Below are 60,948 nucleotides of genomic sequence, written 5' to 3'. Positions count from 1 at the left end.
CAACCTGGAGGCTGGGAGAGTCCAAGCAGCCACTTAGAGTAATTTGTTATACTCTGGGGCATGAGGTCTCGGCACCAGACAACTTTATTTGGAACAACAAATTCCTGTGGCGTTTCGTTCATCCAAAGAGAGAGCCAGCTTGACTTTACAGCTGCTCGCGCAGATAGATGGAAATGCCAAAAAAGGAATCACTGCCTCTGCTGTAGGAGAAGGAATCCAGAAAAATCGCCACAGAGGAGGTGCAGGTGAAGCAGAGTACTGAAGGACGAATAGGAGTTTCACCAGGGGAACAAGAGAGGGAAAAACATCTATGGAAAAGCAAAGAGGTATGAAAGGCATTGCTCCTCTCCGGGACTGTGAATATTCTGAGCGTTGGGCAAATGGTGCAGAGCTCAGGTGATGACTCTGGTAAAGAAGACACCAGGGTTTTGTCTTGAGCTCCAAGACCGTGGGTAGGTAAGCCCAGCTCTTAAAATTGCAGAAATGACTTTGAATGAGGGCTTCCAAACTTGCACTTTTAAGTAGAACATTTTTTTATGCATGAACACCTCTACAAATTGAAATTAACTGTAACTCCAATATAAAAACCACATATAATAGAGATACATTTTTCCTTGACCACAACTGTCTTGAAGTTAGGAAACACGATTTTAGTAATAAATTAAATTAAGCCTGACCCTGTATGCCCAGTGACAAGGCTGGTGAGAAAGCTAATCTCTGTCAGAATGGGAGAACTTTTTCCCATCCAGCATCGAGTGAAAATCCAGGGTCCAATCCAGTCCAGATGGTGGATGAGAGCCTTGTGGTTTTCACCCACCCAGATGACTTCGAGAACGCTGACTGCCTTCTGCTGTCACCTCAAGCGGGCTCTCTGATGCAGGAGACAGGATTCTGTCCGTGGTCCAGCTTCCCTGGGGACAGCAGACAGCTATTTCCCTCTGAGCTGGGCACAGGCTCCAGCTACTGCCCAGGACCTCCAACTGGCCCTGGTCCCAGAGTGGGGAACCCGCCTAGCTCTGCTCACTTCTGGAGGCCCCAGTCTCCCCAGGCTCTCTCAGATTAAACCCTAAGTGCCTTAACCTGGTCTAAAGCAGTGTTTTTCAAACTGCAGGTCACGACCCATCAGTAGCTTATAAAATCAATTTAGTGGGTCATGACCTCTAATGCTTTAATTATTAATTTATTATTTAAGATCTGAAGGGTGAAATGACTCACTATATTTTTGTGTAATTAATTGTTTGTTTTGGTCATGCGTACATTTATTTATTTTTATCAATCGCTTAATATCTTTTTGATGTTTTTGCCAAACATCTGATACTGAACTTATTCAAACATACCAAGAAGATATGAATACACATATTCCCACCATCTAGATTCTACCATTAATACATATTTTAAAAAATTTTAGATTAAGGTATAATTTACTTACAGTAAGATTCACCTACTTTAGTGCACAGTTCTGTGAGTTTTGACAAATACAGTCAAGCAGCCACTACCACAATCACGATTCAGAGCAGTGCCTTCAATCCAAAAACTTCTCCCCTGCCCCTTTACAGTGACCCAGCTTCCCACCCCGTCCCTGGCAATCACTGGTCTAGTTTCTCTCCCTAGAGTCTGTCATATAAACAGAGTCATACAGTAGGTAGCATTTTCAGTCTGGCTCCTTTCATAACACATAGTACTTTGGAGATTTTTCCACAGTGTTGTGTGTATCAGAAGATTCTTCCTTTTTATTGTTGAATAGCATTCCATCATATGGATGTACTGAGGTTCATTTATTCATTCACCAGCTGGGGGACATCTAGTTTTTGGCAGTTACAAATAAAGTCACTGTAAACATTTGCAGACAGATTGCTGTGTGAACCTGAGTTTTCATTTCTCCAGGATAAATACCTCAGAGTGGAAAAGTGGGTCGTATAGTAGAACATGTTTTACTTTATAAGAAACTGTCCAACTATTTTCCAAATGACTATATCAATTTGCATTCCCACCAGAAGGTGTGAGAATTCCTGTTGTTTCAATCCTCACTATCACTTGGAATTGTGACATATTTAAAAAAAATTAATATAAAAATATGAGCCATTCTAATATGTGTGTTGAGGTATCTCGTTGTGATTTTCATTTCTAAACCCCTAATGACATGATGCTGAGCATCTTTTCACGTGTTTATTTGCTATATGTCTATATTTATTGGTAAAATGTCTGTTCAAGTCTTTTGCCCATTTTTAGGAATTGAGTTGTTTTTTATTGCATTTTAGAGTTCTTTATATTATAGATACAAGTCCTTTATTAGATACATAGTTTGCAAATATTTTCTTACCATCTGTGGCTTGCCTCTTTATTTCCTTAGTAGTATCTTTTGAAAAGCAGAAGTGTTTAATTTTGGTGAAGTGCAATTTATCAATTGTTTCATTTATGTCTACATTAACATTTTTAAACAGCTTTATTGAGATAAAATCCATAAACCATGCAATTCAGCCATTTAAAGTGTATAATTTAATCACTTTACTATATTCACAGATCCGTGCAAACCATCACCACAATCAATTTTAGAACCTTTTCATTACCCCAAGAAGAAACCCTGTACTCCTTAACCATCAGTCTCCTGCTGTCTCATCCCCACCTCCAACCCTGGGCAACATAATCTACTTTCTGGCTCTTCAGATTTGTCTATTTTGGAACCTCCATATATACTAAATAGAATCACACAACATGTGATCCTTCACAGATGGCTTCTTTCACTTGGCACAATGTCTTCAAGGTTTATCCATGTTGTAGCTTGTATCAGTGCTTCATTTCTTTTTATTCCCAAATAATATTCCCTCGTATGAATAGGGCACATTTTATTTATCCACTCTTAGTGGATGAACATTTGTGTTGTTTCCACCTTTTGGGGATTATGCATAATGCCGTTGTGTGCAAGTTTTTGTTGTTTACATATTCTAGATACAAGTCTCTTATGGGATATATGATTTTGAAAAATTTTCTTCAATTTTGGGGATTATCTTTTCACTTTCTTAATGGTGTCCTTTAAAGCCCCAAAGCTTTTAAATTTGATGATGTCAAACTTACTTATTCTTTTTTCTTTTGTTGATTGTGTTTTTTGTGTCATAGCTCAGAAATCATTGTCTAGTCCAAGGTCAGGAAAATTTATATCCATGTATTCTTCTAAGAGTTTTATAGTTTAACTCTTCCATTTAGGTCTTAGATCCATTTTGAGTTAATTTTTGTATATGATGTGAGGTAAGGATCCAACTTCATTCTTTTGTTTTTTTTGGTTTTTAAAAAAATATTTATTTATTTATTTATTTAGGCTGCACTGGGTCTCAGCTGCAGCACTCGGGATCCCCGTCACGGCATGAGGGATCCCTCAGTTGAGTCATGCAGACTTCTTAGTTGTGGCATGCAGAGTCTTTAGTTGCAGCATTCAGACTCTTTTAGTTGTGGCATTGCGAACTCCCAGTCACAGCATGCATGTGGGATCCAGCTCCCCGACCAGGGACCTAACCCAGGTCTCCCACGGTGGGAGCGTGGAACCTCACGTGCTGGACCATCAGGGAAGTCCCCAACTTTATTCTTTTGTATGTAAATATCCAGTTATTCCAGCACCATTTATTGAAAAGGCTGGCCTTTCCTCATTGAATTGTCTTGACATGTGTTAATAGTTTTTTATATTTGCTTTATCACGTATCTGTAAATATTTCCATTCCTCTATCCATCCACCAATCTATTTTATTTTTTGATGCATTTCAAAAAGTGAGTTGCCAACACCAGAATATTTTCTTCTAACACTTCAGCCTGCATATCATCAACTACAGTTCTCTAATTGCCCACAATTTTTTTCCTTTTGATATAAAATGTACATACAATGAAATACACAAATCTTAAGTGTACCACTTGATGAGTTTTGACAAATGCATTCACCTGTGCAATGCAAATTCCTTAGCAAGATATAGAACATCAACACCACCCCAGAAAGTTCCCTCCCATGCATTTATTTTTATGTATTTATTTTTGACAAATGCATGTGTCCATGTAAGCACCACCCTAATCAAGATGCAGAATATTTTCATCTCCTAAGAAAGCTCTCTTTCACTTCTTTGCTTTTAATCTTGCCTCACCCCATCTGCAGCCCAGACAGCCACTGACCTAATTTATACCACTGTAGATTAGATTAGTCTTGTCTGTTACAGAATTGCATATAAATGAAATCATACGATGTGTACTATTTTGTGATAAGCTTATTTCACCCCTGACCAACATTTGAAAAACAAAATAGAACAGAATACAACATTTCAGAATGAATGGCAAGTCGCAGTGCAAAATATTGCTTTGTTGATCTTTGTTTCACACATGCATGCACACACGTGTGCATGTGCATGTGTGTGTGTGATTGTACCGGGCCAGAATAGAAAATGCATTTCTTACTGTGGGTTGTAATCAAAAAGATTTAAAAGCTACTATTCTCCTGGACCAGAACCCTGTGTTTCTTTTCCAACTGTCTTGTCATTCTCCCTGTCCCCTCAGCTTTTTTTTGTCTCATATCAATTACCCCAGTAGTTGGTCTCCTCTTAATAACCTTGCAAATTCTGTTTCTTCCCCTGGGTCACTCTCCCCACCTCGTCCCACTCACGTTTAAACTGGAGAACGCCTACTCACCCATCAGATGTTCCACATTTGGCCCTTCCTCCAGAAAACTTCTGTTTTCATGCTTCCCTCTCAGAACTGGTATAACATTGTACCCTAACTACTTGGTCATGCTTTCCTCCAGCTGACCATAAGCTCCTTGGGGACCGGAACCATGTCTTATTCGCCTTTGCAGTCCCTAGCTCGCAGGATGTGATGACATATAATAGGCATCAATAAATATACACTGAATGAATGAATAAACCCCAGGGTTCTGGGTGACAGGGTTTTAAATAAACCAGCCTGTTTTTTCCCAAGGCCCCATTCCTGCATATTTTATTGTCCTGTATATCTCTGATTTCTTAACCATCATTTTTTATAACCTCCTTCAATCACCCTGAGACTTTAGCCTTTCAACTTTCTTCTCTCCATGCCCCATACTAGTCCTTTCATCCTTGTAACTTCCTTCCAGACATGCTGAGGCAAACGACTGTCTTTATGAGGATGACATAATAGCCTTATCTTTTTTTTTTTTTTTGGTAATAGCCGTATCTTTGTGACCTCTGTCCCAGAATGGCCCCTCATCTTCCAAAGTAACGCTAATTCTGTGACTGTGGATATGCGAGTGGGTGTGTAGGGTGTGAATGCACATGTGCATGGAGAGATGGTCATAGGCAGGAGAGTCATTGGCTCATTTTGGTCTGGGTCTTGCCCTCAAGGCAAAGAAGCCCACTGATATACCTCCCAGATAGAATCCCAGAGAGGAAGTATAGCAGAGTGGTCAAGGGCACAGGCTGTGGAGTAGGAGGGGTATTGGGTATTGTGCATTTTTACCACTTGCTAGCTGTGAGATCTTGGGCAAGTTACTTAATCTCTCTGAGCTTCAACATCTTCGTCTATAAAATGGGGATACACAGTGTTGTTTGAAGATTAAATGGGACAATTAATTATATGGCACTGGGCACATGGCAAGTTTCCAAGGAATGGAAATGAGTCCAGTCTGGAGGAATGACATTTCCCAAGAGGTATGTCTGAGTGTCCGAAGGAGAAGAGAAAAGACCCAGCCAGAGGTAAGCTGAGTTAAAGACCAAAGACACAGATGGCACTCAAGGACCAGCAAAAGGCCACTCAGGGAACACAGAAACAACACAGGAAAGCATTGGACGTGGAGCCCCAGTGTGCCGAGAGCTGGTTTCCACGTTCTTTAACTGTCTGGGCTTCAGCTCCTCCTTGGTCACTTCCTGCTGGGCAGTTGAGGGTGACTCACCGAAGCTCTGTAGGTCTCAGTCACGTCAACGTTCCCACAGTCCACGCCTTCATTCACTCACTCACTCACTCACTCAGCAGGTGCTCTGTGGGTGCTGGAAATACAAGACTGTTGTTTGTAGCTGTATCCCAGTACATAGCACAGTGCCTGGCACATAGTAGGTGCTCAATAAATATTGGTTCACAGAGTAAATGAACAAGACAGACAGAGTCACAGCCCGCAAAGAGCTCACATCTAATAGAGAAAACAAGCACAAAATCACAAGGTGCCCAAAACTCCTGAACAAGGACATCGGGTAAGTGGCCACAGGCATACAGAGGAGCTACCCTGTCTGGGAAGCTCAAGACCTCTCCACTGAGGAGATGTCAGGCCTTCAAAAAAGACGGTGGTTTCTGCAGGCTGAGGAATGCAAGAAGAGCACAGCCAGCCCAGGGAACAGAGATGGAGAAGGGGAAGCTCATATTATTAATCACTTACTATGGGCCGGAAATTTTATATTTGCTTTTTCACTCTTGGAAAGGATTAGAATTTATCCACAATGAAACAGGAAGACACTGCCGCTTGCCATGCCTAGAATCCTTCTGCCACTTGCTCTCCCCTCTGCTGGGCCTCAGCTCTCATGTGGATTATTGCAGCACCCTAGCTGGTCACCAGCCGTGTCCCCCTCAGATTCACCATCCATGCAACTGCCAGAGGGATTGTTCTATAACCCACGGTTGAACCTCTCTTGCCTTGGTTTGGAATCCTTTGACGCTCCACATCACCTCAGGCTGGTGTTCAAGACCTTTTGTAATATGGCCCCAAGCTGCATTGCTGGCCCCAGCCCGGCACTCCCTGAGATATACTTGTACACCTCCACCCCTTGCTCGTGCTGCTTTTTCTGCCTGGGTGCGCACCTTCCCTCTTGTCTCCTTCAGAATGCAGCCCTACCTTCCACTGCAGCTCATTCCTCTTCAGAGATGCACTCAGGACCCATTTCGGATGCCTCCCTCCCTGGTAGTCCCCACGCTTCCTGCTTGTAGCCTTTTACCCCTGATCACAATCTGGTTGTACTCAATTTGACTACTATCTCTTGAGTCCTCATTGCTCTGAGCTACAGATCAACCTCAGGGGAAGAGAAATAAGCCAAGTAAGGCTGGGTTTTCACCCTTGGGAAGCCCGCTGTCTGATGGGAGGGTCCCCTGAGAGTCCTGTGGTCAAATTAGCTTTTAAAGGTTGGAAGCCTGTTTCCTTTAACCCAGTGGTTCCATGCCTGGGGCCACCACCACTTCCCACCCCACTTTGCATTTGGCAAAGTCTGGAGACATTTTGGTTGCTACAACAGGCAGGAGCCTTCTGGAATCTAGTGGGTAGAGGCCAAGAATGCTGCTAAACATCTTACAACGCATGGGACACCTCCCCACAACAAAGACTTATCCAGCTCAAAATGTCAATAGCACCGAGGTTGAGAAACTCTGGTTTAACCATTAAGCAATGAGGAGTCACAGGGAGATTCTCAACCAAAAGAGAGAGAGATTTAACTTTGTGAATTCTGACAGCTGAGTCCGTGGTGGCCTGGAGGAAGGCAACCCTGGAGACAGTATAATTCAGGACTTTTTTTCCTTTGTCCCGGGACATCAGTGAAGTAAGCAGGCAGGAGTGTACTGGTCTTCAGCCAGGAACACTAAGCTTTGTGTACATTCCTCCCTGGCAAATCAAGCATATTGCAAAAAGGGCAGTGTTGCAACGTCAGTTAGGCTCCTGAGAGGAGCTTCTCTCTCCTGAGGAAGTGTGCTCACTCAGTACTCACCAGCTGTGCAATCTTGAGCAAGTATCTTACCCTCTCTGTGTCTTTTCCCCAACTGTAAATGGACCTAATCATAGTACCTAATTCCAAGAGTTTTTGTAAGGATTAATTAATATATGACAAGAGCCTACAACAGAGTCTGGTACATAGTGCCACACTACTACGTAAATGTCAGCTCTTAACATCATCCTGTCATCACTACCACCATCACCACCACCATCCTTATCATTAGCATCAACTTCAACACCCCCACCACTATCATCATCAACATCCCCGGCACCACCACCATGATTATCCCCACCAGCACCAGCACTGTCATCATCATCACCACCATCATCATCACTGCCATCATCATCATTCCTTTCTTTTAGAAGAAAGCCTGTTTATCGAACCTGCGCTACCTGAGGTTTGATTGGATGTCATTCTGCCCCAAGGGTGGTAGCAAAAGGGATCAGCCCTCAGCCCCGTTGACACAGTCTGCTGGCTATGTCCACAGAGCTTGGTTCAGGGTTGTTATCAATCCCTTGGTCCTCACCCCCCCAAAACCAGGTGAGCCAGGCCAGCTTGGAGGCCCCAGATGGCTCCAACTCTTGAAATAAACCCCCTGGATCTGCTCTGTTCAAAACTGCAAAATGACAAAAAGTCAAAATTTCTCCTGTGGAGAAATGGTGTCTGGAGGTAGACCACAGCTGCTGCGGTTCAGCTGTTCAAAGATGTCAGGGCTCCCATGTCTGGAAAATTCTTTTCACCTTACAAGAATTCCAGATATTGGCCCTTGCTGGAGTTGCTTCCGTAGCCCGCAGACATCAGGACTCCCGCACTGCGGTTGTCTTGGCCTTCCCTCCTGGCGGCAGGATGGTCTGTGTTCACAGCCGCGAGACCCCTTCTATCAGGAATACTAACATTGCCCCGGAAGCACTCCCCCACATACAGACTTCCATGTGTGTTTAGTTGGCAGAACTGGGTCACTCAGCCACCCATAGGACAAGGGAGGCTAGGAAAGCTGGAACGGGACTGTCATGATTGGCTGAAACAAATCATGATCCATTGCCTCAGGGAGGGTACATCACTGCCCTGAAGAAGCCTGGGTTCTGTTGGCAAGGAAGAACGTGAGAGGTGAGTATTGTAGGTCTGCAGCAGTTCAAGGTACAATGGCTGCAAAACAAACTATCCCCAAACTTTGTGGCATTTATTTAGCTCATGAATCTGCAACCTGGCCGGGCTCAGTGGGGACAGTTTGTCTCTGTGCTACTTGGCATCAGATTGAAACAGTAGCAACATTCATTTTGCTGGTGACTTTGCAATTTGGTCAGGGTTCAGTGGGCTCGGCTCATGTCTGTTCCTCTTGGTGTCAGCTGGGATGGCTCAGGAATGGGAGCTGGAAACATCTGAGGGCTCGCTTGTTCACATCTGGGCCTGGGCTGGGAAGTCCCGTACAGCTGGGATTCCTCCGGCCTTTCTCTCTGTCTCTCTGTGTTCTCTCCATGTTCTCTCTCCAGGACTGTGGCTTCAGGGTAGCTGGACTTCTCACATGTCAGCTCAAGGATCCCAAGTGTGAGCTGAGAGAGAGAGAGAGAGAGAAAGAGACAGAGACAGACAGACAGGCAGACAACAGAAAGAAAGAAAGAAAGAAAGAAAGAAAGAAAGAAAGAAAGAAAGAAAGAAAGAAAGAAAGAGAGGGAGGAGGGAGGGAGGAGGGAGGGAGGGAGGGAGGGAGGGAGGGAGGAAGGAAGGAAGGAAGGGATTCTATACATAGACCTTTTACCTTTCACAAAAAATAATGCAAAATGGATCATAAACCTGAATGTACAATGCAAAACTATGAAACTTCTAGAAGATGACATAGAAGAAAATCTAGGATCTAGGTTTGGCAATAAGTTTTTAGATAACAACACCAAGAGCGTGATCCATGAATGAAAAAACTTAATAAGTTGACTTTCATTTTTTAATAAGTTGACTTTCATTTAAAGTCAAAAATTCCACTTTACGAAAAACTCTGTTAAGAGAATGAAAAGATAAGCCAAAGCTTGGAGAAAATCTTTGCAAAACACATGTCCAATAAAGGACTTGTATCCAAAATATACAAAGAATTTTTAAAAACTCAACTCTAAGAAAACAAACAACCCTATTTAAAAATGGGCAAAAGATCTTGACAGATGAAAAAGAAGATACACAGATGGCAGATAAGCATATGAAAATATGCTCAATGTAATATATCTTTAAGGAACTTGTAGATGAAAACAACCATGAGCTACCATTACACGTCTACTAGACTGGCTAAGATCCCCAAAACTGACAACACCGAATGCTGGCAGGAACGCAGAGCAACAGGAACTCTCATTCGCTGCTGGTGGCAATGCGAAACGGCACAGCCATTTTGGAAGAGTTGGGCAGCTCCTTACAAAACTAAATGTATTCTTACCATATGATCTTAGCAATCACACTCGGTATTTACCCAAAGGAGTTGAAAACGTGTCCACGTAAAAACCTGCACACAAGTGTTTATAGCAGCTTTATTCATACTTGTCAAAAGCTGAAAGCAGTCAAGGAGTCCTTCGGTAGGTGAATGGCTAAATAAGGAGTGGTCCATCCAGACCATGGAATATTATTCAGTGCTAAAAAGAAATGAGGTAGCAAGCCATGAAAAGACATGGGGGGACCTTAAATGCATATTACTAAGTGAAAGAAGCCAGTCTTAAGAGGCTATATACGGTCAGATTCCAACTATATGGCATCCTGGAGAAAGCAAAACTATAGGGACAGTAAAAAGATCAGTGGCTTCCAAGGTTCATGGAGAGGAGGAGGTGAAGCCTAGGGGATTTTCAGGAAGGTGAAACTCTTCTTTATGTTGCTGTCCTGGTGGATAGATGTCATTATGTATTTGTCAAAACCCACAGAACAGCTCAGAAGAAAGCGAGCTTTCACCTTAATGTAAAGAGCAGACTTCAGTTAATAATGATGTATAAACACCGGTTCACTAACTGTTACAAATGTACTGCATGAATGCACGATGTTACTAATAGGGGAAAGTATGCACAGGGGAGGGGGTACTATAAGAGCGCTCTGTACTAACAATTTTTCTGTAAAATCTACAACTGTTCTAAAATTAAAAAAAACAATTTAAACCTGAAAGACAGGATTAAAAACAAGGAATGTAATGTGAGCTGAGCTCGTAGTGAGGCCGAACTTGGCAACCGCCTGTGTTGAGGGCCTGAGTTGTTACCGCTTTGGGGCCTCCAACTCCCCCTCCAAGGCCTGACACAGAGCAGCCACTGACAAAGTTTGGACAGCTCAGGCAGGCATCCAAATAGTGCGGCTATATGCGAGAGGGCAAACTTTACATGTATTATCCTTCTAAGGCTTCAGGACGATGCCTTATTTTCGTTAACTCTTTTTTTTTTTTTTTTTTTTTGGCTGCGTCGGGTCGTTAATGCTTTACACTGACGTAATTTCAGACTTACAAAAAAGTGGCACGTACAAAGAACTCCCATATTCCCTTTCTCCAGATTTCCCAAATGTCTTCACATCCAACCACATCTGCCCCATCCTTTCCTCTCTTTTCAGTGCTGTTTTTACCCCCATTTCACAACCAAGCAAACAGGTGGAGGAAGCAGGCTCTGAACTGGCTTCTCATCTTCCTTCTGATCAGAACAACAGCGAACATCTATCGAGCACCTACTATGTGCCGGGCGTTGCTCCAAGAACTTTTCATGCCTCTCATCACATGTATTTCAGACCCTATGAGGTGGGGCCTGTGATCACCCCCACTTTGCAGATGTGGGAGCTGAGGCACAGTGCACGAGCCACTTCACCCAGAGTCCGACAGTAAGCAGTGGGGTTCGTACGCAGACGCAGACGCAGTCGGTCTGGTGGAAGCGAGGGAAGAGTGAAGAATGACTTAAAGATGCAGAAAACAGGGTGGGAGCCCAGTTCGGGAGGCCAGGAGGGCAGACAGCCCAGACCACACATTCCCAAAGTGAGACTTCCACTGTCTCCAGATAAAAGTTGGCACAAACTCAGAGACACAAAGACGGGGCAAAAGAAGATTTCATGTTTAGGAGGGGACCCCAGCACTATCCAGCCTGGGTCTGCACACCTCCTACCTGACCTTCTTCCCCTCTCCCCTCCTCAAGGCTCTCCAGCCAACCTGGCCTTCAGGCAATTCCTCCAACATGATAAATTGGTTCCCACCCCAGGGCCTTTGCACTTGCTGTTCTCACTTTCTAAACTAGTCTTGCCCCCATCCCCTTCAGGCTAGAAGCTCAAACGTCTCCTCCTCCAGAAGGAGATAAGTCTCTCTCTGTTTTACTCTCTTCTTGGTATCTCTTGTTACCTGAAATACTTTGTTCATTTACTGTTTTTCCCTACCTTCTGGGCTCCAACAGGGCTTTTACGGTGTGCAGTGATTAGTGGTCCATGGAGCGTGGGTTGGAATCCCACACCGGCTGCATGATTCTGAGCAAGTTTCCCCATCTGTAAACTGGGGGACAGTAGTATAGCTCCCTCACAGGGTAGCTGTCAGTTAATATATGCATGGCCTTAGAAAGGGGTCTGCCAGATGGTACTAACTGTTGATTGAAGAGTTGTTTCACAATCTACATTTTTTTTTTTTTTTTTTTTTTACAATCTACATTTTGATAGAGCCCGGCATATCGAAGGCGCTCAGAAAACGTTTGCTGAAGAGAAGAACACACGTCCGCATCCAGCAGAAGTTGGGCTGTCGGGGAAGAGTAGCAGGATTAAAGATGCCCAGCCCCCCAACCCTTAACGGACCTGCCCCCTGTGCCTAGAGAGGCAGAGAGGGGCCTCAGCAGGACAGGCAGGGGCAGGGGCGGTGGGACCGGCTGGTGCCAAATCCGGAGGCTCCACCCGGAGCTGGGATTTTATTCTGAGAGCTAGGGGAAGCCCTGCGGAGTTCTCCCCGCTGGGGTGTGACCTCCAGTGACCTTGGGGCCCGGGCGCTGGGATCGCCTCCGGGAGAGATCGGCAGCCCCTTGGACTGCGGGGACGGAGGGGACCGGGACAGTGACTCAGCTGTGACCGTCGGCGCCCCTGCCGGGAGGGCGACCCGAGGAGCGCGGGGTGAGCGGGGCGGTGAGGGGCGGCACAGGCCAATGGGCGGGGAGCGGGGCGGGGCGCAGGAAGCTGGGCGGGCTTGGCAGGCGGCCTAGGAAAGCCCCGCCCGACGCAGCCAAGGCCGGGACGGCCGCCCGGGGTGTCTCCCACTTCCCGCTCCGGCGCTGGAGCGGCGACTGGACTAGGAGCACGCAGGTAGGACCCGGGGCCCGCGCACGGGTGGGAGGCTGGGGGATCGGCCCGGGCACGCGGCGGCGGTCCACAGAGCGCTGGGCCGCCGGCGGGACGCCAGGCGGCGGGGACCCCGGGATTTCCCGATCCCCAGTGGGGATTGCTCACCTGCCGGCTCCTCTTCGCGCGAGGGGCAGCGGAGCCTCCGTGCGTTCCGCGCAGCGCACCTGAAGCGGGGCTGGGGAGGTTAGGGCTGATGCTCAGACACCCGGACGCCCCAAACTCGCCCCGTCCCCGACACGTCAGAGGGGCGGCCCCTTGAAGGGGCTTGGGAACGTCGTGAGCGTGGGGGGAGGCAGGTCTTGGGCCACCAACCTCCCCCGTCTTCTCTGGGCAGTCACCCCCAACCCCGCGCACGGGAGGTCGGTGAGGATTTGGATAGAGGAATCTGGTGAAACAAGGCCCTTTCGACCTCTGCTGTCCTTATTTGAGTATTGGATGGGCCCAATAATAGCGATCATTTGCTGGGACTTACGTTGTACGGGCCTGCCCTGAGCACTGAAAGTATTCTGAGTTAAAGTTCAAAATAACCTTTCTGGTCGCTGCTTTGTGTTTATTGTGGCCATTTTGCAGATGAGAACTACTGAGGCACAGGCAGCTTACATGACTTGCCCAAGGTGATGCCCACAAAAAAAGTGCAGAGCAGGATTCCAACGCACTCATTCTGGCACCAGAGCCCACTGCCCTCCACATGTCAACATTTGTCAAACTACCCCATAAACAAATTCTCCAAGGGATTCGCTTAAGGTGCAGTTTCTCAGGCTCTTTTTGGTGAGATTCAGGTTCAGTAAACCCAGGAATCTAGATTCTTCTTCTCCTTCCTCTCCTCCTCCTTCTTCTTCTCTTGAACAAAATCTATGTTTCTTATAATCAGGACAGTCTGGGGACCAGCAAACGGTGCCTGCTGCTGGGATCCACACATCACCCCCAGGCCAGCACTTACCCTGCTTGAATCCCAGGCTTTGCCCTCTGCAGCGAGGTAGGACCCCCGCCCCCCTGCAACTCCTCCCCTGTGGGCAGCCTTTTAGGATCACCAGGCATTTGCTGGGACAGCAGTGCCTTTATTAAAATCCTTAAGTCCAGTGGGAAAACTGAGGCTCAGGTTTACTTTTGTCCAGGTGTCCCCCACAGTCAGGGGTTTCCAGAGTCCTACAAAGGCCACTTGAACTCAGCTAGCCCCACCATGAGTACAGCTGAGGATGCTGAGGTATAGAAAGGGGGGTGACCTACCCCAGCCATTCATTCACTCATTAGCACTCACTGGGCTGTTCAGCGCACTGGTGTTTGCCCTCAAGGAGCTCCCTCTCGGGGGGCGGTTGGGGAGAGCTATGAGGAAGGGAGGAAGCGCAGGTAGGGGGTGATCAACCTTCATGGGTCAGTGGGGCGGACTTCATGGAGCAGGGACCTCTGAGCCAGCCCTGGGAGAGGAGGAGAGGAGCTTGGTAGGTGTAGAATGAGAGGGAACAGCATGCTGAACAGTGGGAACAGCATGGATAAAGGCTAGGAGGTCGTTCAGGGAGCGGGAGAAAAGCCAGTGCTGGATGGAAAGGTGGGGAGTGTTGTGAAAGGCCTTGAATGCCATGCGGAGGAGTGTAGGCCAGTGTATTTTACCTTTGCCTGAACCATAAGAATCACGATACAGATTCCTGGGCCCCACTGCAGACCTCTGGCGCTAAATCTAGAGGGAGGCTGGGGGAAGGCCGCAGGGAGGGAAAACCACTAACCAGTCACGCTGGTTACAATACACCCAGTTACCAGCAGGTCTGGGATGACCTGAGGTTTTCCAAATTCTGGACAGTGACTGAGTAACTGAGGTGTTTTGTACAGCAAAGCCCAGGGTTGCAGAAAGCCGAGGGAGGGGCAGGAATGCTGTCCCCGAAGGCATTCACAATTTCCTGCTGTTCAGATTCAGAAGAGGAGCTGAAATGCAGTATCAAGGAAATGAGAAGAGAGACCCTTTCCCGGACCCCCTTCTCTCTATCCCCGTACCCCCCATCCCTATCCCCCGGATGGAGGAGAGAGTTTGGGATCAAATGTCCACTGCCCTTGATGGCAGCTGGGAGTGGGGCAGGGACAGAGGCCCCCTGGGTGCTTCGTTTCCTCACGTTTGTAAAATTGAGCTTCTGTGAGTGCTAATGACATCATGTTTTATAAGCTCCTTAGCACAGTTTCCAACACAACATATCCACAGTCAGTATCCATGTCTGTTGTTAGCTGTCAAGAAATATAGCTTGGAGGTTAAGAGCATGGACTCTGGGGCCAGATCACACAGGTTCAAATACTGGCTTTGCCACTTCTCATGGAGCCAAGTTCTCAAGACTTCAGTTTCCCCATCTGTGAAATTATAGTGTCTACTTTATACCATTTGTAGTGATGATGAACTGAATTCATAAGTGCCAAGCATACAGAACAGCGCCCAGTGTGAAGCAAGCACTATATATTTGTTAAGTAAATAAATGCACCCCATTGGATGGCATTTAATCTGCCCATTTTGCAGGTGAGGAAACCAAGACTCAGAGATGTGTGCGGCGGCCTTGCCTAAGGTCGTACATCTAAGAGCACATCTAAGAGTGACAGATGGAGGGATTCAAACCTGCTTTCCTTCCCAACCTCTGTCCTTTCCCACTGTGCCACTTTGCTGGGGTGGCCGAGAGGGACATCTTTTGGAGCAATTCCTCAGGACCGTGGAGACATACCAGTCTTGTTTGACCAGATTTCCCTTGGCTCGGCTAGAAGAGAGGCCGACGCTTGCCTAGATGTTGTACGAATTTGCCCTTGCAAGAATGTGGATGGGAGAACCCCAGTGGAGGATGAGAGACCTAGAGAGACCAGGGGACCCTGCATCTGATGGGCCGTAACCCCTGTTGCTTTGCTTCCAGCCAAGTCATTCTGCTTCTCTGACCCTGAGGCAGAGAGAAGGCTTGAAGACAGGGGCCCCAGGTTCAAATGTCAGCTTGCTGTTCTTCCTATCTGTGGGATCTGGAGGAAGTTGCTTAACCTCTCTGAGCCTCAGTTTGCTTGTCAGTAAAATGGGTGTTTGGAGGGGGAGGGGCGGTATTCGTGAGATGATTTTTGGAGATACCTTGCCCACAGCCCCGTGATTGCTATTTCTCTCCCCGATCAGGACAGAGTCACTTCTTCACATCCAGCGCCTGGCTTCCTCATTCATTTCTTCTTCGGATATTTATTGGGTACTTGTGTGCCAGGCAAGGTGCCAGGTGCTACTGATAGAGCACTGGACAAAGTCCTTGCTCTCCTGGAGTTCGACTTCTAGTTCTGAAAACAGGCAGTACACAAACAAACATACACAGATCTATACTCCTTATCTAACATTGGAAATCCACAAGCTCTGAAAACCGGAAGCGTTCTCATCACTCAGGTGGAAGCAAGACCTGACATGAGCTAAATGCGAGGCTCTTTGGAGGCTTTATTTATTCCCCTTGGTGTGAAGACTCGTGTGTCTCGCTGCAGAGATGTTCATGTGACTGGTCACAGTGTGCTCCTCGGGCCCCATGGGGGGCAGGGGTAGTTTTGATGGGTGGTATTTTATACAAGATGACCTTTCTCTAATCTGAGTAATCCTGAATTCGGAAACACACCTGGCCCCCAGGATCTCACACAGGATGACAGGCACCTACAGTATCGTGTCACATAGTGACAGTGCTTGGAAGCAGTGTGGGGGTGGAGGCGGGGGAGCCTCTCTGAGGAGGGACATTTAGAAGGACAAGGGGCAGAGACCCTGGAGGAGCGGGCCAGGTGGAGGGAACCAGAGAGGATGCTAGGAAAGGTCTCGTCCGCCCGACCGGCCCCATTTCCGGGCCTGCTGCTTGCCCCCGCTCTGCGTGCACAGTTCTGTCTACATGCACACATCTTCGCCTTTCCAAGAAGTGGTGATGCCTCTGAGGTTTCGGGTTTGCCTCCGACTGACTCATTTTCATTCTTGGGGCCCCCCCCCTTGGGACTCCTCATCTTCTCGACGTCACTTAAGAAATCCAAGTCTTCACCAAAGCAGGCCTGGGAGCTGCGACTGTCTGGGGATGCTCACCGTCTGGGCTGGCATCTGAGTCCCCCCTCCCCCTCCCTCCAGAGAGAGAGGGAGGAGGGGGGTCCGGGTGAGGGGGAGAGAAGCTTGGCCCTCGAGGGTTTGGTGGGACGGCTTTTCTGAGAGGGAGGAGGTGTTCTAAGCAACAGGACTGTGAAGGGACTAACAGCCTCCGGCCTGCAGAGCCAGTTTGCGAAGCTGAAAGTGACAGGCGCGCACATGTCTTGAGCGCCAGCATGGGGGTCGCTGCTTATACTCAACTCAGCGAGCTTGCTGGGGCTGGGGACACAGCAGTGACTGATGCAGCAACAAGGGCCCTCATGGAGCTGACCATCTAGTGGTGGAGGTGACTTTTTTGTGTTTTTTGTGTTTTTTTTTGTGGTACGCGGGCCTCTCACTGTTGTGGCCTCTCCCGTTGCGGAGCACAGGCTCCGGACGCGCAGGCTCAGCGGCCATGGCTCTGCAGCATGTGGGATCTTCCCGGACCGGGGCACGAACCCGTGTCCCCTGTATCGGCAGGCGGACTCTCAACCACTGCGCCACCAGGGAAGCCCTGGAGGTGACTTTTGAGCTAAGACCTGACATAGACACGTGGATATCTGGGGAAAGAGTGATCCCAGCAGAAGGAACAGCAAGTGCAAAGGCCCTGAGGAAGCTGATGTGGTTGGCTGGAGTTGAAGCAAGTTGAAGAGGCCTGGGGAGAGAGGTCAGGCAGGCCAATAGCAGCCAGAGCCCTGCATTGTCTCACTCAACTTGTACAGTAACTCTACGAGGTGGGAACTGCTCACCTCCCATCGATCTGCCCAGCAGCCCTGTGCACGTGGTCAGGCCAGGACTGACGTCACAGGTGATCCAGTCATTGCCCAGATCATTTTACAGATTATTTTACCGATGAGCATCTTCCCAGCATGGCAGACACCCTAAAGCAGAGGGGGCGTGGTGGGGCTTAGGGTGGTGGAGGCAGGTAGATGCGTCGGTGCCTCCCCAGTTCCCTGGGGAGGAAACTGAGGCTCAGGGAAGAGACTTACTCGGTGATACAACTTGGAAGGAGCAGAATCTGGATTCAAATCCAGGGCTGGAAGCCTATGCACTTAACTACTATTCTGAGCCATCCAGCCCAAGGAGCAGAGTTTAAAAGAAGTAGGTTTCTAGGTTAGAAATAAGGGAGCACAGTCACCAAGAGCTGTTTTGGTGAACTGCGGAAGGCCTGAGGGTTTCCTGAAGCAGCCAAGAGAGTGTTTTGTCTTTTTAAGAGGAACTTCTCCAGAGAGGAGGGACGCCAGATCTCTGCCCTCCAAGCCCGCAGACCCTCAGCTTCCCAACAGTCTTGCTTATGGGGAGTAGACCTTCTAGAAACCAGATTCTACTGTTGGACAGCTCTAACTGGGAGAATATCTTTCCTGGGATTTAGCCAAATTAGCTTTCCAGGAACTTTTGCTTTCTGGCTTTGGTTCTACCCCTTGGAGTTAGTAAGCATCCTCTTCCATCCCAGCGCAGTGATTCTCTTATTCAGATGACACAGCCATAATTCATTCAGTCATTCTTCCTCTTCAGTCTGGCTTTGGGCATGATCTAATTGGTCAGAGTCCCACATAGAAACCATTGCCTCCCCCAAAGCCTGCCCAGTCAGAGAGGAGGGAGACTCTCACCTCCTTGGATCTGGAGTCCATACCTCTGTTGATACCACCTGCAATCATACTTTGTAGTGGCCACACCCCAGTTGGGGCTGCTATTGAACTTGTCAGCTAAACCCTCCAGTTCTCTCCTCTACACGAGCTGCTGTCAGTTAAGGTTTCTTCCATTCTGAGATTCCTTGTTTGAGGCTAACAGTTGTTCTCAGTCTTTCTTGTTTTCTAGTAAGTCAACTGCAGGCTATAATTTTTTCTCTGAGTACTGCTATGGCTTCATTCCACAGGTCTCGTTACACAGTGTCATTCACTGCTAACTATTAGAGTTTATTATTTCCCTTTTGATTAAAAGTGTTATGTGCGTTATAATTTTTTTAAGGTAGATGGAATATTTTAAGTTATCTTTTGATTGTTGATTTCTGAATGTATTGCATAATGGTCAACATTTGTAGATTCTATGATATCAGTGATGGAGAATTTGTCGAGATCGTCTTTGTAGGATTTTCTGGTCCATTTTTTTTCTGTTTGTTCCTCTTGCCTTTGAAAGGATGTGTGTTTTTGTTGGGTTAAAGTTCTAGAAATATATTTTGTTCACGCTTACTAATTATATCATTTATATTTTCTCTGTTTTTATGTAGTTTTCTCTACCTGATATATCTCCCACTATGATAGAGGATCTGTTCATTTTTCTCTGGCCTCCTCTCAGTTTTTTGCTTCGTTTTCGTAGGTATGTTGTTAGGTGCTTATAAACAAAATACAATACGAGTAGAAGAGGGCTCATGATTTTTATACCTTCTTGGTGAGCTGCTCCTTTTATCAGTATAAAACAGCTACCTTTCTTTTAATACTTTGATGCCTTAAATTCCATTTTATTCAGTATTAATATCGTATACCTGTTATCTTTATTTGCATTTTTCCTGACTAATTTTCCAATTCTTTATTTTCTTTTCTTCCCCTCTAACGTCGAAGGACTTTTCTTTGACCCCAATCTGGTAGCCGCATGAGTTTAAAAAAAAAACAAAAAAGAAACTTGCATTTTAGTCTCAGCTCTGCAACCCACTTGCTCAGTGATCTTGGGCAAGTCATTTTCCCTCTTTGGGCCTCAATTTCCTAAACCATAACATGGGGATATGACTCGCTTTGCCCCTCTCTAGGGTTTTTGTGAAAATAACAACACATAGTGAATATGAAAGGCATTGTAAACATCCCTGTACTCATACTAGTCGTTGGGTGTAAACACTGGCCGGCATTCTAGGCAGTGAGAATGGCATGTACAAAGGCCTGGAGGAAGGAACACATCCACAATGAGGCAGCCAGCGACTTCAGTTTCGCCATCATTGGTTGGCTGCCTCTGCGTTCGTGAGGAGACGTGCATGAGACACAGTCCCTGGCCTGGAGGACTTTCAGTCTGGAAATGGAGCAAAATGATGCGAACGGCTCACTCTTTATGAGCATGGAAATGATGTTTGGACAGAGGGACAGGCAGGGCTGGGAGGTGGGGGGAGGAAAGAGTAGCGTTTGCTCAGGAACATCCTGAGAGAGTGGCGTAGGAGGAGGGCACTGAGAGGCAGAGGAAACAGCCCAAGGGAAGTGGGGAGTCTGTGGCTCATATGGGGAGGGTGGGGCAGGGCTGGGGGGGTGTAAGGACTGCTCTTTGATCCCCTCGTCTGCACCCCCTGAGGAGGAAAGCAATGGGGCTTTTGCAAAATTTTGGAACTCCTCACTGACAAATGATACTGCTCGGCCACAGGAGGGCAGGCGGTGATGGCGTGCCTCCAGCCTTGCTCCCTCTCATCACCATAACACCGCATCCCACGGGGACAGAAGGAAGGAACGTTTGGGGGTGCCAGAGCTTAGGGAGCTTAGGGAAGGTGCGGGGGAGGGGTCTCACCTGTTGCTTCTTTCCTCTCATTGGGGGTCTTCTGGTGTCTCAGGACACCCACTCACCCAGGAGGACATTACCTGGTGGTTGTAAGCCACAGAGGGACCACAAATGTGGGGTGTGGTTTTTAAAAATTGAGCATTTAAAAACCAGGGTAATATACATACAAATCTGGGTTTCTAGCTTCTTGTGAAAAATCAAGCACCCTAGTGACCCCTAGGTCTTCATTTACATGGTGCAAAGCAGAGTGGCGGGTGCCTGTTAGGACTGGACCTGTGCTCGCCACCTGCCCCCTCTCTACTCACTGAGGTCATGCATCTGCATTCTCTTAGATATTTGGTTGACGTTGGGGGAGATGACCCTCCGTGGCCGTGAGAGGTGGCTGGGAGCTGGGAACCGCCCCCGGAGAGAGTGAGCGCCCCATTGCTGGAAGCAGGCAACTAGAGGGTTGATGGCCCCGTGGCAAAGGCCTAGGGGAACTTGAAGTGTTAGCTGACTTGGACTCCGGGGTCTTTGGGGATCCACCAGCTCTGAGAACTGGCTGTTCTGAGACCTTCGATGACAAAGCCCAGTAGCCTCGTGCACCCTTTGCTCTATTCCCTTCCCTCTCACCCATCGTATTTTTCTTTTTCTTTTTATTGCAATGTGCATGCAGACAAGTGCCCGACTTCACAAAGTAAACACAAGCGTGTATAACCTGATCAGGAAACAAAGCATGACTCGCCCCCCAGAAGATTCTCTCCCGCCCCACCCTCCCCAGGACACTTTCCTGACCACTAACCCCAAGATTGGTTTGTGTCCTTTTGGACTTCATATAAATGGAATGAGTATCGCCCTTTCAAGCCCAGCTTCCTATACTCAGCTTGTACTCTGAGACCCTTCTGTGCTGTCATGGCAGCTGTCATGTACTCAGGGTCTGTACTTGGCGTTTGGAGACGAGCTTTTGCTGCCTGCTCCATCAGCACTGCCCTAAGCCTCTTCTACCCAGCTATGCCAGCCATGGTCTCTTTGCCTCCCCTCAACCGCCCCAGGAGGCAAGTGGTTCAGCTCTCATTTCACAGATAAGGAGACCGAGGCTCTGAGAGGACCACAGTGTGTCAAGGTCTCCCAGCCAGTCAGTGCAGAGTCCACGCACTTAGGCTCAGAGTTACGCTTCTGCATCTTAGATGCTCTGGGGTCCCTGCCCATGTGGGTGTCCCCACACATCTGTGTGTCCCTGACCGTGCCAAGAATGATAAAGTATGAGACGACAGAAAGAACTCGAGGGACAGCCCCATCCCAACCCCCGCCTGTCTGCAGACAGACCATGAACAGGGAGCTCTTATCTGTGCTGACTGCTTTGTGTTTGCCCAGGGACCAAAGTCCTGGTCCCTGTTGAGACATGCTCCCTGTGAGGACTGGGCAAACAGTGGTCGTGGTGGAGGCCAAGTTCTAGTTCATCACTTCCTGCCTCGTTACCTTGAGACTATTTCTGAATTCCCCTGAGCATCAGTTTCCTCCTCTGTGCAGGTAATGTTTAACCACATCTTCCACACGGGGCTTGCTGGGAGGAGCAAACAGAGAGGTGTATAAAAGGAGTGAATTTACGGCTGCTTCCTCCATGCCAGGTGCTGTACTGTGACTCCAGAACCAAAAGATCTGGGTTCAATTCCCAGGCCCACCTCTTACTAGCTGTGCATCCTTAGGCAGGTTCCTGGACCTCTCTGGGCCTCAGTTTCCCCATGTCTACAAAGGGAATGATAATAATTGCACCTTCCATGTTCCTCAGTTGGGGAAGGGTGGAACCTATGGGCAGAAGGGCCCAGGGCATGGTCTCTAAAGACTCAAGGAATTGGGGGCAATCATGGTGACTTCTGGTGACCTCAGTAAGAAGGCGAACTGGGAGCCGTGACTGTCACTAAGACAGCCAAACTCTAATCAGCATCTTGGGGCCGGGACATCTTGTATCTGTGTATCAGGGCAATGAGCAGTAATCAGGGTAACGCCCCAATTACCAGCTCACTGGAGATCAGCTCCCCCCCCCCCTTGGGGTGGCCAAGATCGGTGTGGTGCCTGCCTTGGGCTCAGAGGAGACTCTGAGCCAGAATTGGTGAGTGTTTATCCAGCAGTAAGAGGCAGAAAATGCCAGCTCTGGGAGCTGTATCCCTGCCTCCAACAGGGATGGCTGGCCAGGCCGCACTGCACACAGCCAGGGGGAGTGTGTGCATTTATTCTTCCATTCAGCAAATATCTATGGACCCCCCACCCCGGCTACTGTGTGCCAGGCGCTGTGCTAGGCTGTAGGGCTATAGCAGTGAACAGGGTGGGCACAGCCTGTAGGAGCTGGTGTTCTCTGGGGGATTTGGACTGTGCACAGGACACATGCGTGTGTGATAGGCAGTGAGGAGTAAGTGCCAGGAAGAGAAATAAAGCAGAAGAAGGGCTTGCAGAGTGAGGGAGGCTGGCCGCTGGTCCTGAGCAGGTGACGTCTGCACTCAGGTCCTCAGGCGCAGCCTCCTCCCTGGGGGCACTGGTACCTTCTGAGGATGGGCGTGGCTTCCAGGATCCTAGATGGAGTCACCCGGCTGCCCCTCCCGTGGACATTTGGACTTAATGTGTCCGCAGCCAACGTGAGCGTCCACATTGCCATAAGGTGGCTGTTAGCACAGGATGCCAGCCTGTCCCGGAGATGGTGCACCACCTTGGGGCTCTGGCCCAGCCGAATCCCACGAAGGAGGTTCACGGTCTCCAGCCCCCTCCCTCCCCTCTCAGACAAGGCTGTGTCTCTCACTCTGCAAGCTCCCGCGAGCTTCAGCCACAGCTGATGACCTGCAAACCGGTCTCTAGCGTGAGCCTTCCTTCTGAGCTCCAGGCCGCTAGGACATACTGCCGCCTGGATGCCTCTTGGGGCCCGTCGCCTACTTGGACTCACCAGGTCCACAGTATGGTGAAGTGCATGGTCTTCCGCAGCAAGACCATGCCTTTCCCGGCACCCGCCACTGTCCATCCGCCCGTGCTCCAGCCCAAGGCCACCTCCCTGCTCCCAGCTCCCAGCCACCGGTCATCACCAAGTTCTGCCACGTCTACCTCCCAAACAGAGCTAGAGCCTGGCTTCTCTTCTGCAGGTCGAGCGGCACCGCCTCTTCTGTCAGCTACTCCTGCACTCGTTCTCCACACGCAGGTCAGAGTGGGCTTTCTGGAAAGCAGCTCCTCTCCTGCCCAATAGCCTTCAGTGGCTCCCTACTGCCCTGAGGAAGGAGTCTGAATCGCTTACCACCCCTGGTAGACAGTGTTGTCTTCCGGCCCTTCTGACTGCACTGCTCTCATCCCCTATGACCCCTACCCCTCACTGCAGCCAAGGGCCTGTCTTGTAGGATGGGAGATGGGCCGCGTCCTCCCTATCTTAGGATCCTTCAGAATCTGTAAAATGGGTTTAATAATTGTACTCATCTCATACGGGGTCTTAAAGCATCCTAGAACAGTACCTGGCATGAAGGAAGCACTGTATAAGTGTAAAAGTCAGAATAAAGTAAAGTACATAAGCTCATTTATCGAGTACCTGCCCTGTGTGGGGCACCGGCGTTCTGCTTCCAGAAGATGGAGCACGTCCCCTGCCCTCACGGAGCCCACCATGCCTTCTGGGGGACATTCTTCCTTCCTCTCCACATGCCGCCGTCCCTCCCCTGGAGGATTCTTGTTCATTTACCTGCCCCCTGGCCCCCCACCAACCCTGTAGGACCAGGTGGCCCTTCCTCGCCCCTCCTCATGTCCTCAACAGCCTCTTGCGTATCTGATGATGCCTGACCTCACGCTGGTCCTTCCCACAGCCCACTCCATCTTGGTGGGTGGCACCCCCATCCTTTCAGTGGCTCCGGCCGAAAGCCTCAGAGTCATTCTTGACCCCTACTTGTCCCCTTTTCTCTGACGCAGCCCCCGAACTCCATTCTGTCAGCAAAGCCTGTTGACTCTACCTTCACAGCAGATCTAGAATTTAACCTCTTCTTACCTCTTCTTCCCTACAACCCTGGTGCACCTGGTACCTGGTGCCTGGGCTAGTCCAGTGGCCTCCTCATGGGTCCCTGCTTCTGCCCTTGACCCCAGAGGCCGGAGGGAGCCTTTGAAGTCTCACCTCTGTGCCCCAAATCCTCCAGTAGCTTCTCTCCTCGCTCAAATATTTGTTAAGGGAAAGAAGGAAAAAAGGCACGACTGAATAAATGAATGGCCTTTTCCACATCTGTAGTAGCTGGCACGCAGTAGGTGCTGAGAAAACACCTGCAGCAAGAATACATGGGGCCCCAGCGAGGGGGTGAGGACCCGAAGCACACAGTAGGCGCGGGGGGAGCCTGGTGGGCTCTTCGGCCGAGGTGTCTGGTTCTTGCTGCTGCCGCCCCTCCCCTCCACTCTCTGGGCTGGGGGTGGGGCAGGCAGGCAGAGCCCAGGCCATTTTGGGGCCCTGGCCGGACTTCCTCACTATCCTGGGTGGGGCTGGTGATGTGGCTTTCGCTTCTGGGAACCCTAGCTGGACGGCAGTTCTGGGAAGGCTGCTGACCCGTGGAGAAGTGTATCCCTACCCCCCCTGCCAGACCAGCTCAGCAGACGCTTCAGGCCAGCGTAAGATTGTGGAGTTTCAGGGGTCAGCGGCTCCAGAGGGAGGTCACCCGCAGCGCCTGCTGCCCCGGGCTTCCTATCCACATGCCTCTTGTCAGAGGACCGGCTGCATCCTGTCTGCTGATCCAGCCTCCCACTCCCTCCACGTCGGTTTGCAGCCAAGAGAGGGGAGAGGACCCGGAGGCCTGCACACCCCACTGGCTTCAGGAAGAGCCCCGCTGGGTCACTTCTGTGCCGCTGCTGGCTTCTGACATTTCAAGACTCGCCACTCATCTCCCCGCAAATAAAAAGAGTGAGTTAAGTGTGTTTCCCGGTCAGCAGGAGTGTTTTCCCACTCTGTCTGCTTCTGCTCTTTTCTTGGTCAGGCTTTCACCCACTCTGCTCCTTCCTCACTCCATGAACTTGGCTTTGTCACTTGCCCTCTGTAGGCCTCAAGTTTCCTCTTTGGCCAATCGGACTAATAATACCACATGCCAGGGCTGCAGGGACGACATTCTGAGAGGCAGTGGTGCGTGGATTCTAGAGTGAGATTGCCTGGGTTCAAATCCTGGCTCTGTGACCACAAACGAGTGCTCTGGCCTCTCCGTGCCTTCATCTCCTCATCATTAAAATGAGGATTTTTTTTTTTTTTTTTTTTTTTTTTTTTGCGGTACGCGGGCCTCTCACTGTTGTGGCCTCTCCCGTTGCAGAGCACAGGCTCCGGACGCGCAGGCCCAGTGGCCATGGCTCACGGGCCCAGCCGCTCCGCGGCATGTGGGGTCTTCCCGGGCCGGGGCACAAACCCGTGTCCCCTGCATCGGCAGGCGGACTCTCAACCACTGCGCCACCAGGGGAGCCCGGATTTTTTTTTTTTTTAATTATTTTTTTATTTTTGGCTGCGTTGGGTCTTCGTTGCTGCGCGCAGGCTTTCTCTAGTTGCGGTGAGTGGGGGCTACTCTTCGTTGCGGTGCGCGGCCTTACCGTTGCGGTGGCTTCTCTTGTTGTGGAGCACGGGCTCTAGAGCGCAGGCTCAGTAGTTGTGGCGCACGGGCCGAGTTGCTCCGCAGCATGTGTGATCTTCCCGGGCCAGGGGCTCGGAACCCGTGTCCCCTGCATTGGCAGGCGGATTCTTAACCACTGTGCCACCAGGCAAGCCCTAAAATGGGGACTTTAATGGCATCTACTTCATAAAGTTGTGAGAACTAAATTGCTTAATATATTATAAGCACTTAGAACCACGCCTGGCACGTAATAAGTACTGTACATGAATGACAGTTATTAGGGGCAAAGGCTTGGTACGTACTCCATGTTTAAAAACAGATTATTGTATTCATTGTTGTTGAATTTTAACCAATCATTGATTTAATAGATGTTTCATGAGCACATACTGTGTACGTGTCAGGCACTGTTTAGGCACAGGGGACAAAGCAATGACCATGGCTATTTCACTTAAAGGAATGTTTGTCATGCTGATTTGTAAGACCACTTTATATGTTAAGGCCCTTCACTTTCTGTAACGTAGATTGCCACTTTCTGCTAATCTTTTGCTTGCTTGCTTTTTTTCTTTACGGTGTGTTTTGATCTGGGGAAGTTCAAAACATTTCTGCAGTCAAATCTTTCTATCTTTGCCATTTACCTACTGAAATAAAATAAACATTCACCTATATAACCTCAGAGATATGATGAGAGATGGTGATAAGTGTATGACAGAAATAAACCGGGTGCCGTGATGAGAAGTAACAGAGGGTGCCCTCGCTGGATGGTGTTTCCGGGTGTAAAGGGTGCGAGGGAGGAAAGGGACAGGGGTGTGTCAGAAGGCCAGTGGGACAGAAGGCTCGTGGGGAAGGGAGCACGAGGGAGGGAATAGGAGGGGATGGTAGTGGGGTCTCCAGGGGCCAGATCATCAGAGGGGCTTGGGTGGTTTGGGTTGGTTTTTTTTTTTTGCATTTTCTTAAACTTCTTATTTTATGGTAATTGTTGTAAGGATTAATCCACGCAGTTGTAAGAAATAATACAGAGAGATCCCCTCTACTCTGTTTCCCCCAAGGGTAACATCTTACAAAACTATAGTTCGGTATCACAGCCAAGGTATCGACATTGATAGAAACCACCGATCTTCCTCAGGTTGCCTCCGTTTTACTGGTACTCGTTTGCGTGTGTGTTTGCGTGTTTGCACACGCACGCACATGTTATTTTTATTCGTTTTGTTAGCTTGCTTCTTATTAATTTAACTGTATCACGTGTACAGTTTTTGTCTCCACCACTGCAGTGAGATACAGAACAGTCCTATCATCGCAAGGATCCCTGTGTTGCCCTTTTATAGCCGCGCCTCCCTCCCACCCTGCTGCCCCCCCCCCACCCGTGCGGGCAACCACGAATCTATTCACCACTTCCATAGTCTGATCATCTCAAGAATGTTACATAAAGGGAATCAAGCGGCATGTAGCCTTTTCGATTGGCTGCTTTCATTCCGGGGCTTGGATTTGATTCTGACTCAGAGATGCTGCTCTTGGATGGGCTGTGGACCCCTGGGGCTCTGTGCTCCCCCCCAACCCCGACCCCGCGGTGAAGACATCTTTCACCAGAGGCCAGAGGCCAGTGAAGTGAACAGACAGATCGTGGCCTGGTTTCCAATTTGAAAATGACTCTGGTTTCATCATGGAGAAGAGACTCGCGTTTGTAGCAACTGCTAACTGCCCCCCACCCTGCCGGCTCCCCCTCGTTTCAGCGTTCTCCCCAGCCCCAGACTGGGTCTTGGAAAAACCTTGCCACGACCCTATTCAAAGACCCTCAAAAACCGCTTATTGCCTGGGGGGCGGGTGGGGCTTTGACCTGGAGTCCTTACTTGGGCTTCAGTAAGCTCAAGGAGCCGTTGTGTCTGAACCGCTAAGACGGAATGCAAAATTGAATGTGTGCACTTTTCTGGAAACAGAGCTTGGAGTTTGCATCAGAGGTTCAGATGGGTCAGGGACCTCCAAAACATAGAGAACTCTGGGGTCTAAACACAGATAGTGGTTAAGAGCCAAGGCTCTGGAGCCCGACTGCCCCCCAGGACTATCACCTCTCTGTAACCTCAGACGAGTCACTTAACTTTCCTGAGCCTTGATTTCCTCCTCTAAAAATGGGAAAAAATACTAGTACTTACTGAAGAGGGCTGTTTTAAATATTGAATTATTGTATGTAAAATGTTTAGAAAGAAACTTGGCATGTTTAAATATTTTGGTAAATATTGTATGCTAGAAGAGCTGGCTGGGGTTTTTTTTGTTTTTGTTTTTGAGGTACGTGGGCCTCTCACTGTTGTGGCCTCTCCCGTTGTGGAGCACAGGCTCCAGATGTGCAGACTCAGCGGCCATGGCTCACGGGCCCAGCCGCTCCGCGGCATGTGGGATGTTCCCGGACCGGGGCACGAACCCGTATCCCCTGCACTGGCAGGCGGACTCTCAACCACTGCGCCACCAGGGAAGGCCTAGAAGAGCTGTTTTGATTATTGAATTAATCGATGTAAAATGTTTAGAAGGAAGCAGGTTGACCAACTCTTCCTGGCCCATTTCATTCCATCTTGTTGGGTTCAGTCTGTGGTTCTAGGAGAAACTGGAGTTGGTATATTGAAAGGTACCTTGGTCTCAGAAGCCAGCAGACCTGGATTCTGACTCTGGCCCTGCCCTCTCGCCAGCTGTGGGACCCGATGGGCAAGTTATTTGATCTCTCTGGCCTCGGTTCCCTTAGGAAGAAAGTGGAAATAACAACCCATCTTGCAGGGTTCTTGGGCAGAGTCAATAAGGTAATAACTCTAGTGCACATGGCAAAAGGTCAAGCACATGTGAGTACTTAATAAGCAGGACTTTGTCTACACAAATGCTTGGTTCAGCATAAGGGAGCTGTTTCCAATAGTCAGGCTCTGCTCAAAAATGACCTAGGGGTGACCACCCCATCCATGGAAAGAGTACAAGCAGAAACTGGATGGCAACATGTCAGAGATGGGATCTCGGCAGGCACCCCTGTTCAGGTTGCCACTTGGGCTGGGCAGGTGACCCCAAGACCCCCCCCCCAACCCCTACATGTCAGGGTGTGGACTTGAAATTATTTCCTTTTGCCATGTGTCTTACACCCTGATCATTTGGTAATTATTCTTTTTAATTCCTTTGCTTCTCTGCACCTTCGTCCTTCGTTCCCTGTGACGTTCAGAGAGGCCTTGTCGCCACCACATCTGTGCCGCGGTTTCTCCTGAGATGCAGAACCTGCCATCCCTGTGAAACCAGTCAGTGTGCGTGTGTGGGTGTGTGTGTGCACATGCACACGTCTGGATGTGCCTTCCAAAACAGATCAAAGATAACACCCTGACCGCTGTAGATGTCATGATTTAATCTACCCTGGGGGGGTTGCTTCACTCCCCCACACCTTTTTAAAGCACTTTACCACGGTAACCTTTCTGCTGTGTGACCTTGGACACGCGTCTTGACCTCTCTGTTTCTCTTTCTTCGAAATTGGGGCTAGAGTGACCCCTTTGACATCTCTGCCACAGGATGCTGTGGATGTCTGTGAACTCACAAGAAGGAAGGTTGCTGGGACTTGGCAGAGGAAACCAGCATCACTGTTTTCCAAACCCCACCCCCACCCCTCCTTCCTTGGTCTTCACTGTGGCTCTGCCAGGAAGGCCAGTTGAGACTTTGAGTGGATACCAAGTCTCCCCCTAGGGAGAGCTTTCCAGCCCCGTGCTGAGCCCATCAGCGGCCCCACATCACGTCCAAAGTGAATTTATTCGACAGGCTTGCCTGAGCGCGTGCTGCGTGCCAGGCGTTGCCGTAGGTACTAGGAGACTGGCCGTGCACAAGACAAGCAAGGCTCTCGGGATGACAGACACACAGCTGAAAGGAGAACATCTCCCATTCTCCTTGCCTTTTGCCCCCAGCGCACTTTTGGAAGAGTCTAGGCCGCTTCCTGCATAGACTGCCCCTCAGTGTAGGCTTGTCTGATGTTTCCATGTGATTTGTACACTGGGGGCAGGGACCCCAGGGAAGTGATACTGTGTTCTTCCAAGGGCATTGTTTTCAGAAAGCTCATGACCTTGGTTTGTCCCATTCCTGGCCATGTCGACACTGACCATTTGGTTAAGGTGGTATCTGCCAGGTTTCTGTATATAAGGTTCTATACAATTACATATATCAAGTATTGTATGTGAATTATGTAAAGTTAATTCATGTGAGTTTGTGGGGAGATACTTGGAGCCTGCTGTGGTGAAATAGAGCTGTCCCTTCCCCCCACTTACTCATCTTTATCGCCGTAGACTCCTGCACCCCTATTTTAACTCTAAGGGTTATGGCTGGTTACTATAATATTCATTGTGAGGTTCTAATTGTGCCCGTTTGGGCCAGTGGGCATCCATCCTAGCTGGCTCCTATGTCTTTTCAAGCGGTCCCCATCATTCGTGGAGTACTTCCTTACTTTCTGGCACAAGAAGAATTCCAGGCTTTTCTTGTACTTTCCCTGCTCCTGGAGTCAGCTGTTTCTCCGAGGAGCCCTGGTTCCTGTCAGTCGAGAATAGTATTTAGACGCCAAGACCTGGGCACTGGGATGGCATGATCATCAGATGCAATGCATGATTCTGGACCAGATCCTGGACTTATAAAGAGCATTGCTGTGGCAATTAGCAAAAGGGAAACAGGGTCTGTGCATTAGCTGGCAGTAATGCATCCGTGTTAATTTCCTGGTTTGGATGGTTGTGTTGTAGCTATGTCGGCGGCTGTCCTTGTTTTTCTTAATAAACACTGGAGTATTAAGGGGCCATTTATTCATTATGAATAGATGGATGAATAAGATGAACAAATGAGAGAGAAGACAGAGACAGAGACTGAGAGAGTATCAGTGAGGACAGGGAGAGGAGAGGCACGGGGGTGAGAGTGAATCCGTGGTATGTTTGAAGAGCAGCAGGAAGTAAAGGTGTGCAGGGGGGCAGGTGCAGGCCTGGCGGAGAGGGAGGCGGGGCCGGGTGGAGGGGGCATGCGGCGTAGGGGGAGGGCTGTATCTGGAGGTGAGCTCTGAAAGCTGGGATCGGCATGATGGGGGCCGTGGGAATCATGAATCAGCGCTAACGGGCTCACTTGCTCCCAGCAGGCGCTGTAGGATCTCCCAATGGGGTGGCTTCCCTCTGGGCTCACGTTTTCGGTGGGCTGTCTGATCCTGGTGTGGGCGGCAGGCTGTGGTAAGTCACCATCTCTCATTCATTCATTCCTTCCTTCATTCAGCAAACCTTTACAGTATTGATTGTTTATGCGCCAGGCTCACGCCGTGGGATAGATGCCTGTGATGGTGAGATAGCTACCCTTAGACTGACATATTTTTCCTTTAATTCGGCCAAGGGCAGGTAGTTGCATTTGCGTACTATAGAGGTGCATTTGGTCTGTCTCCGCTGATGGACCCTGTACCCAAGGGTATTTCTTCAGCTGCAGGCATCACCCCAGTGCCAGCTGGGAAGCTCACAGAGCCCCATTCCTGGCCCCTGCATTGTGAGGACCGTGCCTCGGACAGTGGGTTTGTTGTTTTGTGATGGGCCCCTTGGTCTCTTTGGGCTGGTTTCCAACCCATCCCTCTTGGTCGTCAGGCTCCAGCTGCTCAGAGGTCTCCTGTGTCTCCCCAGGGAGCGTGAGGGTCGTGCAGGGGCCCACCTGCTTCTCCGACTACGTCAACATCTCCACCTGTGAGTGGGAGATGGCCCGGCCCACCAACTGCAAAGCTGAGCTCCGCCTCTTCTACCAGCTGAAATTCTTCTATTTCGAGTAAGCCTGGGCTGAAACCGGGAGTTGGGGAGGGTTTGCCTCGGAATTCGCCTGGCCCACCCGGTACCCCGGAGTGCGTGTGCTCAATGCGGTTCACGGGGGCTTACTGGGCATGGTAGAGGGGAGGTGCCCTGGGGTGCAGCGTGTGTAAGACACAGCGAGTGCGTCACGGTGCTCCAAGCTCAGTGTCACCAAGGCACGTGGCATGTGGATGTGGTGGAATCCTGGACTAGACCAGCAGTTCTCAAGCTTTTTCATCTCAGGACTCTCTTGCGTGCTTAAGGATTAAGGGACTTTCTAGGTGGTCCAGTGGCTAAGAGTCCATACTCCCAGTGCAGGGGGCCCAGGTTCTATCCCTGGTCAGGGAACCAGATCCCACATGCCGCAACTAAGAGTTCGCATGGTGCAACTAAAGATCCTGCATGCTGCAACTAAGACCCGGTGCAACCAAAGAAAGAAAGAGAGAAAGAAGAGAATTAGTGAGGACCCCCAAAGCTTTAGTCTGGGTAGCTCACATCTACCAATATTTCCCCTATTGGAAATTAAAACAGAAATTTTAAATCACAACAGCCCACAAGTTCACATTCAACAGGCTGTTGGAGCAACGGCATCATCACACATCGTGTACCCTCTGGAAAATCCACTGTACACTTGTGAGAGAAGGAGAGTGGAAATGGCAACTAATGTCAGAGTATTACTATGAAACCAGTTTGACCCAGTAGAATCCCAGACCACACTTTGAGAACCTCTGGGCTAGGCCATTGTTTGGGGGTACAGTGTTAGCGGTGGAGTTCACAGCCATGGTTGGTGGACCATGGAACTTGGGATATGTTTTTCCAGGTGGTTCACTGGGATAATCCATGGTACACAGGGGTGACCACTGGTATAGGTGGTGCTCCAGGACATGATCCAGTACACGAGGCACACAGTTATGGAGCACATTGGGATATGCAGCACACCTGATGTGGGCCACACTGACAGAGCTGTTATGCCACGATATACTAAGGTGGACCAGCTGTGCTTCTGTATGGGATACATTGGCCTAGACCAGGGATCTGCAAACTATGGCCCATGGGCCACATCTGGCCTACCACCTGTTTCTGTAAATAAAGTTTTATTGACACACAGCCATGCCCATTTGTTTACGTATTGTCTATGACTGGGGCTTTTTTGTGCTGTATCAGCAGAGTTGTGTAGTTGGAACAGCAAGAGTATGGCCCTCAAAGCCCCAAATATTTACCATCTGGCCCATTACAGAAGACGTTTGCTGACGCCTGGCCTAGTCCATGAGACACGGGGTTGGCTGTTTTGGGTGACACATTAGGATTAGGCTGTGGGGCACAGGGTATGTGCCTGCCAAGCCACAGTCCGCTGTACTGGGCTAAACTGTGCTACCAGAGGGGTGCTGGAACAGACACATGTTGTTACAAATTCTTTCATGCTGTGGGTTCTTCCCTTTTGCTGGCTTTCAGGGTCCAAGGCTGGGGTCAGGGGCGGATAAGAGTCCATGGTGGGTGTGGTGAGGGGCTGTGGCCAGCAGGGAGGCGGTCCCAGGCCCCTGTCCCCATTGCATCCTGGCCACTCTGCTCCCAAGTTCCCAGATCTGGTCCTTGAGGCAGGGTGACCAGGAAGCTGGAAGGGCCTGTGGTTCCTTGAGGTGTATCCTGGGATGCCCGTGGGTCACATGACCAGCCTAATGCAACATCTGTGTCTGCAGAAACCACACGTGTGTCCCCGAGAACAGAGCTGGCGCGGTGTGCGTGTGCCATATGCATATGGATAACGTGGTCAGTGTGGACACCTACCAGCTGGACCTGTGGGCTGGGGAGCAGCTGCTGTGGAAGAGCGCCTTCAAGCCCAGTGAGCATGGTGAGCAGGGCGGGGCAGGGCGGGGCAGCATAGGGCGGGGCTGCAGTTGTTCCCACATCGCCAGGGCACGGAAGGCAGCCTCCATTTGGGGGAGGGGGCCATTCAAGCAGCCTCCAACCCCTGATGGGGTTGTGGCCCCTTTCTGGGCCTCAGTCCTCCCATCTTTGAAATGGGGCTGGGCTCAGCAGTACGTCAGGACCCCTTCGGTTCAGATATTTCAACGCCCTGTGTTTAAGTGCCCAGATCGGGGTGCTGAATGAGGCATATTTGGTGGAAGGCATGTTTGCTGCAGATCAGAAACTGAACCGGGAACCGTCCTTCTGCCCTCTGTCAACTGTTCAGCTGCTGCTTCTTCAGACAGCCTAGACCGTGGGAGGCTGACCTCATCCTGGTACCCAGAGTTCCCGCAGGAATTCCCCAAGAGCTTGCCGGGGTGTAGTGACAGGAGTTTAAAACACTACTTATTGCTGTATGATCTTGGGCAAGTCATGTTACCTCTCTGAGCCTCAGTTTCCAAAAGACAGTTATTATCCCTATTTTGCAATTGAAAAACACCGTACATAGTTCAGAGAAGGCAAGTAACCTGCCCTCAGGTCACACAGCTCCTCAACAGCAGAGGCAGTATTCTCACAGAGCTCACAGTAGTCACCACTCCATCAGCAATTCCGGAAGGGCTTACTCATACCCGGAGTTGGAGGGTGTGTGGGGGGGTGATTTAAATTGACCCAGGAACGAATCCATGAATTGAAAGAGTTTTCATGTGTGTGTTGATTTTAATGCTCATAATATACCTGTGATCTCATGGATGTGATTGCTTTAAAAGAGACTAAGTTTTAAAACACATGAATCAAAATAAAGAAAAATACTTGGTAGATAATAATACAGAGCACGGAGATGGCCAATAGAGTGAAGGATAAAGGTAGAAAGGCCAAAGTTTGGGTTACTTTGCTTATGCATTTTGCACTCACTGTGGAAATGTAGTTAACAACCACTAAAGTGGATTTTAGCGACGTGAGAATCGGTATCAGGGTTTTAATTCTCCACCACGACGAAATCTGTGTGGTATCCCATCTACGTATTGCGGAGGTGGTGTTGACTGAAAATCTAAATGGTCTGCAGGCCGGGCCGGGCCTCCTCCTGACGCCCAGCCCAGCCCCTCACCAGGCACCACTTCTCCGCAGTGAAACCCCTGGCGCCCAGAAACCTCACTGTTCATGCCAACATCTCCCGCACGTGGCTGCTGACGTGGAACAACCCGTACCCTCCTGAGAATCACCTATACTCCGAGCTCACCTACCTGATCAACATCTCAAATGAGAACGACCCCACGGATGTGAGTGGGCGCCCTGTGGGGTCTCTCTGTGACCTCTTGAGACTCAGACGGGTCGAGACTCAGGCTCTGGGGTGGGAGATGGGGAAAGTGACCCGCGATTGGACAGCAAACCCTGGGGATCTGGACCCCCAGCTTCTCCTCTGGCTCTATGCCAGGACCAGGCCCTCCACCGCTCCAGGCCCCTGATTCCCAGCGTGCACATAGGGGAGTTTATTTCCGGGCACTGTTCCTCATCTATAAAGAAGGACTCTGGACCACATTTGTTTCCCAGGGGGCGGGACACTTGGGATTTTAGGTGATACCTCCAAACACACTTAAATGAGCGAATCCCAGGGTGAGACGGTCACTCCACGCCCGTGCTCCTGCCCGACCCTGACTGTCAGGGGAGGCATCTCAGCTGAGCTGATCGGTTTACTAATCCTTCTCTTTAACAAAGAGAAGAGGCTGCAGGCTCAGAGCCTTCCCCCAGAAAACAAGTTCAGCCGAAATTTCATGCCGTTACGTGGTTTTGATTGCGTTTCCTTTATGAGATGCTCATGGCATTTCGTACTTGCTTTCCAGTCATAGCAGTGGCAGTGAGGTTCCATTTTATTTTATCTTATTCTATTCTGTTATTTTATTTTATGATGTTCCTTTTTTAAAAAACGAATGTATTGATATTTTTAAAATAGGGAGAGCTGATTTGTAGGAAACGATGAAGTAAAGAATCACAGGGGCTACACAGTGGGTGGCTTGGCCTGACTATTTTAGGTGCAACTGGGGGTGGAGGCCATTTGCAACCACCCATGTTTTCCCCTCAAATATTCCCATTGCAGGGATGCCATGTGAATACCAGGGGCCTCAGAGTCCTACAGAGCTGGGTTCCAGTACCTGCCCTGCCACCTGCTGCATGATCTTGAGGTTTTTGCTGAACCTCCTTGTGCCTCAGTTTCCCCATCTGTAACGTGGCGATAACAAGAGTACCCATCCCATAGGGCTGTGGAGAGCAGGCAATATATGACACAGACAGGCTCCCCTGTCATCAACGTCATCCTCCTTTTCTCCTGAGTGCCACAGGCCTTGGAAATCCCATCTGACTCTCCCTCCCGCGCCCTGGCCTGTTACTGTTGAGGGTCTGCTGGGAGCCATGCCCTCGTGTCCCGGGACCCAGGCTGGCCTGGCTTCGGCTGCCGGGGAGCAGGCCCCTGACATCTTGAGCTGTCACATCAGCTTCCGTCCCTGCTTCTTCTCTTCCTGGCCAAGCCGGGGGCGTGGCAGGTGTTGATTTATATCTCTCAGGTGTGGTTTTCCTCCTTGGCACTGGGCCAGGATGTGGTGTAGAAGCAGGAGTGGGGCAGCCAGGCTCTCAGAGCAGTCGAGAAGAGGTGGTTGGCACAGACGCTGAGGAAAGACACAGGGTCAGTTTTGTCAGTAAATCCCCTTCCCGTTCCTGGGCCTGTGCAGGATTCGTTCAGGGCATAACCTGGAGGGGAGAGAAGGGTACAACCTATAGGGCCCAAAGGAATATCAGTTATTTGCTTATCATGGCTGGATCCAGGTTCCAGGAATCTCCATCCTTTGGTCCTGCTTTATTCTATGTTGGCTTCACTTTTAGGCAGGCTCTTCCCTCATGTAGCTGCCAATACGTCTACTAGCAGCTCCAGGCCTGCATCTTAAAACCGCAGTGGGAAAAGTTCTTCTCTCCAGATAGTCCCAGTAAAAGTCCTGGGGCCAATGATCAGTTATCTGCCTGGGATCACACTGCCACTCAGTCGCAGGCTGTGGGCAGGAGACGGGGTGCTGGTGCAGTGTTCTCACTGGCCAGGGCTGAGTCACATGCCCACCTCTGGAGCAGGTCAGGTCAGCCTCACCCAAACCAGATGGGCTGAAAATGAAGGAGGGGTGGCTCCCCAAAGGAGATTCTGCGGAAGAGGAAACAGAGACTGGGCTGGCTGAAACACAGCTGGGTTCAGGCCCCAGCACCAGACTCCAGCCAGCGGACAGAATTGTGCCTGGGCTATGTCTTAATGGTCATGTAGGTGCTCGGGGCTGCCTCAGGCCTCAGAATTCCAGGTCCAGCTTCTCTTGCTGGTGGGGCAGAATCTACTGAGACACCCTTCCGCCATCTCTCCCTTTCCAGGGACAGAACCGGGCCTGAAGAATTCCCCTCATTAGTTATTGGCCAGAGATAGTCACATGCTCCTCTCTAACCAGTCACAGGCTAGGGAATGAAATAGCCGTGATTGGTTTAGACCAATGATAATTAACCCTGGAACTGGAGACAGAGGCTTACCTGCCCTGAGCTTTCGGTACCTGACCCCAATTGTGTAGATGCTGGGTGGGTGCCCAGCTGTGTTTGCTACAGTATTGCAGACACCACCTGTGGCTCAGACTGGTGGCATCAATTCTAAAAATATTAGAAACTCGCTGTGGAATTTGGGAAATGGAGATGCTCATTGTCCTGGATGATTTCTGGATGAGGTTCTATAATGGAGTTAGAGTTTTGGCTTGGGCAGTGAAGGATGTATAGGAGTTCTCTAGCTAGGGAATGGTAGGCCAGGTAGAGGGAACTACATGAGCCAAGGCTTGGAGGCATGAAAATTCATGGCATCTCTGAGGATTATGGGTCTGTGGGAGTGTGTACAGTGAAAAGGCAGAAAATGAGGCCACAAGCTTACTGAGGGCCATGAATGCCACGTTCATGATAATGTTGCGGGTGCTTACTCTGTGCCAGGCTCAATGTGTATTATCACTAATGACTGGGAAAGCCCTGCAGGTGGGAAGGTGTTTGTCTACCCATTTTAGTGACCAGGGCACTGAGGTTTGGAGAGGTGGAATGACTCGCCCAGTGTCCCACAGCTGGAAATGGCCAAGCTGGGATTTGAAGCCAGGATTTGGACTGAGGGACCTGTGCTGTTCTCTTCTTCCGGATCTTTCTCTCAGAATGGTCTCCCGAACACCTGGCCTTTTTTGTTAAAAAACACACCAACCACAAGTAGTTCCTCGGAAGCTCAATTTCTTTTTCTGTTTCTTAGTAAACCATTTCCCAATTCCCTACTCCTCTCTAAGGTGTGTGATTCCTTCAGTGAACGAGATCCAGCTGCTGCTTCCTGTTTACTGCGATTTAGAAAGAAAGGAACACCGGCAGTAAGAGTGTCCTTCTGTCCCTGCCCTGGTCTCCTCCTGTCACTTCCACCCTGTCCCCAGCTTCCCTGGAAAGTTCCAGCTGCCCTCCAGTTTCTCCAGCAAGCTGTTAGGACTTTGCTTCCTTGCTGTGCACACCTCCCCTCGGCTCCCTTTACACCAGACCGTTGCCCCCAGGTGCTTCCAACCTGCCAGCAGGAGTAGTGTTGCCAGGAGCTGGGAAGGGGCTATGGGGGATTGGAGGAGGGGCTGCGAAGGGATGGACCCTCCACTGGGGGAGAAGCCCAGGCAGAGGATTCAGGCCACTGTCGTGCTGTCAGAATCCATCCTGAACCCAAACTTTACTTCATTTTTTATTTTTTTAAAGTCTTAAAAATAAAAGTAATATTCACATGAAGTAAAAAATTCAAAGGCTACCGAAGGACTTAGAAAGGAACTATGTTTCTCTCCTAACCCCAATCTCCAGTACCTCTCCCAGAGGTTGACCACTGCTCCCCATCTCTTGCCAGGAGGGGAAGGCCAGGCTAGAGCAGGCAGAGGGTGTGGAGGCATGTGTGTCCTTCTAGAGAGAGTTTATACCTGTACGAGCAAATGTGTGTGTGTTCCTTCATCACCGTGAAGTTTTTATTATTACATGATAATATTACTGCAAACAGAACTGCTTTAAACAGCACATATTTATTGCCCCAGAGTTTCTGGGGGTCTGGAGTCTGGGCACGGCTCAGCTGGGTCCTCTGCTTAGGGTCTCACAAGGCCGCACACACAGGGGTTGGCCAGGGGATTGCTTACAAGCTCCTGTGATATTGGCAGCATCCAGTTTCTTGTGGGCTTTGAACTGAGAGCGTCGGGTTCTTGCTGACCTTTGTTGGGAGGCCGCCCGCAGTTCCTTCCCTTGTGGCCTTTTCAAAGCCAGCAAGGGGGAGAGAGTCTCCTAGCAAGTTGGAGTTACAGCCTTGCATAATGGAATCACATCCACGTAGTCCCTATGTATCCATCACCTTCACCATACTCTGTTGGTTAGGAACAAGTCTTAGGTCCCCCTGCCCCTTTAGGCAAGGAGAGGGGATTACACAAGGGCGTGATTCAAGGTGGGGTCACGGGGCCATATGAGTCTGTCTGCCACCATCACTATGCCTTCTCCCTCTATGTTTTGAACATGAAAGGCAACAGACAACACATACTAATCTTCATGTTACCTTTTTCACTTAACAACAGATCTTGAACCTTCCTTCCCAGTTGGGGCTAGGTTGGGCGGGACTGAGATGATGGGCCATTGTGTTTGGGCTTGACTTTGGAGCCTCTAGAGGGCCCTTGAAGGAGAGAGAGGGACACAGTGACCCTGTCTGTGCCTCAGAAAGATCACTCTCGTGCCTCCCGCATGCCTGGCCCTGTCCGAAGTGCTTACCTGTGTTAACCCCCTTAATCCTCACAGAAACCCTGGGAGGTAGGCACTTTTATTATCGCCATGTTGCAGAAGAAGACATCAAGGTCCAGAGAAATTATGTTACTTATCTAAGGTCACACAGCCAGAAAGTGGCAGTAGGAACTCTTACCTTCATTGTACAGATGAGGAAACTAAAACTCAGAAAGGTTCATCGACTTGCCCCAGTCACGTCAAAATGGCTGATCAGGGTGGGAGTGAGGGTCAGGATAAGGGCTGATTCCCTGACCCATCCTGCTCGATTCTGGTCACAGTTGTGGAAGTGACAAACAAGGGCCTGAAATTGGAGGAATAACCAAATACCTAGGCTGGTGGCTCTTACACATTGTGGGGTCAGCTAAGGACAGCAGCCCGGGTGGGAGCTGGTACCCCCCTCCCCCAGACTCGGTGCACTAATGGCTCCCTTTCCTCTACCAGTTCAGAATTTATAACGTGACCTACAAGGGGCCCACCCTCCGCTTTGCAGCCAGCACCCTGAAGTCTGGAGCTTCCTACAGCGCCCAGGTGAAGGCCTGGGCTCAGAGCTACAACAGCACCTGGAGTGAGTGGAGCCCCAGTGCCAAGTGGCTGAACTGTGAGTATCCTGCTGGGAGTCCTGAGCAGTCGGCCGCGCCACGTGGCTTGCAGGATCTCAGTTCCCTGAACACGGAACCAGGGATTGAACCTGGGCCACGGCAATGAAAGCCCGGAATCCTAACCACGAGGCCACCAGGGAATTCCCAGCAGTTAGCATCTCTGTTCCCCACTTTCATTCTGTGGCCAGAGACTTCCCCAAGCCAAACATCTGGTTTCCATATCACAGGATGCTCTAATTGCAGTGACGGAATTACCAACTGATGTGGTGTACTGGTCAGGGTAGGGTAGGTTACGGTAACAAACCTACGAGTTCTGTGGCTTAACACTGTAGAAATATGTTTCTTGCTCACATAACAATTCAACACGAACTTTGCTGATTGGTAGGTGGTTTTCCTCCCTGTGGCTCCGTCATTCTCTAGGACAGAGATTCTCAGCCTTTCTGTATCATGGACCCCTTTGGCAGTCTGGTGAAGCCTGTGGACCTCATCTCAGAATAATATTTTTATTTTTTTTAATTTTTAATTTTATTTTAGAGTATAGTTGATTCACAACGTTGTGTTAGTTTCAGGTGTCCAGCAGAGTGATGTAGCCATACATATTCATATATCTATTCTTTTTCAGATTCTTTTCCCATGTGGGTTATTACAGAGTGTTGAGTAGAGTTCCCTGTGCTGTACAGTAGGTCCTTGTTGATTATCTATTTTATATATAGTAGTGTGCATATGCCAGTCCCAACCTCCCAATTCATCCCTCCTCCCCACCTTCCCCCCTTGGCAACCACAAGCCAGTATAATATTTTTCAACGTATAAAATAAAATACATAGGCCTTCAAGGGAAACCTAATTTTATTGAAATGCGATTATAAAAAGATTTTAAAATATACTTGTTATCTAGGAATACATGCTTCTTTAATAACACATTAAAAACAGGATCTAGTGGTAGTTGTCATAAATACTGTAATTTCAAAGTAGGTGAACATAGATGGTATTTCCTGCTACTGCAGCTGTCAGGTGATTTGAGAATAGCTGTGACTTCTGATGGGGGCTAAGTAACTAACGCTGCTATTACTGTGGTTTGCTCCCTCTATTCCTAATGGGAGGAAATGCCAGGTTTCAGAAGTTAGTGAAAACAAAGATATCATTTCTTTCCCATCCAAGTTCCCAGACCCCTAAATCCTAACGGCAACCATGTTGGAGGTCTGTGGACCCCAAGTTAAGAATCCCTGCTCTGTGGACCTGCCATCATCTGCATCCAGCCAGCAGAAAGGGAATGAGAGCGAGGAGACCACGCCTGCTTCTTAAAAGTCTTAGCCCAGAAGTGACACACATCCCTTCCTCTCAAGCTCTATTGGTGGAGCTGGTCACATGGCCGCACATAGCTGTAAGGGATTCTGGGAAATGTAGTCCCTCACCTGGTAGCGGCATCCTCCAAACAACTCTTTGTGACTTTATCACACTTTTGCAAAAGAGTATTGAATTATCTTACATAAAATGAAGTCTTTATTTTATTTTTTTTGGCCGCGCAGCATGTGGGATCTTAATTCCCCCACCAGGGATCGAACCCATGCCCCCTGCAGTGGAAGTGCAGAGTCCTAATCACTGGACTGCTGCCAGGGAATTCCCCTAAAATGAAGTCTTGCCAGTGGACCTTCCTGGTTCATACAGCCGCTCAGTTACATCACCCCAGAGTCTTTTCTTTCCCTCTGCCATCCCTAGCATGGTAGCATTTTATCCTTACCCTTGTCACCTCATGGCCCCAAGTTGTCTGCTGCACATACCCTCATGCCCAAGACCCAAAGGAAATGGAAGTCTGCCACAAGGAGTGTATCCCGTGCATCTTTTATCATGAAACAAAAACATTTCCAGTCCTGGTGGCCTTTCCCTTGCCTTTCATTGTTCAGGACTGTCACGTGGCCTCTCCCAACTGCAAGGGAGGCTGGGAACTGAAATGTCTGAAAAGGGGACTAGTTTTGGCCCGTGATTGGCCCAAACCTCAGGGTGGGCACATTGCAGCCTAGCAAAGAAGAAGGGGAGATAGCTGTTGCGTGGTGGAGGCTGCCTCGGGCATCATCTGTACAATGGGGAGAAGGAAGGATTCTTCAAAGTGCTGGGCACAGTGATGATTGGCAGGTACCTCAACCCAACCCACCACACGCCCCTCTCAGCATCACCTATCCTGTTCCATGGATGCCTCTTGACCACCTGTCTCCCACTCCGGGCTGTGAGCTCTATGGGTAGTATCTGCTCTGTGTCTATATCTCCATTGCCCAGCATGGTGCCAAGCACACAGTAAGTGCTTAGGAAAGTTTTGTCAAATTGATTTGATTCTTCCTTTAACCTGGAGAAGGGAAGGGAAATAACTTGTATGGGACAGATACCATGTGCTGGACACTCATTATTTCCACAGATATTTCTTGAGCTCCTACTACGTGCTGGCCTAGTGGTGAACAAAATAGGCAAAAATCCCTGTTCTTGTGGAACTGACATTCTAGAGGGGGAGACAAAATAAACAAGTAAACAAAAATATAAATGAGATCTAGATCCCGAGGACAGTAATTCTGGGAAGGAAATAAAGCAGGGGAAAGGGATGGGAGGAGGCAACAGTAGAGAGGGTGTGAGGGAGAACTTTTGGGACCTGACAGTGAGCAAGGAGAGGGGGCCAGCTGTGTGAATGGACGTGCGGGCACGGCATCAAGTGTATATTAAATCGTACAATCCTCAGAACAGCCCTATGAGTTAAGTAGTTATTAACCCCGTTGTACAGAGAGGAAACCAAGGTACAGAGTGAGTGAGGGGCTTGTCCTGGGTCGCCAGCTAGTATATGACAGAGTCAGGCTTCGAACTGGGCCCGTCCAGCTCCAGAGTCTCTGCCCTTGACCTCACTTATTTCAAAAAAGAGAAAGCAGCACGTTCAAGATCCTGAGGTGGCCCCGAGATTTGGAGGAACAGGGGACAGCAAGGAGGCCGATGTGGCGAGGGCTCCATGTACAAGAGAGGGGAGTAGGAGGGGATGCAGCGGCCAGCTCACGCAGAGTCTTGGAGGATGCTTTCACGAGGCCTCGGTCTCCTGCTCTGGGAAATGGAGACCAGGCTGGACGCAGCGCGACGCAAGCTCATGGCTTCCCTCCACTTCCAGACTACGAGGCGACCTTGGAGCAGCGCCTCCCGCTGGGCGTCAGCATCTCCTGCGTCGTCATCCTGGCTGTCTGCCTGTCCTGCTATGTCAGCATCATCAAGTGAGTCCTGAGCTGTGCAGGAGGCTGCCAAGCCAGCCCCCTGTGGTGTGGAGTGGGTGGGAATTTCCCCTCTGATCTGTCAGCTTGCAGCCCTTTCATTCAACGATAGATGTTTATTGAGCAGCTACTATGTGCGAGGCACTGAGACCGACAGGGACCCTGTGTCCTTGGGGAGGCACAAGATGCCAGGCCACCAAGTAACCATGGCTGTTTTCCATAGTGATCCTTGCGCAGAAGGAGATATGCCAGGGCGAGGGGGTGAAATGCTCCAGGGCCTGTTTTGGATGGGGAGGCCAGTGCGGGCCGCTCTGACGAGGTGTTTGAGCTGAGACCTGACTAGGGGAAAGGAGCTGGCCAGGGCAGGAGCTGGGGGCAGGGCCTTCCTTTGGCAGAAGTGAGATGGATCGTGCCCAGGGTATGGCCCAGACCCTTGAAGGCACGTGGCAATAGACAGAGGAATTCTCGATGATTGTCCTGCAGAGTCAGACCTGGGTTCAGATCCTAGCCTTGCTGCTTCGTAGCTGTGTGACCACGTTTCTGAGCCTCTGTTCAGCCTTGGGTCCCTATTTCATCAGTCCCAAGAGTCCTAAGGGACTCCCCGATCACTCGGTGTAGGGGGACAGAAGGAGCCTTGTTTCCAGTGAGCTTGAGCCCTTGGAATCATGGAGTCTCAGAGCCTCGGTCCTCCCACCTCTGTAATGGGACGAGCGGGCCCCAGTTGACCACTTAAGGATGGCGATGGTTGAGGATTGATGTGAGCGAGGGTCTGTACTCTGCCGGGCACACAGTAGGTGTGTAGGGAATGCAAGGTCCCCTCTCCACGTCTGTTGCTGATGCCTCTGAGCCCCCCTGGGCTGGACTTTCTCCTTCTCTGAGCCTCAGTTTCCCCATCATCTGTCTTCCCTACCCTTACTCACTGTGTTCCAGTGCTCCAACCTTGCTGTTCTTTGAACGCCCCAAGCAAGATCTTCCCTTGGAGCCTTTGCACTCGCTGTGCTCTCTGCCTGGAAAGCCCTTTTTCCAGGCATCACCGAGACCAACTCCTCCTCCACCTACAGTTGCCTCTCAGAAGTCACCTCCTCAGGGAGGCCTTCCTGGATCGCGCTATTCCTCTCTAGTCCCTATCTTCTTTATTTTTATTCCTGGCACTTATCACCAGGAATGAATGACGTCACATAATCATTTCTGCAGGGTTTTTGCCTGTCTTGTTCACTGTGTGTCCCCGAGGCCTGGCACAGTGAGTGGTACATAGTAGGTACTCAATAAATGTGTGTTAACTGACTGAGTGGAGTGGGTGGAGGCTAATCCAGGGGGTGTCTGAGGACCTTCCCTCCCAGCACTGACGCTCCGTTGCTCCAGGCTGACCCAGGAAGGGAGAAGGAATACCTCAGCCTCTCAGGCCATCCCAGGCCTCTCCCCAGCACCTTATCCTCAGCTGCTCCAGAGTAAAGGTTGTTGAAGGGGAAACCCAGAATTCTCTCTCTGCAGCTTGAGTGTCTCCTGATTCCCTGGAACTTGTTCCCTCTGGAGCAGAGGCGGCCACATTAGGAACTCCACTCTGGGTAGCAGGATGCTGGAGCCCAAACCCGGCTCTTCTGCCCACCAGCTGTCACTTCACCTCCCTGGGCCTCAGTCTTCTCATCGGTAGAGTGGGGTTAGCAGTAGAACCTGTTTCACGGAGTGAGGGTGAGACAGCCAAAAAACCTATCGACATGATCTCTGACCCCTGATAAGTCTTGATGACTATGATAATTTTTATGGGAGGAACGTCAACCTGTTAGTGATACAGGGACCAACATCTTGTCCTTTTCTTTTTCAGGATTAAGAAAGAATGGTGGGACCAAATTCCCAACCCAGCCCACAGCCCCCTCGTGGCTGTTGTCATCCAGGATTCTCAGGTAGGAGAGGGGGTTGGTAAGGATGCTGTGCACTACGTGTACAGGGAAATACGACTCAAGATGTCTGGGATGTTCAGGATATTTCTTGGCTTTTGGGGTTGCACATGGGAAGTCAGGAAGGTTTCAGGGTAGGTTGAGTCAGCAGCTAGAGGCTTTCACTCCCTTCCCTTTGGCTCCCATGACTGTTCTTTCAGCCTGGGTGGGAGACAGGGGTTCCTCTGGGGTTGGTTTTTTCCCTCCCTTGGGAGGAGATGATCCCTGAGGTCATCGGCATGTCATCTCTTGGCAAGATACCTGTACCAGAGCAGGAGGCCAAAAGGAGAGGGAGAAGGGGACAGGCTTTCTGTATATTCCTCTTAGGAGCAGGAAACTGCCCCCCAAAACACTAGCAAATCTCTCCATTCTCATTGGCTTGAATTACATCACAGCCTCTTTCCTAAACCACTCACTTGTAAGGAGTGGGAATACTTGAGACCAACCAGGTGGCCACCCCTGAGCTACGGGTGGGGTCAGCTTCCCCAATGCGATGGCCAGGTGGAGTTTGCCTTAGTGCCATCAGGGTTCTCTAGGACAGGGGGAGGCGGGGATACAGGTCCCGTCTAGAACAGAAGGTCTGAGTGTCCTCAATTCTCCAGGGACCCTGTAGCAGGCTCTGGAGTCCAGTGGTACTGGCTTTGAACCCTGGCTCTGCCACTTACCTGCAGGTTAGACTTAACAAGTTGCTTAACTTCTCTGAGCCTCAGTTTTCTTATGTGGGTTATAGCAGTGGTTATAACAGGGCTGGTGTTGGAATTCACCAAGACAATCCACATGAAGTGTATATTACAGCGTCCTGCACATAGTGTCATTTATGTATCAGTTAGATTTTGCTGTGTAACAAATCATCCCAAAATTTAGAAAGTTAAAACAGTAGCCACTTATGTAGCTCTTGCTTCTGCAAGTCTGTAGTTGGGCTCTGCTCAGCAGTGGGGGTGGAAGGATCCTGGGTTTGGCTGGGCCTGTACCAGTGGCCTCACTCGCAGGTCTGGCAGGTGGCTGACACATCTGGGGCCATGGAGGTTACTAAGCCATGGATGTGTCTGTCATCCTTCAGCAGGCTGACCCAGTTAGCACAGTATCACTTCCACCACATGCTATTGGTCAAAGCAAGTCACACAGCCATGCCAGGTTCAGGGATAGGAGGAGCTTCAGAGACTGTGGCCGTTTTTACCATCAGCCACAGCAACTTAATAGTGCAGCCTCCTTAATTCTCAGAAAACTGAGGCTCAGAGAGGGGGAGTGACCTGATCAGACCTCAGACCTGTGTGATGTCAAGACTCAAAGTCTTCTCACGGCAAACACGTGCTGAGCATTGCTGGACGATAGGCTGGGCCGGCAGGCCTCTCGGCTCTGTGTCACTGGCTGTCTCTATGTTTTAGGTGTCACTGTGGGGGAAGCGGTCCCAAGGCCAGGAACCAGCCAAGTGCCCGTATGTATATGAACTTGGGTCATCGCCTATGTGGATTTGGAAGGGGATGGAATTGGGGTGGTGGGCCCCATCTTGAGAGTCTGCCTTATCTTCCTTGTTGTTCAGCACTTGTCCTGTGACACTAGACTTCAAGGGATAGCAGGGGGAGGGGTGGTCTGGGTAGGTCAGCTGCTGGCTGAGTCCCCTGAGTTTCACTGGGGGTCAGGTACATACTGAACCCCCTTGGGATGCCCAGTCTGTCCTGAGCAAGCCTGATGGGGGTAACAAGCAGGGCAGCTGTACCACTTGTTAAACTGTTGACATAGTGGCATACTGGTGGGCAGATACCACTATCCTGGACCCTTGAATATGCCACCTGGCCTCCTTAACCCCTCTCTCAGGGCCCCTTGAACCTACCCACAATCCAATAACTGAAGGGTTTATACCTAGCACAGCAGGGGACTCCAGGATGCTGCCCCAGCCCTAGGACTCCCCAGCCATTCTAATTGGTCCTTACTTATGCTATGGTGTTGATAGGTATTTTATTTTTATTTATTTTTTAACGTCTTTATTGGAATATAATTGCTTTACAATGTTGTATCAGTTTCTGCTGTATAACAAAGTGAATCAGCTATATGTATACATATATCCCCATATCCGCTCCCTCTTGCGTCTCCCTCCCACCCTCCCTATCCTACCCCTGATAGGTATTTTAAATACCATCATCCCTGACAAAGACTTCTCCTTATTCAATAGATTTGAGTTTGTATTATATGCCAGGCTCCAGAAATCCCAAAGTAAGACACAGGCCCTGCCTTCAAGGAGTTCCCAATCTAGTAGTGAGGGTGGACTGATAGATTATTGATTATAAAGTCTGGAAGTGTGTTTGCAACAGGCAGACATTGACACCCACCAGGGTTCTCGGCCTTCCCTAGTCAAGAGAAATTGACTAGATGCCAGACAAGAAATTCAGGCAAGGCTCTACTGGGGCCCCTGCTGCAATGGGGCGGGGCGGGGTGGGTGAGGGGCTGGGGGGTGTTGGAGAACAAGTAGCAGGTTCTCTTGCCCACTCCCCGAGGGGGGCAGGCGAGCTGGTTCCTGATGTGGGGTGAGGGTAGGGGTGTGTCCAGGGATTGGGCCGGAGGGGTGGCTTAGGTGTCCTGCCCACCCCTCTGGCGGTGTGCAGGCGGCATGCGCAGTACCCTGGTTTTGCTCCTGGCTCTTCAGAAGTGGCAGTTGCGTTTTTTGGCCTTTCTGTATCTTTTGTACAAGCCCCAACTGCGCTTGCAGCCAGTTTTTTTTAGTCCCATATAGTTTCTTTGTATTTTGTTGCTGGAGGTGAGGTTTGTCCACTTGCAAGCATCGTAGCACTACAGCAAAGGGTCCTGGGTCCCAGCCTGTCTCAACATCAGTCCAGGGTGATTTTGAGCTGGGCTTTGAAGGATGAATAGGAGATTTTTCAAGTGGAGAAACTGAACCCTGATCGAACTTTGCTCTTGTAGACACTGGAAGACTTGTCTTGCCAAGCTTCTGCCCTGTTTACTGGAGCATGGCATGGAAAGGGATGAAGATTCCTCCAAGGCTGCTAGAAATGAGTCTTTCCAGTGTCCTGGAAAAGTAGCATGGCACCCCATGGAGGTCAACAAGACAATCCTCTGGCCAGAGAGCATCAGCTTGGTTCGGTGCGTGGAGCTGTTTGAGGCCCAAGTGGAGAATGAAGAAGAGGAAGTGGAGGAAGATAAAGGGAGCTTCTGCCCATCACCTGACAGCAGCGGGGGCAGCTTCCAGGAGGGCAGGGAGGGCATCGCAGCCCGGCTGACAGAGAGCCTGTTCCTGGACCTCCTCGGGGGCGAGGTTGGGGGCTTTAGCCCACAGGGCTTGGAGGAGTCCTGCCTTCTTCCACCTTTAGAAAATCCAAGTGTTCAGAGGCCCTGGGCCACGTCCCCAAGTGTGGGGCCCCAGGAGGCATCGTCTGAGGACAAGGAGCCTTTGAACCCAGAGTCAAGTCCTCCAACCCAGAGCCCAGCCAGGCTGGCTTTCCCAGCGATGCCCGGCGTCATCGCGGACAACCCCACTTACCGCAACTTGAGCACCTTCCTGAGCCAGTCCTCAGGCCCTGGAGAGCTTGACTCAGACCCACAGCTGGCCGAACACCTGGGGGAAGTGGACCCCAGCATCCCCGCCGCCCCCCAGCCTGAGCCAGAAACGTGGGAGCAGATCCTGCGCCAGAGCGTCCTCCAGTGCAGGGCAGCCCCGGGCCCCGCCTCGGCCCCCAGCAGTGGCTACCGGGAGTTTGTGCAGGCGGAGAAGCAGGGCGGCGCCCGGGACAGCGGGCTGGAGGGCTTTGGCCCTTGCGGAGAGGCTGGCTACAAGGCCTTCTCCAGCGTGCTCACTGGCACCGCTAGCTGCCCGGGGACATCTGGGCTTGAGCCCAGCAGTGGGGAGGGGGGCTACAAGCCCTTCCAGAGCCTCACTGCTGGCTGCCCCAGAGCCCCTGCCCCAGTCCCCGTCCCCCTGTTCACCTTTGGACTGGACGTGGAACCCCCTCACAGCCCTCAGGACTCACTCCTCCCAGGCAGCACCCCAGAGTACCCTGGTTTGGAGCCAGTGGTCAAGGAACAAGACAGCCAGAAGGCCCTGCTATCCCCGGAGCCAACCACAGACCCCCCCGGGGATGACCTGGGCAATGGCATTGTCTACTCAGCCCTCACCTGCCACCTGTGTGGCCACCTGAAGCAATGCCACGGCCAGGAGGAACGTGGCAAGGCCCACATCGAGGCCAGCCCCTGCTGTGGCTGCTGCCGTGGGGACGGGTCCTCACCCCCGGTGAGCCCCCTGAGGGCCCTGGACACCCAGCTCGGTGGGGCTCCATTGGAGGCCAGCCACTCTCTGGCCTCCCTAGCACCCTTGGGTGTCTCAGAGGAGGGTAAGTCCCCCCTGTTCTTCCAAACTGCCCCCAACAATGCTCAGAGCTCAAGCCAGACCTCCACGGTGGTGGCCATGCTCTCCCCAGGGCCCACGTGCACGGACGCTTCCTAGGTGCGTGCCCACTTCTTGCTGGAGTCTACAAGCGAGGACTGGGCCTTACCCATGACTGCGAAGTGCCTCCCTCCAGAAGGCAGCCCGGCTGGCAGGGTTCCGAAAGACTCAGGGAACCCTGCTATGAAGTGGTGAGGTTGTCCAACACTGGGGCTACGGAGACCGGCCGTCCCCGGCTCCCAACGTTGGCCCGGGCTCGCCACGTCCCATGGGAGTGGAGGCACCTGCAGAGACCAGGAGGTTCCCGGGCGCCTTGGCTTGTGAATGAGCTGTTGGTCATTTCACGGGTCCACAGCTGCCCCAGTGGACTATCGCTGTCACGCTCAAGGTGTGTTTTGTCCACCGAGTTGCTCTGTTACTCGTGTCTTGCCCAGGCCTGGGGTTAGCTGCCACCATCTCACTGGATCGGATGCTGAGCCTAGAAGCTAACCAAGCCAATGGGAGAATGACTTGGGAGGCCTTGGGAAACTGAGGTCCAGAAAGGGTGGTCATTTGCCCAGAGACGCCTGTTCATTTAACAGAGGTTGACACTGGCAGCAGAGCCTGAGCTGCGGAGGGGCGCTTAGTCAAGTGGAGTTAACGAGGACATGAAAAATTGTGATTACCGAGCAGTGACGGCGTGCTGCCAGTTTCCCACACAGCTGTAAGGTTGGGGGTTCCTGTTAATCACTGGATCCCCAGAACAAGCATGCCTGGTGACCTTGGGGCCGGTGTGTGCCCCCATGCGTGCCGTTGCTGGCATCGGTGGTTCAGAGGGAGTGGCTCAGGTCTCCTGATCCAGCGAGCTGGGCGTCCAAGATGCCGACACCAGGCACGTCACCTGCACCTCGGCCCCGACCTCAGGTTGAGTAATGTGCATTGTTTGTGTGCATCTCAAAAATTGTTTCATCACCTGGTGTTTGTGTTTGCTGAGGAGGGTAGAATGGGAGGGGATGGAGTTTTGTATAAATAAAGGTTCTTTACCTCCTTCCCCACCCTCCCCACCCCATTTATTAAACAAACATACTGCCAGTCACCGTTGCGAGTGCTTTATCTCTATTAACTCGTAGAATCCTCCCATCCAGAGGTACTAAGACCAACCCAAGAGGTTAAGTAACTTCCGGTCTTCTTGGGTTTCCCTGAGACCAGGATCCAACTGCAGTTTGTTGAAATAGGTGGCGATCCCAGGAAGCCCTGCTTGGAGAGCGGGGAAAGGAGGCAGGGAAGGGCAGGAGGCAATAAAAGGTGTTATCGCACAGAGTGCCAGCGCGGGCAACAGGTGCTTCACGCCGCGGGGGAGCTTGGGCAAGCCAGGCACAGTGCATGCCTAGAGGTGGGGAGCTAGCTGTTTGTCCACCAACTCCCATCTGTCATTGGTGGAGGGCTGCTGCCAGGGGCAACTCCCCAGCACTTCCAGCTGCTCCAGGAAAAATTCCTCCGATTGAGAGCTGGGGGGGTGGGGGAGGAGCGGTGTTGGAGCAGCTTTGGGCACGTGGAGATGTGGACAGGGCTGTGATTGGCAGCTGCCCCTTTGCCAAGGTCACACAGCTAGTGGCAGACCCATAGCTGAGCCGTTGCTCAGCCTCTTTGTAGGTGATCCCTGCTTAACATCTGGGCGGTCGGTGTATGGAGTGGGCCTCAGACAGGCAGGCAGGGGATCTTAAGCTCCTTTGTCTGCGATCACTGTGTCTGGGTAGCCGCCCTGACTGCCACGCTTGCAAAATGAAGGGCTCGGCTGTTTGAGGTTCCTTCCTGCTCTGGCATCTTACGTAATACATTACAGAGGTGACGGGGACCTCACTACCTCACATGCAGCCTAATGTTTGTGAGAACTGCCTCCTTTGTGCTGAGCCCAAATCTATCCCTTTAGCTGCCTGAGTCACCACCCCACACCCACGGTTTGCAGATGAGGGAAACTGCTCTAGAGAGGAAAAGGGACTTGCCAACGTCACACAGTGAATGGCAGAACCTGAACTAGCCCTCTGGACCTTTTGTCTTCAAGAGTTCTTTGTAATAAAATATAATAATTTACAATAAAAATAACTAGTTAGGGCCAAGCAATTTGCTTGGTGTCGTACGCTGACTGTGTCACAGCTCTAGCGAGCAGGTTATTATCCCAACTTTACAGATAAGGGAGCAGGCCCAGAGAGGTTGAGGTTTAGCTTAGGGCCACACAGCTGGGAAGTCCGGGAGCCAGGATTTGAATCCAGGTCTGATTGCAGAGCTCCCAGCCACCATGGTGTACCATCTCATGTACAGCATGGCACTGACTCGATTGTCAGCTCTGATTAGCCTGCGGGTCATCTCAGAAAATCAAATTTTAAAACTAAGCAGCCAGTGGATAGGACTCGGTGCTTTCACTGCCGTGGCCCAGGTTCGATACCTGGTCCCGGTATCGGGATCCCGCAAGCCTCGCGGGGTGGCCAAAAATAAAATAAAAACTAAAAAAACCATGCAGCCAACCAAGAAAATATATTTGGGTGAGCGCTGGAGAGCTGGTTGGATTGCAAGTCCAACAGAATTGAGACTGACTTATTCTATCCCCAGGATCTTAGGAGGAAGACACCCAACTTGTCAGCTGAGGCTCATATTACAGAATATGGGCTGGGCTTTGGGAAACTAGAATGGAGAACTAGGCAGAGACACCGCCCATCTCTTATCCGGATTTCAACCCACCCTGCCAGGTTCAGGGAAGCTGGAGAGAGGTCACCGTTCTGGCTTCCCCAACCCCCTTCTCCATCTTAACACAGGGAAGGAGGAAGCGGAGAGAGCAGGAAACACATCCCACTGATGTTTACTGAGAACTTACTATGGGCCAGCCACTGTGCTGGATGTGAGGAAACTGAGTGACACAAAGTCCCTTCCCTCTTGGATCCTACAGTTCAGTGGGGTAGACAGAAATGTAAAAGACAAAAGGAAAAAATAGGAGTCTGAGATGGGGGGGTTAGTGGAGAGGTCTTTAAGGAGGTGACATGTGAGCTGAGCCTTCAGTGACTAGAAGAACCAGGATGGACTGGAGGAAGAGCATTCCGGGCAGAGGATAGAGCAAGTGCAAAGGCCCTGGGGCACAAGGAGTTTGGCGTGTTCCCAGTAAGAAAGATCAGCTACAGCGCAGTGAGCCAGGGACAGTGGTGAGAGATAAGGTCAGGCAGGATGGGGGACTGGAGTGAGGAATTTATATTTTGGCTTAAATGCACATTAGCCCCACCCACTGAGAAACATGGTCCAATAGACACCCATCTCTCTTCAATCTCTCCAGTCCCAAACGTAATCCATCTATAAGCAGGAGCCCAGGAGAGGAAGTGGAGGCACTGGAGATGTTCCTCCAATAGGACTCCCTCTCACCTCGCAGAAGTGGAGAACTAAGGTTCCTTCTGACAACAGTGACGGGGGTGGTTAAAATCCTCCTTGCTGCTCTTCTCACTCAGGAGTGAAGTGAATCCCACCAGAAATGTGTTGATTAGCACAGGGGAGTGGCTGGCCGCCAGGGTCTTCCTTGGGAATTTCTTTGATAAAAGACTTTTAAAAATCCCCTTAAAATCTGATCTTGACCTCCCAGGCATGTCTCCAAGTTAGGCAGGGAACCCAAGGGTCTTCGGGGTGTGAAGTCCCAGCCCCCATCTCTGCTCTCTCTGTCTCCTTAGTCCTGCCTGTGTCTTCATTTTTTTTCATTTGCAAAATAAGAAGGATAATAAAATCTGCATTGGAGCGTTGTCCTGAAGATAGTCTGCATTATCATCATCTTCATCATCTCCTGGGTTTACTCCAACCTGGCGGGGGCACAGGTAACAAGAGTGAAAAGGTACAACCAGTTTAGAAATCTAGAATTCTCAGCCTCAGCGACTGCTCTGGGCTTCCTCCCGTGGACCAAAACCAACCAAACAAACAGAATGTTGCCTGCCGTTCAGTCAACAAAGAATGGTGTCTGCATTCTGGTAAACAAACATAGTGCCCACCATCAAGGCTTCAGCCACTGCAGCTGCCCCAGGACAGTGAGCCCCGAAGGGAATTCGGGAGAAAAACAGGATACGCGCCCTAGACAGTTAAGATGCCCGGACTCTCGCATCTTCCCAAACACAGAAAAGCACTAAAATCATTAACTTGAGATGTCTGCTTTTTCTTGTGATTAGCAATAATCTTTCGACGTTCTACTACATGTTTTGTTTCAGCAAAAACTCCTATAGATCCAGGCTGCTCTCTTACCTCTTCGGAACAGTTCCTCAGAGCGCTGAGAGGCTGTATCCCAGGCTATATAGTTCTCAGTAACGTCCCTGAATAAAACATAATTCTCAGCTTTTACGGTGTGCTTTTTTTGTTTTGTTTTTTTTCAGTAGACACTCCAAATCTCCCTGGTAAGCCCCTGATGACTCCCACTGCCGTTAGTTGATCCTGACATGGGAGATCCCCAGCTCATGCCCGCCTCCCCCATGCTCTCTGGCTTCTGCCTACTCCTTCAAGGTCAGGGCTTCTCCAGACTAAGCCTGGCTAGTCACTCCTTCATTCAAATATAATTACTCCCTGACAGCAATTGTTAAAATAAATTTCTCAAATTATGAAAGTGGATCAAAGTTTTATTTTAGATTTTTAGGGAGGGAATCAGAAAAAAAAGAGAGAGAACATTGGTTCAAGGAACAATCTTAGTGTTACCAAATGCAAGTTCATGTGCCGGACACACAGTGAGACCAGCAAACCAGAGCAGAGAAAGGTTTATTGCAGGGCCGTGCAAGGAGAGTGGATGGCTTGTACTCAACCCCGAACTCCCCAAAGGGCTTCAGCAAAGCATTTTTAAAGGCCAGGTGAGCGGGGGGAGGGGGTGGGTGGGCGGGGGCGTCACAGGGTGTGTGATCAGCTTGTGCACAGTTTTCTGATTGGTTGATGGTGAGGTATCAATTGTTAGGCGCCAGTAGGTCTGGGGTCATCAGTATCAAGCAGTTAACTTTCTTCCATTTAGTGGTGGTTTTAGCATCTGTAAAAACAACTGACAAAATGTGCATCAGATGCTATTATCTAGATATCAATACCTCATAGAGGAGCTACAGCAGAGGATATGGGGGAGGGGTCTGGCCCCAGAAGGCCCCAGAAGGTCCCGCTCTGTTACATTAGGAAGGGGTTTATAGCAAGACAAATGAGTGTCCGGAATAACGCTATCCAACAGGAATTTTTGCTGTGATGGAGAGCTTTCACGTTGTCCAATACAGTGGCACTAGCCATGTGTGGCTATTACACACTTGAAATATGGTTAGTGTGACGGAGGAACTGATTTTTTAATTTTATTGAATTAACATTTAAATTTAAACAGCCCCCCCAAATTTTAAATAGCCCCAAGTGGCTAGTGATTACATTATTGGTATTGGACAGGAGGACACGGCTAGATCATTACAGTCCAACGTACAACTTTAGCAATTGCCTCAGCGTGGAGGAGAGAGGATAGGGTCCCAAGAGACGAAAGGAGAGAGGAGGGACAGGTTGCATCAAACGTTTGCCCCAGAGCTACTGAGGGGCGGGGTCTAATGGATCGGGTGGGACCAGCGGGGGACCGCCCCACCAAGTAGGAAGTAGGCGGCAGGTGTGGGCGGAGCGAGATGCTGGCCGCGTGAGTTTCCCAGCGCCCCTCGCCGGTCTGGACCAGAGGTATGGAGAGCAGGAGGGGTTCCCCAGGGTAGCAGCACCAAAGGGGCCTGGGCGCGGCCGGAGACTGGAAGGTCTCAGAAGAACCCAGGAGACCTCCAGAGGCATTGAATTCGGGGTCCCCCCGCCCTAGCCCCGCACACCCCCCGCCTCAATTTTACAAAGATTTTTCCAGAAGGTGGGGATGGCAGGATGGGGGCGTCGTTTCCGCTTTAGTTTTTTTTTTTTTTAAAAAACAAAACCCCTACTTACCGCTTTTTTCTGATTACTAAATCGGCACGTGCCAGCCTTCTCCGATTCAGGGAAAACCTAAACGTTTTAGGTTAATAAATAGGAAAGTGAAAAACACCGGAAATCCTGACCCCCCCCCCCCAGCACCTGGCATTTCGTGGGCGGTCCCAAAATGTATGTTTGTTTTTGAAGGTGTATCTCCGTTAACATCCTGTTGAATAACCTGTCTGACATTATTTTCCCACGAAAGTTATTGATTAAAAAAACAACAGCACAAACAGCAAGAAATTTCTGAGCCCCCGCTGCAAGGGAGGCATGACCTCACCGGATCCTCACAGCAGCCAGAGACCTCTGTGCGAGACTTTTCCATGACGTACCCTGACTCCTTACCACTCTTGTCTGCCGTTTGCCTAGATTCTTATACCGCTTTTACAGGTGAGAACACTGAGACTCAGAGAAGCAAGGCTCTGCACTCATCCTGCCTCGGTTTGAACCTGCCTGTGCCAATTCGGAGCCGTGTGACTGTGGGCAAGGTGTTGACCACTCTGGGTCTCAGTTTCCTCCCCATCAAAGATGGTTAAGAGAAGTACCCTGCAGCCCACAGTGGTGGAGTGAGGAGCAGATGTCTTGATGGGTGAAGGCCAGGCGATGCCCAGCTGCTCTTGTGACGAACTGGCCTGAGCTTCCTGACAGCAGCAGGACAGTGCCAGTTCTTCCTCAAAATCCCACCCTTTTCCAGCTTTATTAATGAGTTGAGGACGCCTGGCCAGTGGAGATCAGACTGGCTGGAGACCAGCTCACTGGTCCCTGCTGCCCCCTAGTGGCGCACTCTTGCCCAGCGCCTGCCTCTGTGCCTATGGAGGTACCATGCCCAGAAAGCCCAGAAAACTAGGCCTGGGCTACCTCCACCCTCCCGACCTCTCCTCTCTTTCGTCCCTGTCTTTCTCCTCCATCCCCTCCAGCGCCTGGCAAAGGGCTTGACATACATTCAGAACTCAGGGTGCTCCGAGGACCAGCTGTGTGGCTCAGGGCCAGTCATGGAACCCCTCGGTGCTTCCTTCCTCTTCTGTAAAATGTAATAGTACTGACCTCATGGAGCTGTTGTTAGAATTAAATATGTTAATACGCATAAGGCTCAGAATGGTGCCTGCACATAGTTAATGCTGTCCGAGCGTTTCCTAGCATTATTGTTATTATACTGAATGGGTCTGTGGGTGTCATAAAACATAATTAAAGGAGATAATAATATTCTAAATTTAATGTCACTTTATTTTGAAAAGGACAGACTGGACCAATAGAAATCCGACACAGAAATGGTCCCGATGGCATCACCCCACCAACTGTGTATGTGTCCACATCCCTTCTAGACATGGTCCATGTGCAGAGTCAGTGTTTGTATCTTTGCAGAGGTTTCTGTCGTGCATTTCTCATCATATATTCATATATATTATATAAGACAGGTCTTTCCAGAGAAGGAGAACAAAACAAGAGAGACCAAGATGCAGAGAGAGAGAAACACTAAAGAAACTTCTGATCCCAGCTCCAGTTTGATACTTGACTCCAACTACAGAATGACCTCTGACCCAGCTGTAGACTGATTCCTGACCCATGCTGTGGACCTATTCATGATCTTAGCTGCACACTGACCCCAGCCACCTGCTGACCCCTAGCCCTGGCAACAGAATAATCTTTGACCCCAACCATAGACTGATCTCTGACTCTGGCCACTTGGACCCCTCACTCTTACACACTGACACACCACCCCATCTGGGAAATGGCATTTCCTGATTTCCAGCTGGTAAATTCAGCTTGAGTTGGTCAACATATCTGGTCTGTCTGTCCTTCCTCTCTGCCATGGAACCACAGAGAAAGCTCTCGGTTCTCCTTTCTACTCAAAGAGAGCAGTGTTAAGGAAGTCCCCTTTGCCACCTTCTCTTCTGCTTTGGATGTGATGTCTGGTGGTTTGGCAGCCATCTTGTGATCATGAGGGGACAAGCTAGGAGAAGAAAGATAGCGCTCTGAGTGGGGCAGAGTGAGAGAAAAAAAAGGGCCTGGGTCCTTGATTATATCATCAAGTGATCAAATCGACCTCTGGATTCTGAAATAAACCATAAACATGCTTTTGTTTAAACCACGTAGATTTTCTTGGTTTAAACAAGAAAAGCCACAAAGCAGCTTTAAAGCCATAAAGCAGCCTTAAAGACTGTAGTTGGTAGAAAATTGGACCCCTAAAGACGTTCACGTCCTAATCTCTGGAAACTGTGGACGTATTACACTGCAAGGGAGAATCAAGATTGCAGGTGGAATCTCAATTGCTAATTAACTGACCTTGAGATGGGAGATTATCCTGGATTACGTGGATGGACTGATATAATCACAAGAGTCTTTATAAGTGAAAGAAGGATGTAGGAGGGTTAGAGTCAGAGAGAGAATTGAAGATGCTCCGCTGCTGGCTTTGAAGATGGAAGAAGGGGCCAGGTGCCAAGGAATGCAGGCAACCACTAGAAGTTGGCAAAGTCTAGGAACAGACTCTCCTTTCGCGTCTCCAGAGGGAATGCAGCCCTGCTGACACCTTGATATTTAGCTCAGTGAGACCAGTTTCAGACCTCTGACCCTAGAACTATAAGGTAATACATTTTTGTATTTCAAGCCCTGGATTTGTAGCATTTATTACAGCAGCAATAGGAAACGAATCCACAGATACTCCTCATTCATCTGGACACATCCCAGCCTTCTTTTTCCTCAAGCCCTTCACCCATCACCATCCTCTCCCTCATTTTTGCCACTCAATCTCCACTTCCGGAGGGTTCTGTCAGATCTCTGCCTGCTCCGTACCTCCGTCACATCCACCGTTTCTTGTTAAAGTGAACGTGGGGCAGGGCTGAACTTCATGGACAGGCCACCAGGGCACTAGTGCTGCAGGGCCCTGTGCTTGGAATTTGATGCTGTGAGGTCCCTTTCCTGAAATTCTTAATAATTTTATTTCTGAATCTGTGCTTTGTAAGGGAAGCCCCATGGGACAGTAAGGCATGCGCCAAGGGCTTGGAGTCTCTGCTCGAAACTCCCACCTCCAACCATCTGCCCTCCCCCCTGGGAGAGGGTCATAGCCACCGGCTCCTGCACCCCCTGGCCCTCTAGATACTACTTGGCCTCCCGCTTCCCCCCTGCATCCAGTATCCACTGGAGCGGGCTGGACACAAGGAAGGCACAAGGGAGGGTGGAGGTCGGTTGCTCACTTCATGGGATCTTGGTGAAGAGTATGGCGGTGACCGTTCCCACCCCAGGTGTGTCTGCCGGGTGGCCAGAGGCTGCAACTCAGCCGAAGCGAGCCTCTTGCCTGCCCCCCATCCAGGTACCAAGAGTCACCAACTTGAATTCTTAGTACTTTTTGAAGAAGAAGCCCTGAGTTTTCATTTTGCCCTGAGCCCCTCAAATTCCGTAGCCATTCCTGACATGGAGTCATTCTTTCTCTTCAAGATTGAGCCCTCCACCTCCAAACACCATCACTCCCGTGTTTTCAGCTTTTTCCCTGTGCAGGCTTCTTCCCATCACCACGTATAGCTGTCCTGGTCCCTTCCATCTGCAGACAACCAAAGCTTCCTTCCACCAGCCTCCGACTTGCCCTCTCTCTGTCTCTCTGTCTCTGTCTCTATCTGTCTCTGCCTCTGTCTCTCTGTCTCTCTCTGTCTCTGTCTCTCTTTCCCTCCCCAGACACAGTTCTCGAAAGCAGTCTCCTCTCTCTGTCTCCGCTTCCTTAGAGCACACCCACTCCTCAGCCGTCTCTGCGCAGAAGCACTTCTGCCTGGAGCCTGCTTCCACGGACAGCAGCTACCAGGTCCAGGCCTGTTTCACTCCCTAGCGTCCCCTGGCACCAGCCTCTCCCTTGTTCTTGAGGCTCTGCCCTTCTTGTTTTTCTTGCTGCAGGCTGTTTGCTCCTGGACAGGCTCCCTTCCCAGGCCTCCTCTGCCCTCCCTGAAATGTTGGGAATCCTCAAGGCCTGTCCTGGGCCACACACACACACACACACACACACACACACACACACACACCCCACGGGGAATCTTATCTGTGTCCATACAGATTGTAGCCAACCACAACCTTTACTAAATCTAGACCAGAGTTTCATGGGGTAGGGACTGTATTGCCCAGCACCCAGCATAGTGCCTGGCCCACAGAGTGTGCTCAAGAGACATTGGTTCAGTGCATGAATGAATGAATGAATGATGCCTTCTAAATATGTCTCCCCAGCCCAGATCTCTCCCCTGAACTCCAGACCCATATAGCCAAATGCTATTGGGTGTATCTCAGTTTCCACATCTCCCACCCAGATATGTCCCCTGTAGTAAACATTGCTATCTAGTGTGACATCAGTTATGATATATTGTATGAAATATTGTCCTTGATTTCTCATCAGGTCTCCCATGCCTCTCCCACTAGAAGGTAGACTTCACGGAGACAGAGATTTGGGGTTGGTTGGTCTACTGCTGTACCCTGGGGCTTTAGAACAGAGTGTGGTACATAGTAGGTGCTCAAGAAATACTCTGAACAAATGAATGGATCTCCACATGGATGTGCCCACATCTCAGACTCAGTGTATCCTCAGCTAAGTTCTTCATTATCCTCCGCACACTGTCTCCTTCCGGGTCCTGGTCTCAACTGCTAAATCGAAAGAGTGAGCGTTACTCCAGGCAGCGCCCTCCTCCCTCTCTACCGAGATTCGGGCGCTGGCACCCTGTTCCTAGCACCCCATCTCTCTTTCCTGCTCACGGTACCTCCTGGCTTGCATTAGCCAGAAGTGTGGCACACATACCCCTGGGGTAATCCAGGTGGGGGACACAAACCCCTGGGGTCCCTAAGATGATTTGAAGTGGAACATGGGTGTGGGGTAAAAGGACATCGAGAAAGTGATCCCTTTTTCAATTCTCTTTCTCTTCATCTGACTAGCCTTCCACAGGCTACAGTATCTAGCTAGAATTTCATAATTCATTTTTGGTGTCATTGTTTTTGTTTTTACAGTTCATTTCTGTTTATGAAAAGGAAGGCTGGTTTTCCATTTGTGATGAAGACAATGTTTCTTCTAAAAATAAAATTCTTTAAATAAAACAAGTAAGTCAATATGAAGAAAAAGTTTTAAAGTGATGGAGGGCTTCCCTGGCAGTACAGTGGTTAAGAATCCTCCTGCCAATGCAGGGGACATGGGTTTGAGCCCTGGTCCAGGAGGATCCCACGTGCCGCGGAGCAAATAAGCCCGTGCGCCACGACTACTGAGCCT

At 50.2% G+C, this 60,948-nt stretch overlaps 1 protein-coding gene across 8 annotated transcripts; it reads left to right on the top strand.

Moving 5' to 3' along the window:
* Positions 1 to 12,870: 12,870 nt before the first annotated feature.
* IL4R (interleukin 4 receptor) lies at positions 12,871 to 50,816 on the top strand. 8 transcript variants are annotated; one of them, XM_082669653.1, is made up of 11 exons: positions 12,910 to 12,950; positions 13,861 to 13,965; positions 31,216 to 31,303; positions 31,703 to 31,877; positions 33,595 to 33,746; positions 34,928 to 35,079; positions 40,061 to 40,217; positions 43,355 to 43,454; positions 45,274 to 45,352; positions 46,771 to 46,820; positions 48,302 to 50,816. In XM_082669653.1, exons 3-11 carry the CDS (start codon positions 31,234 to 31,236, stop codon positions 49,836 to 49,838), a joined length of 2,472 nt encoding a protein of 823 aa, XP_082525779.1. In that variant the 5' UTR covers positions 12,910 to 12,950; positions 13,861 to 13,965; positions 31,216 to 31,233; the 3' UTR covers positions 49,839 to 50,816. The 8 variants fall into 8 exon arrangements, with proteins under 8 accessions (XP_082525781.1, XP_082525778.1, XP_082525779.1 ...); XM_082669655.1 differs by lacking the exon at positions 13,861 to 13,965 and having other exon boundaries at positions 12,871 to 12,950; positions 31,739 to 31,877; XM_082669652.1 differs by lacking the exon at positions 13,861 to 13,965 and having other exon boundaries at positions 12,871 to 12,950.
* Positions 50,817 to 60,948: the final 10,132 nt, after the last annotated feature.

The sequence above is a fragment of the Grampus griseus genome (genome assembly GCF_964374135.1).
Source record: "Grampus griseus genome assembly, chromosome: 14".
Lineage (NCBI taxonomy): Eukaryota > Metazoa > Chordata > Mammalia > Artiodactyla > Delphinidae > Grampus > Grampus griseus.
The sequence above is the reverse complement of the archived record's forward strand: the minus strand, read 5'-3'. Positions and strand labels throughout refer to the sequence as shown.

Bases quoted from the DNA above. Each gene is read 5' to 3' on its own strand.
- IL4R (XM_082669652.1), top strand. From the start codon at position 31,234: ATGGGGTGGCTTCCCTCTGGGCTCACGTTTTCGGTGGGCTGTCTGATC. The intron at 31,304-31,702 runs GTAAGTCACCAT...CTTGGTCGTCAG, and splicing joins GGTGTGGGCGGCAGGCTGTG to GCTCCAGCTGCTCAGAGGTC. The intron at 45,353-46,770 runs GTAGGAGAGGGG...TCTATGTTTTAG, and splicing joins TTGTCATCCAGGATTCTCAG to GTGTCACTGTGGGGGAAGCG.